Source organism: Cajanus cajan, chromosome 6 (genome assembly GCF_000230855.2).
Source record: "Cajanus cajan strain Asha chromosome 6, NIPB_CcT2T_4, whole genome shotgun sequence".
Classification (NCBI taxonomy): domain Eukaryota; kingdom Viridiplantae; phylum Streptophyta; class Magnoliopsida; order Fabales; family Fabaceae; genus Cajanus; species Cajanus cajan.
Window position 1 is genome coordinate 50,600,772 of NC_138522.1, and position 72,089 is coordinate 50,672,860.

Sequence of the window (72,089 nt, forward strand, 5' to 3'; positions counted from 1 at the left end):
AATTTAAATAAGTAAATAATTGTATAATTTTAAAATATTATATATATATATATATTAAAATTTTAAAATTGTTAAATTTTTAATATGAGAGATTAAAATCGCACGATTATGATATTTGAGGGACTAAAATTGTTTAATTAAAAGTTGAAGGACTAAGATTGCACAATTACAATCCTTTAGGAACTAAAATTACTCAATTAATTAAAACTTTAGGAATCAAAATTGCACAATTACAATACTTGAAAGATAAAAAATACAATTAAGCCAATTATAAATTATTTGATCACTTTTTATGTATCAGAACTATTAAAGTCAACCTAATAGACATTGAATATGTTTGATATTTATTATCATTGTTTTAAATTTTTTTATCACTAACAAAATACTTTGATATATCATGTCATGAATCAATTCTTTAAATTGTCAAAAATAATAAAATTTATAGAAAGTGAGATATGAAACTAGATCAATCTTAGTTTTTTTTTTTGTAAGATGAAAATTGTGTTTTTACTTATATGGTCATTTGTTGATGTAGGATTTCTAACATATCTCTTTCATACTAAAAATTGGATATCTCAAATTTAAAATTTGTAAAATTAGATTTCTATAGATAATCAAATAACAACTTTATAGTGGGAAAAAAATAAACTTAACAATAATTAATAATTATTATGATATATTCTAATATTATCTTAAGAAAATGAAATAGAATTTTAATTTAATCTTATAAAATCAATTTCTAAAATGAAGGTTGTTTTCTATTTATATCATTATTAATTGATGTGAGTTTTCAACAGTATAAATGATTTACTAAGCGGTGGGTATAGTTTAAGAGACTAATCCCTCCTAGAAGAATGTTAGCAACATTCTTTTTAAAACTCTTTTGCTAATTATCAAATTTATTGTAAATCACAGATTTTGTAGGTCATAGTGTTTCATTTAACGAGTACTCTTTCTTAATTTAGTCGTAAGATTCACAAAAATTTATGATTTTTAACTAATCGTACGTAAGATTTGTCCTTAAAAAAGCTAATAATAAAAAATATATTAGAAAAAAAAAGTTACTTAAGCGTGTTCATAACATTTCTTATTCCTATTATTATGGTAAACTATGATTTGAATATCCGTTGAAATAGATATTTTGTATTTGTTATGTATGTGAGAAATAATATATATCTATATATATTACATTCATAATCATAATCATATTGATATTCAAACTTAACAGAAGATAAACAATTAGTATTGTTGAACAACTATTTATGAAAATCTGTTAAGGTCGGCCTCAGAAAGGCATATATGTATATGTATTTACGTATAGAGGATAAGGCATAGGGAGCATCTTGCGATTGGGTGTTCAATGCTCCTGGGTCTTATGATAAAAGAACAAAATGCACGTCTCTTTTAACCCCCCACAAACAAAGAGCATTATTTGGTACCACTATTTCAGCCAAATTCCCTCCTTCCAAATTGTTCCATACTGATAATATATATATACATGTATACCGTTTTGCTTTGACCCCAACAATCATTTTCCGCCACAAAGTGCACCTAAAAAAAGCATATATACACATATATAAATGAGTATAAAACGAGGAAATGTAAAAATTTGAAGACAAAACATATGAATATATAGATCCAATCCAACGGTGATAAGACCACCACACACTCGAGTGGGGGCTAAGACATTTCAAATGTCAATTGTTTGAACAGACACACACTCATGAAAATTTAGGGTTCTTTCAAACAGTGCAGTCCAAAGTTTGTGATTACAACTGCTTCTTTGTCCTTACTCTAAATCCAATCGTTTCAACCCTTGGATAAGAGCATAAATTAAAGCAGCGATAGACTCTACTATGATGAATCTTCCAAGACACCAGAAAAGCTACATTGCTTTTTCTCCTATTCACTTTTAAAATGTTGCGTGAGTATAAATTTCAAATATCATATTCTAATTACATCACAAAACTCTTATAGAAGTAAAAATTTAATTGAAGATTTGCTACTGTTGCTAACATGTCTTTAATATTTTTGGCGTAAAGTTACTTTATATTTGAAAATACAATTCTGATTCGAGAAACAAGTATTAAAATTTGAAAAAAAGAAAATTAACGAGGGTCATTGGTAATTCTACAACTTATTCCACGCCCACAGGGCACAGGCCACAGCTAGCGGATGCTCCACGGAACCTACACTCTTTCCTTTGACGGATAACCTAATAAACATCAATCACACCAACGTCAAGGAGGAGGGTCGCATCAACTAGGAGAAAATGCTGATTTTTCTAACCTTATTATAACCACGCTATTTTGTTTTATAAAAAAATGCTAAATAGATAACTATCCATGAAAAAATATATTATTAGTTTTAGTTGATTTAGATTATACGCTATTTTGTGCCAATTATATATGTTATTTCTATATTATGTAAAAAAATATGAAAGAAATAAATATGATGTGTGTATTGTATATATTGTGGCTTGTATAAATAAGAGAGAAAATTTCCCCTTGATAGTATGTGATTGGGTTTTTATTTGAGGAAAACAATGGGAAATTAGATTAGTAAAGGTGTTGGGATGGAGGAAAGAAGATTGAGAGTGAATTGAAGTTGAAATTTTACTTATGTTCTTTAATCCTTTAGTATTTTATTGTATATCTAGAAAAGAAATAATTTTCTTTAAAGTCCGACCTCATTACAAGTCTTTAAAAATCTTAATGGTTCATATCTTGTTTTACAATTGTGATGATATAAAAATAAACTTTGATGTTTGTTTCCACAAACAAATTGGTTGGTTGAGTGAAACAACCACTTGTAAATTTGATTAAATTTTGAGTGAAACATTTGTGAGAAATCATTAAACTGATTGAGATTTTGGATTGTCTTCTTCTTTGGTATCTAAGTAACTTGTTAATTTGTCTTAAAAATGTTGATTCTAGTGAACACCATATGAACTTCAATGTTAAGAGTTTCGGATTCTTATCAAAAGGTTAATGAGGACTAGTGCAAATTTTGTCGACGGGATGAAATCCTTTTAAATTTATTTTGTGAAGTAGATTTTGTTAAGGATCTGTACTTAGTTGTTCTTATGCAAGATAGTTATCAGGTAGTAGTTTCTCTTGCTTAAGGGTAAGCAAAGATCTAGGTTTGAAAAGTTGTTAGATGTCAAATTTACTTTAATTGATTAGTGAAAAGAAGACATATAACTTGAATTCCAAGCCTTTTTCTTTGTTTAAATCTCAAAATTAGTTAACTTTTGTAAGTATTATAATTAGTAAATTACTTTTTATATTTATAGATATTTAATTAATTAATATCAATAATATTCTTTGTATTAGGTGCATTTTTTACTAAGTGGAAAATCAAGATTTAGGAGACGAATATAGAAAAAGCTCATTTTGAAGACAAAATAGGAGGGAGAAGTAAAAATGTCACATTCCGGACTAACCAGGTTCTCATAACCTAGCCAAATTGAGGTAGTAAGTACCAAACTCCTATTAGAACATATTTGGCTTAGCAAAATTTATGTGGTTGGACAAAATTACTCTTTCAAGACAAAGAAATCATATTTTTGTGTAATGAAATTCTTGTGGTTGGATGAATTTCTTATTTCAAGTTGAAAAAATTTCATTTTTGTCCAACTAAATTGATGCAGTTGGGGGATTTCTGTCCTATTTATAAAAAGAAATAGATTGAATTAAAAAGTCATCATATATTTCTCTCTCATTCTTGGACTTCTTCATTCTATAGCAAAAATCATTAAGTTAAAGATCTCAACGATGATTGTAATGTTCGAGAACGATATGATGATACTTTCATTTTCTTTTACTTTTTCTTTTATTTTCTTTTCTTTTTTGAGTTGGCTCTCATGTAATTGAATGGCTAACCTTTTTTCTTTTGAGATTGGATGTAACTATTACACCCTAATGTAACTCTTAGTTTATATATATATATATTATGATCTCTTTTACATATTAGGGATTCATCTTCGTTCTTAATGTCTTTATTTGTTGATCCCTCATATTTAAAACTTTGATTTAGAATTTGATTGGAATGTTTTCAAGATCATGATTTAAAATGAATCACATAATGATTTAAGTTGCTAGGAATAGAATTAAATCATTAGTATATAAAAAATTTTCTTTATACAAGCTCTCCTTTTTAAATATGCAAGAAATTGATATTTGAGGGAATTTGTAACAAGTCCCACATCGGGGAGGTCTCCTTACCAGGGAGGCCTTATAAGGCGGGAGGTTCTCCAACCTCTTGGGCCGGCTTTTGAGGGATGGTTCCCCTCCTTAGCCTTATGCTCGTTACAATGGTGCTTTCATTGAGAGCCAGCCAAATCGAGAAGGGCTACCCACGGAGGGTTCTGACCATCGGAGGGTTCTGACCGGCAAGGGCCGAGTGAAGTGCCGATGAGTGAAGTACCGTGGAGTGCAGCCATCGAGGACGCTGGCTTTCGAAGGGGGTGGTAATGTAACAAGTCCCACATCGGGGAGGTCTCCTTACCAGGGAGGCCTTATAAGGCGGGAGGTTCTCCAACCTCTTGGGCCGGCTTTTGAGGGATGGTTCCCCTCCTTAGCCTTATGCTCGTTACAGAATTAGTTATAATTTTTTACTAAAAAATAAGTATTGAGTGAGTCTAACTTTAAATAATATTTTAGGTGAATGATTCATATATGTATGTCTATTAAAATTATAAGAAAGTGTAACGGATGAAATCTAATTTTCAAGCATCTCATATATAAAATTCTCTACTATTCATTTGCATGTTCATCAATTATTTTGTGTTTTATCAATTTAACCTTTTAATTTAATAAATATATTATTTATTTATTATTTTTTAAAATTAACCAAGAATCAATCAATCAATTTAGTCTATAAAAAAAAAAGACCTTCCTCACTACTATTATGAATCGAATATAATATGCTTGTCACATAATCTAACGTATAGATATTTAATTTTATTTGTAGACTCTGATGAGCATGAGAAATGAAGGGAAAATTGAAAATAGAGAGGAAGAAAGAGATATAGGATGCTTACTGTGTGAAAGCAATTAAACGACAGTGCGTTTTAGAAGGAATATCATATTGCCGGCTGTGCGTGGGTGGACAGTACAATGGTTGGAGACCTGACCTGATTCTGTGTAGACAAGACAAATGACGAATCAACCGTCGTCCTTGTCCTTTTTATAAATTAATTATGCTCAAAACATTACTTAATTATCATTAAACTATATTGTAGTCAAATTTAAATCATCAAATATATATTTTTTTATAATATTTATTCACAGTAACAAATTAATATAATATTAAATTATATAAATAATACGTCTATTTTTAATATAAATAAGATAATTACATACAATTTATTTTATTTTTTATATCATGAACAATAATTTATATTATTTATAATATTATTCTTAATTTGTTTATTTTCTTTTATCTTTGTGCTTATTAAAAATTTAAAATTTATTCAAACACTTATAATTTAGTTTTAATATATTATTTTTATGTTGTTTTTACACTTCAATTTATTGTTTTTTACTTATTGTACTAAAAATGATTTTTTCAATGTATCAAAAACAATGATTATATATTGTTCACGCTTAAAAATCGACTCCCTACTATATAATTGATATCCGACAGTCAATTTTGGAAAAATATAATTATTTAAAAGCTGTATATTTTATTATCAAATATTGTGCTTGGGATTTTAAAATTAATTGTTTTGATGTTTTCTATCATCTAAATTCCTATATAATAAATACTTTTTTAAGGGAATAAATGCTTTCTATTAAGTAAAAAAAAATAAAAAATAGGGATTATTTTGCTTAAGCTAAAGAAAATTATGAGTCCTAGTATCATACTTTGTGATACATCTATTTTGACAGTAATTAATAATTTTGTGACTAAAATACTAAATCATAGAATATGATAATTATTTTACTTTTAAGTAATTTGTTGATTGGTACATTAATAGTATATGATAATCTTATTTTATCATACTGATGTAGTATATTTCTCATCTTAAATTTATGGTTGGCAAAGAAGAATGAAGTGAAAAAAAAAGAAGATAAATGTGAAAGTGTAGAAAATAAGTAAAAAATAAAATAAAATATAAGTTATTTAGTAAATGAGAAATAAATGAGAAATTAAATAAAAATTGATAAATAAAATTATTTTTTCACCCAAAATGACAATAGCAATGCATCCCACCTCCCTCCCCATAACTGTTCTCATGCCTCAGCATTTTCCCTCATGATAGGGGAAGTTATATATATATATATATATATATATATATATATATATATTATGTGGGTTCGACTTTCTTTTTTGTCACAATTATTTATAATTTTTTTTATCAAACAATACCAAAATTTTTACTTTCTTATATCTATATTTTTTATCTTCTTCTCTAAATAATTCATACTCTATATCAAATTTTAATTATTCAATCATTAAATTAATTTTTTTTAATATATAAATAAAGTTTACATATTTTTTAAAATTTAAAAATTATTTAATACATTCTTTCAATAACTCAAATTAACAACTAATCGTATAAATATTTTATATGTTGATATAAATTTATATAATAACGTATTATACAGTTTTCAATTTTTTAAAAAAATTATAAACTAAAATTATATTTTAAATTTTTTTAATTTAATAGTTAGATTGTTAAAATATGATGTTAAACATGAGTTAATGAAATAAGTCTATCAAAACTTATTTTTGGAAGTAGACATATATTATATAAAGTCTATTTGAATACAGAAGACACTTTTAAAAAAAATTTACCAAAAAATATTTTTTATTTTCAATAGAACGGCTCTAAAAAAATAATTATAATTTGTCATAATATGTTCATCACAAAAAAAAAATTTGTTAACTCACACATATTTTTTAGTTGAAGTAACTAATCATAATTATAATTGTATTAAAATGCATTTAATACTCTATATCAATGAAATATCATCAATCATATATAGCGAATTGATGTGGTATATCATATTTCAACTAATACGTGTAGATTTACTTTAATAAATATATGTGAGTTTTGTTTAAACACACCCGCATCTTTTTTTTAGAAAGGGTATATTATCCGGTTATAAATATAATTTTTTTAAAACTTTATTATAATCATTCCATGTGATATATAAAATAATGTAAAAGATGAAATCATTTTGGACAAAACTTCATAATCGAGGAAAGATATTTGTGCGTGACCTTTCATTTTAAAGAAAATAACTTAACTAATGTTTTGGAGGAAGAAAACAATTAATATATATGTTGTATTTTAGTTTGATTTGGACCGATTTTACAATCTCAAATTACAAAATAAATCAAACTGCATAGTTTTAAAAAAAATAAAAGTCGAATAAAACTACTAATTTTTAGTTTTTCATCAATATTTTTATTTTTTCAATGATTTTAGATTTTTGAGTCAAGTTTCAGTGAGTTTGATTGATTTTGGATGTCATGGCATGTTTGGATGAATATATTTTTTAAAATGGCTTTATGAATGAAAAAAAAAAATAACTCGTGTTATTGTAAGTTAAAAAATAAATTTTCCAGAATTTAATATGAGAAAGTTCTAACAAAATAATTTTTATGAAAATTAACTTTAATTAACAAAATATTTTATTTTTTCTTCTATTTTTTTTTTCTCGTGAAAATATTTATAAAAAAAAAAAGTTTATTGCAATATACTGTATGTTTGTATATTTACTTCTTGGTTCTCATTTTTACACAAAAAGAAACAAAAAACTTTTATCGCTGTCAAAGCTAAAAGTTTTAAATGAAAAAAAATGACGACAAGACAACCTTTGATTTGTTACATATGTAGGTAGTATTATCTAAAGTGACCGAAAAATACAAATTCAGACATCTGCAGATAAATGACGTAAGCATGCTCAAATCGTACTCTAGCGTCGTCGTCACGGTACCTCCCCGAAGCCTCAAACATACTTACACCGAGAGGCTAATAACTTTTTCACAAAAACTTAAAAAAGAACCATCTTTATCATTAAGGAAAAAAAAATTAAATAAGTCTTACTAAATAATTTAAGTTTATTTTCATCAATAAAAATTAATTAAAATATAAATAATTTAAAGTATTTAAAAACGAATCTAATTTTGATATATCCTGAGTATATATTTTCTTAGACTATTAATCAATTCAAAATCACTCTAAATATAATATTTTTAAAATTAATTATTGTATAAATCAGTAATTTTTAATTATTTATCAATTTATGAATAAGTAATTAAATTAGTATAATTTTTTAAAAGAAATCATTATAAAAATGAATGAGAGATAAAATGATAATTCTTTTTATATATATTATGATGATGTAAATAGCAAAAAAATGTAATAGTATATATTTTAGATTTTTGTTGTGTTGTTGAAGAGAGGGGGGGACCGGGACAAATCGGCGTGAACACGGAACATTTTTCCGGAGAAGTGGGTCCGTGAGTTGTGAGGACCACAATGCTCATTCATTGAGCTGTTAATTTTTACGTTATTGAAGTCAAAATAGTAGACGGTCCCCACTCATTCAAGCCGCGTGCTTCACCTCCATGGTCCCCCCAACCCACGTATCAAATCAAATCTAAATTCTATCACCAACACCTATCACTATATTTTTCTTTTTCTTTCCACACTAATTATTTATTTTTCCACCCTCCCAAAATCAATTACGCTAAGCTCACCACAAAAATCAACTTTTAGCTTCCTCCACTCCAGTTTCAGACTCCACAATTCATCCACTACATACATGTCTCACACTTAGAAGATCAAATTCTTCGTAGTTGATAGTTTAACCATTAGGGATGCCAATAGGGCGGACGCGGGTACGAGTTTCATGCTGCGAGCTAAACGTATTCCCGTTCCTGTATCTGTACCCGTCGGGTATGTGATTTTCATCCTCATCTCTGTCCTTGTCGAGTATCGGGTATACTCGTACCCGTACCTGTACTCGTTAAATTTTTTATTTTTTATTTTTTTTAAATATAATATTTTTAAATTATTATTTTTAATTATATTATAATTATAATTAGGTTATTTTTTTTATCTCATATTATAATAAATAATATATATAAAAAATATTAAATTTTTTTAATATAATTAAATTGAAAGTGAGTATTAAATTAAAAATGAGAACGGGGACGGGTACGGGGACGGGTACAGGGCGGGTAAGTACATACCCGTACCCGTACCCGTACTCAATTTAATATATCAGATTTTACTCGTACCCGGTCAAACCGGGTATTTCCCGTCAAAGTTAGGACGGGTTCAGCTATTACTCGCAGGTACGAGTATATTTGTCATCCCTCTTAACCATTGTTACTGGGCTCACTTTAAACATGTTTCATAATTGTTTACAGTAAGCAAAGAATTCGCAAAATCCTGCTGAGATTTTCAGGGTATTATGTCATAGTTTAGGGATTTAGAATTTAAAGTTTACGATCTTTTATCGTTAAATTTGCTATATGATTATATGATATAATCATGCGTATTTAAGGTTAATACGCACCTGTTACTATGATGAATGTCATAAATCTTTTTAATCTTAACTTTTTCTAAAAGATATTCTTATTATCGGATCAATTATAATTAATATTTTGTTTTGGATAATATTAACTTTTTTTTTTCTGTTATTAGTTCTTGTTAAATGTTTTTATTATTATATTTTTATCTAAATAAATTATATGAAAAGTATATTTGTACCATTATAATTGAATGTAATTTATAGTTAATTGTTCAAACTAAATTAATATTATAATGTAAATTTATAGTTAATTGTTCAAACTAAATTAATATTCTTTAATTCAAGTTTTGATTATGCAATTGCATAAAATATAAATATACATATGTGCACACATATATATAGAGATAGATAGAGATAGAGTTTCGTTATCCATAACGATCTCATAGTAATACTCTTATCTGATTTATACCAAATTATTTATGCTAAAATATACATGTGATTTATATCAAATTTATATTTTATTTAAATAAATTTATTTACAAGTACTTATAATAAAAGAAAAATAAAAAATATTATCTCATAAATTAAAATTAAGTTATCCACACGTAACAAAAATATATCTAAAAGAAATAAAAAGGATAAAAAGGAATTTGAAGGAAACAAAAATAAATTAAAAAAATGATTAAGAGAAAAATTCATATTTTTACTTTATTAGATAAAAATAAATCAAGATTTTCGTTATCTAGTATATTTATTTTATAATTACTATGAAAAAGAGATACATCATATCTCCTTTATTTTTTTAAAATAAAAATAAAAAGTGAGTAATTAATTGAAAGATTGGATAGTTTGAGTGTTGAATTTAAAAAAAATAGTATTTATGAAATAGTTATAGCAAAAAATTTATTTACGAAATTATATACATAAAAAAAGGTTTGTTGTCTTTATAATAATTGTATATTTTAAATTTTAATATAAAATAAACGCTTGTTTTTTTAATAAACATAAAATCTCGTGACAAAAACATATGATATTGTGCATCTACAAACAATATATAATTTTAAATTAACTCTTTATAATAATTAGTGTTTTATGTTGGACAAGTTTGTGAGGGTCTTTGGTCAGATGTCTAGTTGACCTTGAAGAGAAGAAATATATAGGTTTCTTCTAAGAATTGAGTTTTATAAACTCAACTTCTCAGAAATCTTATAGAGAGAGTAGAGTGAGAAACACCAGAATTCTAAAACTTCTTATTTCTTCTATATTTTTTTGGAGGCGTGAGAGGTTTCTTTGATCTTTGGTGTAGTGATTCAAGCATTCAAAGGCTAAGAATATGAGTTTGGGTGGTTGTGGAGCTTGTGGAATCTTAGAGTTCTTCCTTCTCCTTTTCTTTGATTTCGGTTAACTCGAAGTTGAGGTAAGAGAAGTTAGGTCTGTTTTGTTTGTGATGTGTGGGTTATGCTTGAATTGAATATGAAGAATGTATGTGAGTATGTTGGCGAGCTACATGATTTTGGTTAAGAATGTTGAACTTGAATGGGTTGGGTTCATGAAGGTGAAATCGGGTGATTCAGTTGATTTGTGGTTGCATGTTATTTTTTATCTCAAAATTGACTTGTGGGTTCATGATGTGTGGGTTATGCTTAGAGTGGTTGATGGAAACTTGTTTGGAGAATCCGGATTGATGTGAATCCTCTTCAAGTTCCTCCCTAGATCTTCGGCTCCTTGATTCTTCCTAAGCTTTGCTAAGGTCTCCAATGGAGGAGGAGACCTTAGAACCACCACGGTTTGATGGAGAACTCTCCCAAGAGGCGCCACTCCTTGATGAAGAGATAAGCCTCTTCAATTCTCACCACACTCTTCTAGTGAAGGGATAAGAGAATTGGATGAATATCAAAGAGGTTTAGGGACTTTTAGAAGAGATAAATCTGAACAATATTTCAGAAATGAAATCTCAATACATCCAAAAGTGTCTTACAATGAAAGGATTACAAGTATATAGGAGTAGGAAGCTTAGAGAGCAAGCTAGCCTTAACCATGGTTCACTAGGAACCATGGTAAGGTCTAGCTAATCCGTCCAAGGTCAAGAGGCTTGAAGTGCAAGCTTCTCACTTAGCTTGCTTGGTAAGCTAGCTAAGGAGAAGCTTGTGCTTCAAGCTTCCAAGCTTGAGAAGCACCAAGCTATTTGGCCAAGTGTGAACACATCTAGGTGGGCGGCTCTTTGGACTTAATTTACTCCAACCGGTTTTGAAATTGATAATTTGGTTTATTTAGGTTCATCCAATGTGAATGGAATCTAGCTAAATCAAATCTATGAAAAATTAGGAGTAAAATGAGTCGAATATGTAAATTTTAGCCTAGGACCACCTCTTGGCTAAATTGCTAGTAACACTCTCTAGCTTGCTAATGGCACTCTCTAGCTTGCTAATGCCACTCCCAATCCTACTACTAGAAAACTAACAAAAGAGTGTATTTCTAGGTTAGGTTAAATGGAGTCAAAGTGCCCAAGTAACCTACCCTAGAAACAATATACAATAGCTACTAAAAGGAAATAAAGTGCCTCTCAAATACAAAGGCAAAAATACACCTATACAAGTATCTACTATATACAAGGTACAAGAAATTAACTATACAAGAATGTACAATGGAGACTCCTTTAGATCATCATTCACCCTTCTTAGTCTTACCTCTTCCAAAGGGATCCTTGGGGATTAGATTTCCATCAGTGGTGCTCGGGTACACCATTGTTGGAAAATCGTCATCGAGTAGGTGTTTCTCTTGGAGAAGATTTTGAGGTGTGTTGAGTCTCTTCCATGTCCTTAGTTAGTGGTTGAGTAAGATAGGAGGTTGAGGGCCACAATCCTTAACCAAGTACCTAAAAAGATTGTGTGGTTCCTTAAGGATAATCAGTAGGTGAATTCCATATGTGATTTGGTAATGCATGTTAAGGTCGTGTGGTAAACCTATACTCAGTTGTATTATTCTTAAAAATGGAACCAAATTTTCCTAGTGTACGTGACAAAACTTGAGAAACCAGAAGAAGGATTACTATCCCATTTTGTTGTGATTGAACTGGCACTTCGAGCACAAAAATGATTGGGTTGGTTCAGTAGGATGGCATCACTTAGATTGTTCATGTTGTTAGAAGATTTCCACAGGTGAATGCGTGACAACGTATTATGTGAGGTGTGTGTATATGATGTTTATTGTGATGTGTTCATATGCATTGTTGGATGTCTTGTTTGACATGATTTGGATGAGATATATATTAGCTTCGAAGTGTTTAACTTTCATATATGTTTTTTGTATGATGTTGTATGATAAAAAATTATTTTCCATGCTTATATGTTTTTGAACTCTATCTTACCTTTTGTTTCCATATGGTTTGGATTGTAATGATATGTTGTATGATAGCTGATTTAGGGTTTAGGGTTTAGGGTTTAGACCCTTTTTGTCAGTGTTGGTACTACTTTATGAATCTTGTATAAGCATACTTGACCAATACTAGATTATATAGTTTACCTTGAAATTATTGTGTATATATATATATATATATATATATATATATATATATATATATATATATATATATATATATATGTGTGTGTGTGTGTGTGTGTGTGTGATTTATATTAGTACAATGGTTATAATTTTATATTCATATTATATGTACGTCCATATATTTGTGAGTTATATTTTTATAATCCTAATATATTAGTTTTCGTTGTTAATAGTGGTTCCACATAATGTAATGATCATGGTGGATTATTACAAAACACAAATTAATATCTTATGCAAAAATATTTTTATGAGGTTTTCTTCAACGAGGATTTTTAAGATTTTTTTTAACTTTATATTTAATTCAGTTTTTAATTATCATAATTATTAATAAATTAAATTTTAATATTTTAAAATAATTTATCAATAAATTAAAATAATTTTATGCCACAATATAACTTATTTATCATAATTCTAACACATATATATATATATATATATATATATATATATATATATATATATATATATATATATATATATATATATATATATATAACATTCAACTTGTACATTGCATGCATTAAAATACTAGTAACATTACAAAAAAAATGTGATTTTTGACGGATATTTTTTAAACGTTGGTTATGGGTGTCAGAAAACTCAATTACTTTGTGGCAACCACAAAATACATTTAAATTTTGCTTTATTCAACACGATTTTAAATCGCCACAAAATTATGTTTTTTTACTTTACATTTTTTGATGGGTTTACACCAACAAAAAATTCCTTAAAATGTCTATTTTTGACTAAAAATACATTCAAAAATCATAACATCAAGAACATGAGAAATTTACTCAATTCATAACAACAAGAAATTCAGAAAATCAAACAAAATCTCATGCCGTATAAAATCCATCAAAATTCATACAAAGGTCTAAAAAAATACGAGATCACATAATTCAAAAAATAGATATGTAAGGCTACAACCTCACCAAAGAGATTATGCAGATTTAAACTACATTCTACTTAAGTGTATTTCACATTATAGGTCATTTGAAGAACACAAAAGCAGACATCAATAAAAATTTTATTTAAATTTCATATACCTAGAATGTGGCTTTTGCTTAATCATGTCATTGCAATGTTATTAGTCAAGCTCATAGTCTTCCTCTAACAAATATAGTCCAACATAACATTCAAACAAAACTAGAACAAAAAAATTAGTAGAAAAACCCACTAACCTTGGCGTGCACCAGTGGATTTTTGCGACCGAAACAAATATTTTTTCATCATATCTCACTAGTGGATTTTGAATTTCAAATTAATTTTCATCGTTTCTCTTGCGTGCGGGTCTTGTAAAAAATGAATTTCAATGCATGCGAATTTTGAAAGAAATGAATTTCACATGTGGGTTTGGAAAAATGAGTTTCAATTTGATATTAGGATTAATTTCTTAACAAAAGAGATTATTTTTTATTTTCTTTTAAATTGATTTTATTAATTTTTTATTTTATTTTATTAATTTAATAAAAGAATTCCTTCAATCACGTGAAAGACACATATAATAAATAAAAGAAAATTAATAAAAGTTGAAAGACACATATAATAAATAAAAGAAAATTAATAAAAGTTATTGAACATTCTGACAATTTAAAATCATCAGAAAATGTCAACACTTATAAAAGTTTTTTTTTTTGGTAAAGAATGAAAACTAAAACAACAGACAACTCAAGACATAGAGTCTCTTCCTAACGGTAACAGGATAAAATCAGGAGGACTCCTCCAAAATACATTGGAACCTATGTTCCGTACACCCCAATGAGCAAGCGTATGAGCTACTGAATTCATGTCTCTAGGGATATGACTTATGTAAACTCCCCAGTCCCTAGCTATCATGCACTTAATACGACGAATAACATTATAGTGCTTATGCAGATGATCCCTATCCATTGACCGGTCTTGAAATAGCGTAACTGCTCCTAGGCAATCACATTCGCAACTCACCTTCCGAAACCCACCTTCCCAACAAAACGCTAAGCCCTCCTCCAAGGCCAATAGCTCAGCACGTAAAGCATCACCATGTCGAACTCCCCGCGAGAAGCCTCCCCGCCACATACCTGCCGAATCTCGAATTACTCCACCCATCCCCATAGCAGAATTCTCACTCACCCAACTCCCGTCCGTGTTTTGTTTGACCCACGGATGCTCCGGAGGCCTCCAAAGTGATTGCTCCACCCATAAACGCCTTTTAGCGTTGTACACACTATTCTCCACCGTAGACATTATCACCTTCCAACGGACCGCCGAGATCGTCCAAAGCTCGCCGTTAAACAGCATGTTATTCCTAACCCGCCAGACCCACCACAAGGTAATGGAGAGCTTAATAGCATCCGTATGCAGAATAATCCCCTTCAGCCACTGGAAATAATCCATTACAGAGAAAGACCAGCCCACACTGACCCCACCAGACATCAACACCTCCCTCGAATACGGGCAATGTAAAATAGTCTCGTGAGGGCAAGAGCAACGCGAACACGCACCAGACTCGACCAACCTCCTATCAGCCCGAACCTGATTCGTTGGAAGGGCTGAATGAAAGCATTGCCACAGGAAGAACTTAACCTTCTCAGGGAGCATTAACTTCCAAAGCTTCCTCCAAACTTCATCTCCTTCTATTGACAAACCTGTAGTCAGGAAACGATATCCAGACGCCGCTGTATAGCATCCCGAGCTATCACCCCTCCAAGCAAAATGATCCAGCCCCAAAGAGGAGTTGGAGACAGTCAACCGTTGGACCGAGTGAATCAGTTCCGCCAGGATAGCAGTATACAAGGAAGTGAAGTCCCAATGGTCGCTAACCCAGCAGTCTGCGACCGTTCTGTTAGTATCTGCAATATGAACAAAAGGAACTCTCCCGCACCAAAGCCTAGTACCTGACCAGTCCGTGTACCAAAGGGATGAGGCACCCGAACCTAGTTGAGGCTCGAATCCCTCACGAAGGGAAGGAAGGGCCTTAATAAGACTTGACCAGGTTGGAGACGCACCCCGCCTATTTTGCGCACACAGGATAGAGTCTCCATGTAGGTATATACTGCTGAGGATATGAACGCAAGGCTTCTGTGGAGCCGTAAGCAGATCCCAAATTAACTTTCCAAGGAGTGATACATTCACCCTTCGCGCCTCCCTAACCCCCAGGCCACCAAACTTCATGGGTTGAGTAACAACATCCCAACTCACTAGGGACCAAAACCGTGTATTGTCGGATTTTGCCCAGAGCATACGGCGACAAGCCTGATCAATTCTATTGCACACTACTTGAGGAAGCCACAATGTCTGCATGCTATAAACTGGAATAGAGGAGATAGTGGACTTTACTAGACACAACTTACCGGCCTTATTAAGAAGCTTGGACTTCCAAGCCGCAAATCTACCCTAGATCTTATCCATCACATCATAAAAATCTACGCACCTCGGCTGACCATGAGTCATGGGAACCCCCAAGTACTTCCCGATCGGAGTTGTGTGGCCAATCCCCAACAATCCCTCCAACGTATCAATCCTCCTCTGAGAAACCCTTCTAGAGCTCACGAACTTAGACTTAGTCAAATTGACTTTCAAGCCTGATGAGTGCGAGAACTCCTCCAAGATTAACGCCACCAAATGAGCCTGGCCCTCGGAAGCTTGACAAAACAGTAAAATGTCATCCGCAAAGAGAAGGTGTGAAAGAAGTAACCCCCCAGGGGAAAGCTGAATCGGTTTCCACTGACCCCCCTGGAGCATCTCAGATATCCGAAGGGCTAGCCGTTCCATGCAGAAAACAAACAGGTACGGAGATAATGGGTCACCCTGTCGAAGGCCACGAGACGGAGCAAAGGACGGTAATGTGCTTCCATTCCAAAGGAGTGAAATTGTCGAATTCTTCAACCCCCACATGATGAGTTGGATAGTGACTGGGGGGAACCCAAACTGCACCAGCGTAGACTCCAAAAAATCCCACCTGACCCTGTCATATGCCTTTTCAAGGTCAATCTTTAACGCCAATGACCCCTCACCTGAGCCTTCCTTCCGTACGAAATGGAAGGCTTCTTGAGCAATAATACTATGGTCACGAGTCCCCCTCCCAGGGATAAAACTGCCCTGGAAAGGACCAATGACCTCCTGCAGGAAGGGTCTAAGACGAGCCACCAGCACTTTAGAAATAACCTTCCAGGCCACATTACATAAGCTTATAGGACGAAATTCTTTAAGACTAACCGGATGGTCCACCTTCGGGATTAACACCATTTGAGTCTCCAATAGTGATACTTCCGAGAACCCGAGCCGAAAAGCATCTTTCACTGTACGCCATAGCTCATCACCCACAATAGGCCAATATTGCTTGAAAAAGAATGGTTGAAACCCATCCGGCCCTGGTGCCTTGTACGACTTCATGCTCATCACCGCCCAGCGAACCTCCTCCTTCGTGACTGGGGCAATTAAGGCAGATTGGGCCTCAACTCCCAGGCCAGGTGGAACCCCAATATGCATGTCTAGAGATTCTTGGTCATTGTTGATCGAGAAAAGATCTGTATAGAACCGGACTGCCTCAGTTTTCAATACCACAGGATCCGTGTGCCAAGACCCATCAGGTAGAAACAACCCCTGTATCTTGTTCCTCCTTCTCCTCGCAAGAGTTTGAGCATGGAAGAAGGACGTATTACGGTCCCCAAACCTCACCCACTTCTCTCTAGATTTCTGAAACCATAAAAACTCCTCCTGAAGACAAGTTTCGTCTAACTCCACTTGAATGCCCTTTTCTAACCGCGACAGACTCTCTGACTCCCCTATCTCGAGTTGTAATTGTACCCCTCTGAGTCGTCGTTGCAGAGCCTTTTTTCTAGTAATGATATTCCCAAACACCTCGTGATTAAACTTGATGGCATCCACACGAACAACTTGTAATCCACTAGCAAGGGTCGGAGTGCTCCGGCACCACGCCTCCCTAACAACTCGCTCAAAATCTTTATGGGTGGCCCATGCAGCTTGGAACCGAAAGGGTCGATCATGAGAATTGTCCCTTGAGCCTTCCCGCCGCAGTAGGAGAGGGCAATGATCAGAATAGACCCTGCACAGATTCTCAACATATGCTTTCGGAAACATTGCTTGCCATGCAACATTACACACTGCACGATCCAACCGCTTAGCCAGCACAACCCCACGTTGATTACGATACCACGTAAAACGGAGACCCTTAGCCCCCATGTCAAGAAGATTACAATCATTCAAAACCTCCATAAACTTTGAAGCCCTTGATACCGAGAAACGACCGCCCCTACACTCCGTTGACAGCATAATTTCATTGAAGTCCCAAAGCACTAGCCATGGCAACGTAATCCGACCCCCCAACTCCCGAAGATGAGCCCAAACCTGCTGTCTGAGGTCCACCCGAGGATTAGCATATACGGCCGTACACACCCGGCTCTTACTTCCTTCAACAACCTTAAACGAGATAGCCTGAGGGTGAAAGGCAAACTCAGAGATGTTAGCAGAGCATGATCCCGCCATCTGAACCCAAATACCTCCGGAATGCCCAGTAGCCTCCACGCTATAACACAACTGATAGTCCATCTTTCTCCAAAAGGATTCCACCGAAGAAAACTGTCAATGAGTTTCCAAAACAATAAAAAAAGACGGGTGGTGGAGCCTTACCAACTCCGAGACCCTCCTTTTACCTTTGGCATTAATAGCCCTCTAATGTTCCAACTCAAAATGTTAAAATTTGTAGACATTAATAATAGCAATACACAGCAGATACTCAAACCATCATGGTCTCCGATGGCTGGTCGTATTGCATGATATCCTCCGCCCCCGGAATCTCTCGTACGGTATCCTCGGAATCATTGTGTACGTTGGTTGTGCACCCCGTTTGAAGCACACTGGATTCCGTACACTACCTTCCCTCTTGCACAAGGCGTGGGTCACCGAGATGAGGGCTGTTTTGCTGTCGTCGGTCCTTAAGAGCGCTCAAAGCTGCTGACGCAGGATCACTAGCTGGAATGGACCGTGGTTGGGCACTTAATTCCCCCCCTCTGCTCCGTTTCTTCCTATCGAGTGTGGGTCCCATACAATTCTAATTCGTAAGCACCCCGTGGCCCCCATCAGGAACTAATGAGCCCAATGCATGGCCCTGTTCACGTGGGGACTCTCTCACCGCATGTGCGCTTTTTAAACCTGCACGTGTTTCCGCCAAATTGTGGACGCCCCTCTTCGAGTAAATTGGCACATTATGATGCTGCTCCGTGATTACCTCACTCCCATTATGAGAGGAAGATCTGCCCTTGCTCAACGGTTTCCCGAGATTCGATTTCCAATTCCTTCGTTTCACAATCAACCAATCACCATGCGGTTCAGGCGCGAGTGCCCCTCTAACACACGGAACAGATTGCTCACCTGTTGGAGCAGCAGAACCTTCACCATGCAGTGGATCCCTTGGCGGCTGCTCCGAATTTCCCTTCTCACCCATGCCAGTTACCATTGACTCAGACCTAATGGCATGCGGGCAATTCCGTAGAACATGCCCATAGCATCCACACGAGGAGCACAACAAATGTAGTCCCTCATATTCCACATTATACCCCACACCATTGAGGAAAAATATTCCTACGACTGGTTCCTCCAAATTAATCTCGACACAGACCCGTGCAAACCTACCCCGAGTCATGTTCAGGGTATTAAGATCCACCTTGACTGGTTTCCCTATGGCTGAGGCAATAGTTAAGAGAACACTCTCATCATAGAACATAACTCCGAGACCTGGAAACCGGATCCAGACGAGAGTACTGTCGTCCTTTGTTGCTGACGCTACGAACTCCGGGGACCATGGTCTCACAATCAGATAGTGGTCGAAGAGCATCCACGGGCCCCCATGCATGACCCGATCCCTATCTGCTTCCAGATCAAACTTCACCATGAAATAACCATTTGACACGTCCAACAGCTCGAACCCTCCTTGAACCTTCCACAAAGTAGACAGTCGGTCCCGCAAGGTTAAGAACCCCACCTCTCTCCCTAGCAGCTTGATCACTAGACACTGTTCCCATGGTTTACACAACTGTTTAAGGGTGGGCGCCGTAATGCTAAATTTGGGTAGCAACCGATCTCCACCCTCAAATTCCAACGTCATCACCCCCTCCTTAATAAGATCTCGAACAGCCGGCCGCGTAGCCGGAGCACCCAGTACCTTCTCCTTAAAGGTCATTGTCTGATTCATCTTAAACGCCCCCATCCGACGGTTCCGACGGTGGTTGGCTCCCCATAGGCATGCCCCAAATCCTCTCCATAACACTTATAAGAGTTAATATTACTTATACAAATATAACATTTTTTTCAATTTATGGAGACCACAAAAAAAATTATTAATAATTACCTATTTTTTTAATATAATAATTAGCATTAGAGACAATATTATTATATTTAATTTTAAATCTTTATTACATATACAAATGTTTCAGGCCAACCATTATAATATCGTAAATAAAATTAGTTTTTGACCGAGTTGGCTCATAAATATACCTAACAAGAAAGAAAAGTCTCAAATGTAAATGAATCATTTTGTACGATACCAATAAATCTTAACTCGTAAGATACTGGCATGGTTTCTTTTTACAACGTGTTTTCACGCTTGATTGGTGATGTTGGATGTGGCAATTTAATTGCATAACTTATTATTTTTTTAAGAGTACTTGCATTACTTAAACAGTAAGAATAAAGAAAAGAAACTCTTTCTTTATTTTCATTTTGCACGTGACACACGTGCTTCATTTTGTCATCTCATAAATAATTCATCCACTGATTATGAATAATGCTTGCATGATTCTCGTGTAGCAATTTTTTTTTTTTAATAAATTTTTTAGGTAAAATTATGAATTAAACAGTTCTTAATTATTTTTTACATGATATATAATTAATTAATATTGAATTTTTTATAAATTAGTTTTAAATATATATAATATAATTATAACAACTCGTTATGATCTTTATACTTATCAGAATCAATTATTAGTAGTAGAAAAACATACACACTTAAGATCAATATAATAACATCACTTGGATTTATGTACATACACATGTTTAGTAAGTTATGCTCTACAAAAAATTTCAACGATCTAACCGTTAAATTTAAAATTTTTAATGCATAGATCAAGTTCGTAATTTTTTTTAAAATTTTGAAAATCATTTGATACTTCATTTCATTAATTTAAATTGACAAATAATCATAAAATATTTTATAGGTTGATTTGAATTAATGAAACAAGGTATCAATTACTTTATAAATTTTAAAAAAATTTACAGACTTGATCTATGCATTAAAAATTTTAAATTTAACAGTTAGATCATTAAAATTTGATGTAGAACATGAGTTATTGAATAAAGTAAGTTTAGGTAAACTTACTACCTAGACTTATTCCTAAAGTAAATGGATCTATCATCTCGCTCTCTCTCTCTCTCTCTCTCTCTCTCTCTCTATATATATATATATATATATATATATATATATATATATATATATATATATAAGTGTAAATCACGATGAAAATAAAACAACAAAACAAAATATATATAAGTAGGGTAATCCATAATTGTGAAATAAAAATCCTAATAGTTGTCAGTCAAACAACATTTATACACTGGTTACACCAAAGTAACCCGACAAAATTAGTAACAACCCATCCACTCGTATAGCCTCACAAAAGTCCTAACTTGCCTCCAACTAACCTTATATCATGCTCTCATGTAAACATAATCATTACAGTCTAATCACCAAAAAAACATGCAAGAGTAAGCTAGATTTTAAAAGAATAAACATATAACAAGTATAAAAATGAAAACATCTATACTAGTCACAAACACCAACATGTAGACCAACAATAAAGCTCCCTATAGTCTACAACATACCAACACAACAATACACCTCAACATGACAACCAATACCTTACAAAGGTAAACAACAATTTCATCCACACACAAACAACCATGACATTCAACCATATAATCAACAACCATATTACACTACATCATATGCATGCATTTTAACTAATGCGTGCTCACATATTCACCTATGAAGGTTTCCTATAATAGGGTGAACAATCTAAGCGACTTGGTCCCACCAAACCAATATGGCCTTTTTTCATGTACCACTGTGTATTTTATATGTTGAAATTTAATTATATTTGATATATAATAAAATTTTCAAATTGTTGTTTTAGAACTCTAGGTCAAGAGACCTTGAAGAGTTAAGTTGTCTTTGAGATAGTCTGAGACAAAGTTAAGTTGGTTTAGTGATAGGAGGGATATATAAGGTTTTCCTTAAGACAAGAACCTCATAAGTTCAAGTTTTAAGAAATCTTTGAGAAAAGTTAGAGAGAAGCTCTCTAAAACCTAAGTCTTTCTTCTTCCTTTTTCCACTGAAAACCTTTTCATTTTTCCTTCTTACAACTGATCTGCTTGGTTAAGTTGAAAATGCAAGGTGCCCATAGCTGAGAATCTTAGCCAATGGAAGTCATATGGTGACTCAGAGTTATTCATTTTCCTCATTCTTCTTTTGCACTCAGAGTTAATTTAAGAGACGCTTTGTGAATTGAATTGTGGTTGTATAATTGTTGTTTATGCTACCTATATTCATTATGGCATGATTAGAGTGGTGAGAATTATGATGAGTCGTCTAAGTGTATTTGGAGAAGTGCTCTTGAAAGTCTTCTTGAGTGATTTTGATTTTAGATGGTTGCATATGTTGTTTTGAGTTGCTTTGGTGTTGTTTATGGTGTATACATGTATTGGCTGGTTGGATTGTAGGCGTTGAGACATTTGGTGGTTCTACTATGTGCATAAACGAGCATCGCATTGAGCACGCCTTCATTGTGCCAAACATGATTCAAATTAAAGGGTTTTTTGCTTTGATCATGCTGGGTATGAGATTAGTAGTGTCGGGTGTGGATAAAGAGTCCTTTAACTTAGTTACATTGAATGTGGGATAAGAGGTGTCGAGCATAATAATTTGAGATTCCATGACTTGACGACGTTGAGCCCTAAAGGTGTGGTGCCCAATATGATCAAGTTAGTGGATTACTACCTAAATGGGCACATTTTGAGTAACGTTGGGCATGCATTAGGTAAAAATTCTCTAGCTGAGTAAGGTTGGACATGGATTTTGCCATGCCAAGCATGAGAGACTCAGAGGTTCTCTATCTTATCCATGCTAGGTGTAGGTAGATTGATGTCGGACTTGGGTGAGACAGAAAGCCCATCTATCTCGATAGTATCGGGCGCACAAAGATTGGCGTCAGGCGAGATATGTTGAAATGAAGCATGATATTCTAAGTTGTTTTCATGTTGAAGTATGATAAATAATGATGTTGTATAGTTGTATGATGCTATAGTTGAATTAGTTGTTAAGCTATTAGGCATGTGGTGAAGTTACATGTTTTTTGTTGAGATACATAAAAAATAAACGAGAGTAAAATATCTCATTGTATGGATATATATTGTGGTGCTCCTAGAGCCTAGTTGAAACCCTTTAGTAAGTAAGTTATCTTTTAAATTGGTCTTTGTTTTTAAGTTGTCTCCTCTGGATTTTATGTGGTATTCGCATGTAGACAAGGTTGATGCATGCACATATAAAGCGACCAACTGAGTAAAGTATAAGGTCAAAGACATCCCTAATTGAGTATTGAAATGGTGTAGTATACGAAGATTAATTGGTGGACTACTTCCATGGAAGGCTTAGTGTTGCAAGCTAATGTTATGGTAGGTTCATACCAAAGTTGTTCTACCATGATAGTAGTACTAGACTTCCTATTTTAAGTGATGAAACTTGATAAATCAAATTAAGTTGTTAAATACTTTCTTTGCAAGACCTAAAGTTGTTTATACTTTATTGGATGCGATAAGTCAAACATTATGATTTAATATAATCTAATCACTTAAACTACTCACCTATGTTATAAGAGATCTATGGATGATGACAAGTTAGTTGCTTATTGTTGTGTGTGTTGATTATGTTGTTATGTTGAAGTTATTAAGATGTGTTGTGGTGTTGTAAAGTTACATGAGATGTTGAATAGGTTGTTTATATTTTAGTTGTAAGATGATGTTGTATATGTATATTGTTTATGTTTCACAAGCTTACCCTTTCTTTTCCTTATGGTTCAAACTACAATGATCATACTTTGTATAGGAGCATGATACGATTAGTGGGTGCCTGGATGGTGTAGGGGGTGAGTCTTATTAACGATGATCTTTTGTTGATGTTGCTTTAATGTAGTATGGTTGATGTATAAATGTTTGATCAATGATTAAGAGTTATTTTTGTGTACAATTATGCAGTCCTTGTAAATTATATATGTATACAAGGTATGTATGTCACCCCATAAGGATATTTGTTATTTTCAATTGTTTATTTGTTGCCCTATACATGTTAGATTGAATGATTGGATATATAATTGTTGCATGATAACCCTCATATGTATGTTATTTAATTTTTTTTTGTTGCATAATGATTGAATTATATTAACTATAGTGACTATTTTACACTTGGATCAATAGTCAAATTAAGATACTAATATTTAACAACATGATTTCTTAAATGTCATCGCTTAAATAATATACTAAAAAAATGATACTATTTGGAAAATACATTATTTATTAAGACAAAAAAAGTTATTTTCATTAACATATAATTGTTTAAAAATATTAAATATGATGTGTGATGAAGTTGAAGATATAATCATTCTTAAAATATATTAGGAGAAGAGATTCGTTTAATTCAGAAATAAGTTTACCTTTACTTATTATGTTCAATAATTCATGTTCTACATTAAGTTTTAATAATCTAACCATTTTATTTAAAGTTCTTAATGTATAAATTAAATATGCAAATTTTTTAAAAATTTAAAAATTATTTGATACTTCATTTTATTAATTTAAATTGACGGATAATCATAAAATTATTTTATACGTTGATTTGAATTAATGAAAAGAAGTATAAAATAATTTTTAAATTTTAAAAAAAGATTATAGATTTAATCTATATATTAAAAACTTTAAATTAAATGATTAAATTATTAAAATATAATATAAACAAGTCATTGAATAAAGTAAATTTATGTAAATTTACTTATGAACTAAATGAATCTCTTATCATATATTAGATCTAATTTATTAAACATTTCAAAACCTTAAGTCAAGTTGGTCACTCCTAACCGTATATGATCGGTTTAAGTTTAAAATATAATAAAATAGAAATCGATCATATTTAATTAGGTTACTTTGGTTTAAAGTTTTACATTTGTTTCGATCAATTTGAATGAAATCAATCCGATTAATATTTTGATCGATTTCATTCGGCTCATCATGTTATGATAAAAAATAAATTAATAGTATAGATTTTTAATTTCACTTATTATTTATTTTATACTAATTAATGCCAAGTAAAAAATAGTTCTTACTTTTTAATGACTGATTATTTATTTTATTTAACATTTAATTTTTCTGTAATTATCTCTTTAGATATAATATTAGTTTATTTATCCAAAACTTAATAAAAAAAATAATATGACTATTTATTTATGTCATTTATAGTTCAACAACATTTTCTTTTTTATATTATTATCGAGTTTTACATTAACAGATCTTTCGCTTTTAAAAAAATTAATATTAACACATCATTTTATAAATTTAATTATCTGTATAAATATCCAATTTGTTAGATTTATTAAATAATGCGATAACATGTCGTTAAATGTAAATATGATTACATGTACCCAAAAAAATACATAAATATGATTTTTACACATGCATTGATATTAGTTTTTTTTAATATAGTCTTATATTTTGTTAGGAGGTACATATGACTGGATCTACAAGGAGGGAGTCGAATTCCCTCATCTAACATAACTCGTTAATTTATTAATATTGTATACTGATAAAAAAAATCATTTTTTTTATCAATGCATGGATTAGTTCATTTTGATTTTATTTTTAATGAGATTAGAAAATATACAACGAATGCATGTTTTTTTTTTTTTTTTTTTTTCTAATGATCGATAAAAAATAATGTAGAAAACACGTATTAGACAACTGGAACTATTTTGCAATAGTGAGTTCACATGGTTAGTGTTATTTGATCTCTTTAAGTAAAAAAAATGTAAAGTAAAAATATATATTGAAAGATAGATTAAGCCGTATATATTTAAAGATGGCTGTGGCTTGCTTTATTTATTTGAGAGTTAGAGAAGGAGTTGGGTGTTGGTTTAGAAAGTACCCAAATACTTAAAGTTAGTGTATATATTCAGTATATGGAGTAACGTATATTTTGAGTGTTTATGATATTTTTGCCATGAGTTAGATATAATCGAGTTAGTAAATGAGTATTAAAGAGGTAATGGTTACGTTGAATTTTTGTTATTTTTAGAAAAAAAAGTGTTTTTAAATAAGTGTTTTAAAAAAATGGATAAGAGTTGTTTCTTTAAAAAAATCATAAAATTGCTTCATTTAGAAAAAAAAAATCAAACTAACACATAAAAAATAAAAAATAAAGTTATTTTATTTCAAAAAATGCTTTTATAAGAAAAAAAAAAGATTAAGTAAGTAGACCCAATATTGAAGAATGTGAACGCATATAATAGACAGATATTCTAATAATTTCAAGTGAATAGACATAATATTCTTAAATTTAGGTATACAACCTACAACCCTTTTAGATGTAGGATATAAATACTTTTGAGAATTTGTCAATTAAAGATAAATTATATTTTTTATTAGAAATTTTTTTAAAAATATTTCTAAGCTTTTTATTTTAATAAACTTTTATTAAATGATATTCACAACCTTAGATTAGTGAGGATAATTAATTTTAAAAAAATTATAATCATATATATATATATATATATATATAAAGAATAAAATAGAAATATTTTAAATAATCATTGGTAGGTTCAATATTTAAAATTAGAGGATGTAAAATATAATAGTTTTAAATATATACAAATATTTTAATTAAAGTGAAGGGGTGTATCTATATATTTTCACTATAATATAAGTCTACCACTCCTTGGATGATCTTTGGCCTAATATTAATTTTGATCATTTCGACTTAATTTAGTGTTTAGGTGAATTAGTTTGTTAAACTTTAATATATGATTCGAGATACATAATAACTTAATAAAATGATGTATCAAATAATTTTTTAATAAAAATTAATATATATATAAATAAATAAATGATGAATCAATTGAAAATATTTATTAATATAAGAACAATTAATAATTATGTTTAGATTAAAATAAATATTTTAAATTAAAAAATTACAAACAAAACTACCATAAATCACTATTTCTATTGCTACTTTTGCCACAGTCACTCCTATTGCTACCTATTACATATGTTGGTAAAATATTATTAATTTTATAATATCATTTTTAATTTAATTTTGATAACTTAAATATTGATATATTATAAAAGTAAGAATGATGTATATTAAATTTATTTATATTTTTATGCAACAAAAGCATCTACTATTTTTTTAAAACTTTTTTCATATATAAATTATTATCTACTCTCTAATTTAATTCTGTTTAGTATAATAATTTTTTAATTATTTATATAAAAAGTGTTGAAGATTTCTTATTAATGAGAGAAGGTTATAATAATATATATAAGTAATGATTAATTTTTACTTTTAAAATTAATTTTATAAGATTAAATTAAATTAGACTTATATATTTTTTAAGATAATATCAAAACTTATCTTAACAGTTATTGATTGTTATTAAATTTATCAAACCTTCATTGGACCAGCTACATATATTTAATTTTATATACTTCACACGGTATGTCTAACCTTCAACATAAGCTGATATATTAAAGATCTTAAATTATTAGAAATAAAATCATAATATATAATAATAATAATAATAATAATTTTCACTTCAAAGACCTATTTTATCTAATTTGAAAATAATCATGTGATATACGAAGGACTTTTTAATTATCTATTAAGTGGTGAAAATTAAATAATCAAGTTGTAGAAAGTGAAAAGAGCCGCGCGAAACATATATTTTGGAAGTACGTAGACGTAACATACGTGTGATATTGTAGAATTTGGTGCATTAATTAGGCGGGAATTGATGCGGTACCCTCAAAGATCGAGGGGTTTCAATGCATTTTTCTATGTAAATTCATAAAAAAATTTTAAAAAATTAATTTAATTATAAAATAAATAATTTAAATTATACTTATAAAATAAGAAGTAAGATACAATTATAGAGATTAAAATTATAAGATTTCAATAATATTATAAAATATTAAAAAATAAATAAATAATTTAATAAATAGTAGAAATAAAAAAATTATTAAAATTACAATATAGAAATTCAAAAATTTATGATAAAAAAACAAAAAATATACTTAAAAAATTATTAAAATTAAACTATTTAAATATATAATAATATTATTACAAATAAATTAGAATATATAAAATAAAAATAAAATGACTAAATAATTTAAAATTTGAAAAAATAAAATATCATAAATGACTTAGATGTGAATTTTAAATAATTAAAAAATTATAAATGACTTCAGTTTACACGTAAGTGACATATACCAGTACCATTTCTATAGAAATTCTCTAATTGGACACTAAAATATTGTAGTGACTTGGAAGCAAACATAAAAGGAATATGTTGGTGAAAGCGTAAAGTTCTATTACATACTATTACATTGCGTATGGGACTTGAATTGGGAAACCATTACAAAAACTCTTCGCTCCGCAGTTTATTGCCTTTATTTATGCTTTACACCGTCCAATGCAGCAACCGTCAGTTTCCAACCTAACAAAAATAACGCATAATATATTCTTCTTCTTCTTTTTTTTACTGTATTTTTATAATAACAAATGAATAAGAAAATAAAATCATGTGATTAAATAAGCGACATAATAATGAAAAATAAAAAAAATTATAAAAATATGCAACCTAACGTGGCTAAAAAATAATAGACTTCAAAAGCAGAAATTCAGAGAATGAATGTTTGCCACATTGATGTTATCTATCTCTTGCTGTTCGACAAAACTATAAAACGTGGCTTCAATGCATGGCGACTTGGCTATTGTAGAACCAAACTTATAATCTAAGCTTTTCTTTCGTTACGCTTTTCTTACATATATGCTCCTATTCAATTTTTTTTCCTTTATTAATTGTTATGTTATCGTGTTTGAGAATCAAAAATAAAAGTATACATCTTATCAGCGATTGAAAGATCTTAGTTCAAGACATCCGATCATACAGAAAGGATGCATCCAGTTGTTTATTTTAAGTATAATTAGTAGGGGATTGCTATAGTACTCATAAAAATTAAAAGGTTTTGGTACCGTAAATTATGTGAACAAATAATTTTTTAAAAATAAATTTAAAATAATATAAATTTTAAATTAAAAATTTATATAAAATGAATCAATAAAAAGGTTAATTAAAAAATAATAATTAAAAAGTCAATTTTCATTATAAATTTTATTTATATGTGACAGAATTAAAAAACTAAAAATTAAAAATTATAATAATATTATAAAAACATTAAAATAAAAAATAAAAAAATAAATAATACAACTGAAAAACTAAATTATATTATAAATTCAAAAAATTAAAAAAAAAACTAAAATATATTAACAAAATATTAATATTAAATTATTTAATTATAATGGATGTTATATTAAGATAAAAAATTAAAAAATATAAAAATAATATAAAGATATAAAAAACTTTATAAAGATAAATTATTAAAAATATTAAATTAAAATAATAAAAAGATAAAAATAAGATAAAAATAAATAAACTAAAGTTGAAGATAATCAGTTTGATTACATAAAAATACACAATCCTCATCAACATATTCGATTATATATTATGTTCTTACCGGAAATCTGCTGTAGAGCTGATCCGCCAGGTAAGATCGGTGAGCCTCCTTCACGGGTACGCTGGTGCTCCAAGATGGGGGTGGTACCTGCAAAAGAGACTCCGATGCTCAAGTTAGGGTTTGTATGAGTAGTAGTCTCATATATGTAATGCACGTACCTTGGTGTGATTTAGGGTTGCTTTGGGCCTTGGGCTTGAGATGAAGTGTAACATGATTAGATAACGGATCTCGTCTGGGGCGAGATCCTCGGGGATCAGTTATGATTCACCTACATACCGAGCTGATGTCACGCGGCGCGCGTCCGAGGTCGGCTTGCGTTGTTGTGTCGAGCTTGGAGCTCGGTTACGCAGTACGGTCAGTACACTAGCCCCCCGAGCTCCGAAGACCATAGGTCGAGGAGTTGAGGCCGAGCTTGCTAGGGGGAGATGACCTCTCGCGTACGTTTGCTCGTTGAGGTGACATGTGTCGCGACCGTTCATTTCCCAGGAACGCGTAAGTGGCGTGTCATGGGAAATGACGGTTATGTAATGATGAATTTGCAATTGATTTTGTTGTCAGGCGTGCCCTTGAGTTGACACGTGGCGCGACCGTTTTGAATTTTTGGGAGAACACTTTCTTTTCTCTCACTCGCGCCTCTTTGCCTTCTTCACTTTACTCTTTCTTCAACTTCTTGCGTACGCCGCTTCTCTCGTTTTCATCCATTCTCTGTCTCCGTTTTCTCCGTTTCAGTCACCGTTTCCAGTAACCCCTTCGTTGTTAGGGTTATTTTCTGAAGAGGAGTACCAGGTACTTCCTTTATACTGTCTTCTTTTCTCTTCTTCCCGGTTTTTCTTGTCTTTTCCATGATTGGGGGAGTTGGTACCGGTTCTTCTGCGCCTTCTCGGGGCAAGGCGCGTGGCAAGGCGGTGGCTACCGGGAAGGCTGCCGCCGAAAAGAGGGATCTGCCCTGGGGCCCGGAGCCAGGCATTCCTGGCTACGACTGGGTCAAGAGCGAGATGGCGGGGGTCCAAAGCGTTTTTCGGACCTTTCTAGAGGTCAATAGGATCTCCAGGTCGTGTAGGGTTTGCGACCCTTCTATCTCCCATATGATTCGGCTTGAGCCTTGTCAGGCCGATGAGGGCGTGTATATGGGGAAGCTTACTGACTCTCCCCATTTCTATATGTACCAAAGCTTTTTTAGGGATTTAGGTGTCTGTCTTCCCTTCACTCAGTTCGAGTGAGATTTTTTGAATTTTATCAACGCAACTCCTTGCCAGTTGCATCCCAACAGTTGGGGTTTTTTGAGGGCTTTTCAGGTCCTGTGTGCGGTTCTGGGGATAGAGGTGTCCCTTCGCGTCTTTCTTCATTTTTATCAACTGAAGCTAGGCGCTCCGCCTTATGGTATTTTTTCTTTGAATGGGAGTAGGGATGGGGGTTTGTTTACTCTCTACTCCCAATCATATAAAAACTTCAAACAAGAGTTCTTCCGGGTTGCCCTTGTGGGTATTGACCCCCAGGAGGACGAGGTGTTCCACTTCGACAGCTTGCCGAAATTTCCTTTTTACTGGTGTCCCAAACCGTCTAGTTTTCACGGTTTGGGTAACCTGAAGGTGACGGCCTCGGAGGAAGCCGCCATTGAAAACCTTGTTGCGCTCCCTCGCCCGTTGGATTGCAAGCTCATTCTATCGCTTTTGAATTCGCCTTACAGGGAGAGGGGCCTAGAGAGTGAGTATTTCGTGTTTTGGTGGTTTGCTAGGGCTCGTGTAATTTCCTTTTGTTGATGTGTTCCCGTTTTTGTCTGCAGGCATTATGGGGAAGAACTTGTGGCGCGAGCTTAAGCACCGCTACAACGTTACTGAGCTCGAGGTTCCCGAGCCTCCGGAGGAGGATGTTGCCCCCCTGAAGGTTAGCCGGAAGAGAAAGAGGGGGGGGAAAAGAGGTCGGGGGAACCTCCGTCCCTCCAGGTACCAAGGAGGTGACCTCCAAGGCCGCTGATGCTGATGCGGTGGATCTCACTGAGAGTCCACCGTCTAAAGAGGCTCCCCCAGTGGGGACTGGGGAGGCGGCCCAGGCTGCTGAGCCTACCACGCAGGTCGCCGATGTGAGTGTCGTACTTCCTTATACGTTTCTTCTGTGTTAGACTTTGCTTGGTTTATTGTGGTGATATGGGTTTTCTTGTAGGCCGGGGTGGCCGTCATTGAGGTAGGAGTACGGGCGGCTGAGCAAGTTGCTCGAGTTGTCGAGGTGGTGAGTATTGTTTCTTCGGCTTTTCGTTTTCGTTGCCTTTTATTATGCTTTCTTGTCTTTTGATTTGTGGTCGTTTTTCGCAGGCAGGAAATGCTTCCGGGATGGCGACCTCCGGCGCTGGGCCAGTCGCTCCCGCCGTCGAAGAAGTGGCCCCAGCCACCGAGCGGGCCTCCCATGCTGCTGGGGTAAGCAGTGTTTACTTATTTTTGTGATTCCCCGTATGTCACCTTGTTTATTTTCTGACATGGGGTTGGTTTTCGCAGGCGAGGTCGAAGGTTCCCATTGTGGACTCCCTGGATGCCGAGCAGGGGACGCCGATTTTCGCCTCTGTTGAGGCTCGCGGAGGGGGCCCGAGTTGTGAGGTTCCCCTGTTCACTGCTGCAGCCTCGGCGCCGCCTTCGGGCTCGTCACAGGGGCTTCCCGGAGCCGATACTTGGCCCATTGCTTCGGGAAGGGCCTTTCAAAAGTGCGGCTGGACCACGTGAGTGTCGGCTGACATGGACTCGCTGTGGAGCTCGGGGGTGACCGTTGAGAAGTTCTTCCCTCAAGGTTCTTTGAGCTCCGAGGACCAGGGGCTGATAGAGGAGGTCGGCCTTGAGGATAGTGTCGATGATGCTCAGGTCCTGCTGCAAAGGACTATGGGCATCCTAGGCCACTGGAAACCGAGGTGGGCCCAGCAGTAGGAGGACTTGGCCAAGCAGCAAGAGGAGCTGGCCAAGTTGAGGGGCCGGCTTCAACCTTGGAAGGATGCGAATAAGATTCTGAGGGAGGAGAACAAGGTTCTCAGCGCTGCCCTTGATGAGGCGAAGCGGCGGGAGGCCGAGCTCCGATCTACACGGGGCGACCTTGCGAGGGCGCAGAAGTCTCTCGAGATCGCCTTGCGGTCTAACGAGACTTATGCCTCTCAGGTGGGGGAGCTGCAGGAGCTCGTCGCCTTCTCTCGAGGCAGTGCTCGCTCCTTAGAAGATGAGGTAACGTCTTCTCGTGGCCAGGTGCGGGCTCTAGAAGATGTTGTGACCTCCCTCAAAGGGGAGTTGGCGGCAGCAGCTGAGGAGCGCCTTCGCAACGAGGTCGTTCTTGGTTGCCGGGAAGACGAGATCGCCTCCTTGAGGGTGGAGCTGGCGGAACTGACGGCGGAGAAAGTGGCCGTGGAGGGGAGGCTCGCGGAGGTTGAGCGCTCCGTGGTGGTGGAGCATAAAAGGGGCTTTTAGAAGGCCGCTCGCCAGGCACGGCTCCTCGCTCCCGGGTTTGATTTTTCCTCCATGCATGTGGAGAAAGTCATCCGCTTTGGGAAGCTTGTCAAGGAAGACGACGTCGAGGACAGCTCCACCGAGAACGCCTCTGCGTAGGTCAATTTTGTGATAGCTTAGTTTAATTTGCTTTAATTTTCTGATTTGAACTCAAGTGTTGGACTCTGGGAACTTTGCCCGTATATGTATATATTTTTTGTTGCCCTTATGTGTTTTGCGTTTGATTTTTGCTGCTTTGCGCGTTTTTGGACACGTTTGGTGTTTGTTCTACGCTTTTATATGTGGCGGTACTTTGCTTTGAGTTGCCCATGTTGAGATAAGTTGTCGACCTCAGTTTTTCGTTAGGTGAATTTTTCATGAAGGTTCGACTTCGATCTTTATTTACTAGTGCTGAGGTTTGAATTCGACCTTTTAAGTTATCAGTGCCGAGGTTCGGATTTGACCTTAAATCGAAGTAGAGTAAATTATGCTAAGGTTCGAATTTGACCTTGTATTCTTGTTATGTTGTGAGGGTTCGAACTCGACCTTGGATAAGCAGTTCTTATTCGACCTTAAGTTTAGGGTCATGTGTATTTTGCCAAGGTAAGAATTCGACCTCAGGTATGCGGCTCATACTCGGCCTTTAACGGAAGTGTCGAGGTTCGTATTCGACGTTAAGTTTAGGGTCATGTGTATTTTTCCAAGGTAAGAATTCGACCTCAGGTATGCGGCTCATACTCGGCCTTTAACGGAAGTGTCGAGGTTCGTATTCGACCTCGGATATAAGCAAATTGGTTTGGTTAAGGTTCGGACTCAACCTTAGATTTAGAGTGGTGCGTGTCTCATCGAGGTTCGAACTCGACCCTAAGCAGGCGTGTTAAAGTTCGGACTTGCCCTTAGGTGTGAACATCGAGGTTCGGACTTGACCTCGGATTTTGCGTACTTGAGGTTCGTAGATGACGAGGTTCGGACTCGTCGAGGCTCGTATTCCTTCTCGGAAAGTCGAGGTTCAGACTCGACCTCAGAACAGGTTATTTTAATTAGGGCTCGAACTTGACCTTTAACGAGGGCGTCGAGGTTCGTATTCGACCTCAAAATGTCGAGGTTCGGACTCGTCATCAAATTTGAAATTGACTATTTGATTAAGATTCGAACTTGACCTTTAACGAGAACATCGGGGTTCGTATTCGACCTCGGAATGTCGAGGTTCGGACTCGACCTCAAATTTGAGATAGGTTATTTAAGTAAGGTGCGAACTCGACCTTTAACAAGAGCGTTGGGGTTCGTATTCGACCTCGGAATGTCGAGGTTCGGACTCGACCTCGAATTTGAGATAGGTTATTTAATTAAGGTTCGAACTCGACCTTCAACGAGAGCGTCGAGGTTCGTATTCGACCTCGGAATGTCGAGGTTCGGACTCGACCTCAAATTTGAGATAGGTTATTTAATTAAGGTTCGAACTCGACCTTTAACGAGAGCATCGGGGTTCGTATTCGACCTCGGAATGTCGAGGTTCGGACTCGACCTCAAATTTGAGATAGGTTATTTAAGTAAGGTGCGAACTCGACCTTTAACAAGAGCGTCGGGGTTCGTATTCGACCTCGGAATGTCGAGGTTCGAACTCGACCTCGATTTTGAGATAGGTTATTTAATTAAGGTTTGAACTCGGCCTTCAACGAGAGCGTCGAGGTTCGTATTCGACCTCAGAAAGTCGAGGTTCGGACTCGACCTCAAATTTGAGATAGGTTATTTAATTAAGGTTTGAACTCGACCTTCAACGAGAGCGTCGAGGTTCGTATTCGACCTCGAAAAGTCGAGGTTCGGACTCGACCTCAAATTTGAGATAGGTTATTTAATTAAGGTTTGAACTCGACCTTTAACGAGAGCGTCGAGGTTCGTGTTCGACCTCGGAAAGTCGAGGTTCGGACTCGACCTCAAATTTGAGATAGGTTATTTAATTATGGTTCGAACTCGACCTTCAACGAGAGCGTCGAGGTTCGTATTCGACCTCGGAATGTCGAGGTTCGGACTCGACCTCAAATTTGAGATAGGTTGTTTAATTAAGGTTCGAACTCGACCTTTAATGAGAGCATCGAGGTTCGTATTCGACCTCGGAATGTCGAGGTTCGGACTCGACCTCAAATTTGAGATAGGTTATTTAAGTAAGGTGCGAACTCGACCTTTAACAAGAGCGTCGGGGTTCGTATTTGACCTTGGAATGTCGAGGTTCGGACTCGACCTCGAATTTGAGATAGGTTATTTAATTAAGGTTCAAATTTGACCTTCAACGAGAGCGTCGAGGTTTGTATTCGACCTCGGAATGTCGAGGTTCGGACTCGACCTCAAATTTGAGATAGGTTATTTAATTAAGGTTCGAACTCAACCTTTAACGAGAGCGTCGAGGTTCGTGTTCGACCTCGGGTTTAGGCATTTGCGCACTTAGAGTTCATTTTCGTCCTTTAGATAAATAGGAAATTAAGAATATGAGATGAGCGAAATGAGTAATATTATTTATGGTGTCTATGTGCCTCGTTAAAAACCCTCTCAGTCAAAGGCTGAGGCGGGAAAAGAGTGCACAAATTTGTTCATACTGAAAGATAAAGAAGACTTGAAAACTTAAGGAGCTATGGTGGGGGGATTCCCCTCGCTTTGCTTGCTCGACGAGGATCTTCAGGCTTTCGGCGTAGCATTGCCGAGCTGTTTTCTGATTAGCTTTGACGGAGATGATTTTACCGTCCTTGCCCGGGAATTTCATGGTGAGGTGTGGGGTGGACACTACTGCCCCGAGTTGATTCAAGGTTGGCCTCCCGATGATGATGTTGTAGGAAGTGTTGGCTTGCACGAGGAGGTACCGGACCATGACCCGCCTTGTATCCGGTGGCGTTCTGAAAGTCGTCAGCAAGTCTACGTACCCCAGAGTGTGAACTCGCTCTCCGGCGAAGCCGTCGAGGGGCTCCATGTGAGGTTGAATGAGAGAGTGGGGAACGTCTAGCTTGAGGAACGTAGGCCAGTACAGGACGTCGGCCGAGCTTCCCTGGTCAATGAGTGTTTTCTGCACTTTCCAGTTGGCTATTTCCACAACGATGACCATGGGGTCATCTTGGTTAGGGCTGACGCCGGCGTAGTCTTCGTCGGAGAAGGAGATCGACGGTGAGCTTTGGTGGAGGGCTGGGGTGGTAGAGTGGACGCAGTTGATGCTCCACAGGTGTCTTCTTCGGGCCGAGCTGCTGGTGCCTCCTCCAGCAAAGCCACCTGCTATTGTGATGATTACTCCCCGTAAGGGGGCCGACTTTGTCTCTTGGCTTGTTTCGGCTTGTATTGCGCCGCCAGCATTTTGCTGGGAGCCCGGGTGTGACTCAGTGCGAGCTCCTGAACCTTGACCTCTGCCGCGTCCTCGACCTCCATAGCCGCCTCTATTACCCTGTTGTCACTGGATATATTGGCCGAGATGGCCGCTTGAATGAGCTCCTCGATGCGATCCCGGAGTGTGCGACATTCTTCCGTGGTGTGACCATGGTTCCTGTGGTACTAGCAGTGCTTAGACTTGTCGGCGCTGTTGGGAGTGTGACCCGGCGGTGGGAGGGCGAGCAGATTGTTGCTGCTGGCTTCCTCTAGGATGTGTACCCTAAGCGCGTTTAGGGGAGTGTAGAAGTCGTATCTCCCCCGTCTGTTTGCCTTAGTCGACTTCTTGAATTGGCTGTCGTTGTTGACTTTGATTTTATCCTTATGCCCTTGTTCCGATTTTGCTGGGGCTTTCCCCCGAATCTGGTCGCGGAAGGCGGAGTGCTCCTCCATCTAGATGTATCCCGCCGCGCGGGCGCGGAGCTCGTCCATGTCGCAGGGGGGGTCTCGACAGAGGCTGTCGACAAAGGGGCCAGCTTTGAGGGCCATGAGCATGGAGTGCAGGGCGACTTTGGGGTTTAAGTTCCGGATCCTCACCGAGAAGCTGGAGAAGCGCTCCATGAAGGTTCGCAGAGGTTCGTGATCATTCTGCCTGAGGTTGGCCAAAGCAGTAGAGGTTGTGTGGTGAGGTCGGCTGGTGGCGTATTGTGCCGTAAACCGCCGGATTAAGGTGCTGAAGCTGTCGATGGACTCGGCGGGTAACTAGGTGTACCAGTGGAGCGCGGCTCCTTTGAGCGAGGTAGGAAAAACCCTACACAGGATAGCATCACTGTTAGTGTAGAGGTTTACCTGGGTCGTGTACAGGTCAATGTGCTCATCGGGGTCCGTCGTGCCGTCATAGCGGTCGAGATGGAGAGGCTTCCATCCACGGGGGAGTGGGGTCTCCATGATGCCGTCCACAAAAAGATGTCGGCGGAAGGTTTCGTGGCCTTCTGTGGCACGTGTGGGTGCTCTGCTGACATTTGGGCCCGACTTGTGCATCGATGCATGAGATCGGTGCGTGGCGGGTTGTGAAGTCGGTGCCCTGGTCGTAGCCCGGGATTGAGAGGCCGAGTGTGCCTCGTTTTCATGGATGTTGCTTCCGTGAGGAGGGCAATCAGAGGGGCGTCGAGGGAGTTGGGCGCGAATGCGCTCGTTTTCTTCACGTAACGCTGCGAGGTCTGCCTCATTAGCTGTCCGCATTGCCGCTAGGTCGGCTTCGTGCTTGGCGCGCATGTTGCGCATGTCAGTGTCATGCTGCTGTCGCATCTGTTCGACTTGGTCGATCAGTCTTCTCAAGGTTGCAGCGTCGCTGTCCATGGTGATTGAGTGTTCAGCGTCGTTTGTTACTCGTCTGCTATGGCTTCTGGTGAAAACCATACAGGTGGCCGATAAGGGCTGTCTCGATCGGCCTCACGGTGGGCGCCAAATGTTCTTACCGGAAATCTGCTGTAGAGCTAATCCGCCAGGTAAGATCGGTGAGCCTCCTTCACGGGTACGCTGGTGCTCCAAGATGGGGGTGGTACCTGCAAAAGTGACTCCGATGCTCAAGTTAGGGTTTGTATGAGTAGTAGTCTTGTATATGTAATGCACGTTCCTTGGTGTAATTTAGGGTTGCTTTGGGCCTTGGGCCTAAGATGAAGTGTAACATGATTAGATAACGTATCTCGTCTGGGGCGAGATCCTCGGGGATCAATTATGATTCACCTACATACCAAGCTGATGTCACGCGGCGCGCGTTCCGAGGTCAGCTTGCATTGTGGTGCCGAGCTTGGAGCTCGGTTACACAGTACGGTCAGTACATATTATATATTATATTTGTAACAATGTAAGAGAAAAAAAAAGGTAAGAGAAATTTAAAATATACAATTTAATTAGCATTAGTTGAGAATAATAAATATAAGGGTCCAAAGAAAGCTTTCGTTTTCTAAGGGAACCAATTACAACGTAGTACATAATGATCTTATCCAGACAATTTTGTAAGTCTTATATAAACGATCAGCCATGACTATTATCGCTAGATAGAGAATCTGAAATTATTATTGTGTGGTTACAAATACTGATAGGAAAAGGTTGAATAAGTCTAATACAAAAAAAGAAGGTTGAATAAGTTATTATTTATATACACAAACGAGGAGTAGTGTTTAACCATCAGCTGAAGGATATCTCTAGTACAAACCAAAAGACATACCAATTAAATTTAAAACTTTAGTTTTAATATTATATAGATGAATGCTCTATATTAAAAATCAATCAAATAACTTTTCTTAAAAAAAGAATTCAAATAACTTCATTAAAATATGTAACTTAATCCAAGTACCATTTATGACTCTAGTAATGGCGCGTAGAATTGAATAATTTAATAAAGAAAATACCCTAAAATTAAAGAAAAAGAGAAATACTAATAATCCTAAAAAAAAAGAAGAGAAATACTAATAATAAGTTCTTTTATATTTTCTTCTTCTTTTTAATACGCTATTTTTTATCGTGTAAAATTCATGTAAGCTTTACTGATTAAATAAGTGTTATTACTCATTTAGTAAGTCTCATTTTTTCAAACTAGTAAAATTTATATAAATTTCAGCTAATAAAAAAGTGTGTGTATATATAATAATAATAATAATAATAATAATAATAATAATAATAATAATAATAATAATAATAAATGCTTAATAGTTTATTGCTAGTACACTTCAGAAAGAAAAAAAAAAACATTTACATGCACTTTACTGAAAAAAAGGGAAAAAAATCGAGGTCACTTTCATATGCTACCTCTTTGCTTTCTTTGTTCTTTCTTTATTTTATGTAAACAAAAGGTGAAGGTATATAAAGAAATATATTCAATAAAAAAATATAAAGAAAATATAACAATATATTAATATGAGTTAACTCATCACCTCGTTAACGATTCATTCGATTATTTATGTCGTTGAAGTTCAAGTTATTTAACCCGCTACAATTTAGAGAGGGTATTGAATTTGTCGAGTCACTATTAAAATATTGGATTAAGGTCTAAGGAATCCTTCGGCTATCTTTTCTTTAAAAATTATAAAAAGTCATTAATTAATGGTTGACTTGGAGTTCATGGGTACCAAGAGATATAGGTAAGGTAACCGTTTGATACTGGGGCAAAGGCGGGATCATACTACTTATTATATTATTATATACAGGTACTTTCAGAAAGGGAAAAAAATATTTAATATTTTATGGACACAATTTTTTTTCCATCTTTCTTCCTCTTATATATATATATATATTCATTTAATTTCTAATTTTACTAGAATGCATTTGTAATTTTGACAATTAGATAAGTTTTGTGAAATAATAATAGAACAAGTATTTTAGCCTTGCAATAAGTAATTAGTTAAGAATGAATAAATTTTAGAAGAAGAATAATATGAAAATGAAATTGAATAAAGAATAATTTATTGGGTCCGGAGCATGATGTGAATATAAAGAAAGGGTTGAAATGGGTTTAACCAAGTGAAGAGGAATAGGTGTATAAAATGTATGAAGAGGGAGAAGGAAAATAATAAAAAAAATAAAGAAGGGGGGGCACACTGAAAAAGCAGTTTCCCGAATTAGTAAGTAATGACCGGAAAACCAGTGTGAGAAATACTGAAAACCGCCTTGTGTTGTAAGGTGTAACCATTAATACAACGTTGGTAGTAAGTAGTAAGTAGTAACACACAACACCAACACCAACACCAACACCAACACCAACACCCTTGTAAGTGGTAGCCATGAACGAACAATACTTATAGTTATAGCTTTAGAAACACAAAGACAGAGAGAGTCATGGCGTACCACAACCCCCAAGACCTTCCACTTCACCATTTCACAGAGCAAGACACCTCCTTGCTCTCCGACCCTAACTCCAAACCTCCCTCCGATCCTCACCACCCTGCGCCCAATTGGCTCAACAACGCCCTTCTCCGCACGCACTACACCCACAACAACAATAACAACTCCGACACCAACGTCGACGCCTCCAACAACGCCACCAACTTCCTCAACCTCCACAGTGCAGACTCCGCCCAATGGCTCCACCGCAACCAGAGCGAGGTCATCGACGACGTCTCCGGCGCCGTCGAGTTGAAGGGAGAGGCGGTCGAGTGGCAGAATGCCAGGCACAAGGCCGAGATTCTAGCGCACCCTCTCTACGAACAGCTTCTCTCTGCACACGTGGCGTGCTTACGGATCGCCACGCCTGTTGACCAGTTGCCAAGGATCGACGCTCAGCTCGCTCAGTCCCAGAATGTTGTCGCCAAGTACTCTGCCTTTCGACAGCCCATCGTTGGAGACGATAAGGAACTCGATCACTTCTTGGTACTATTTTCTTAATTCCATCTTTTTTTTCTTCCCCTCATTAATTACTATTATTATTTAATTATTCTTTTGCTATTATTTCCCCCTCTCTCTGTGGCTGTAATTTAGGACTTTCACTTTTTCCGTTGCTTTTTCAATTCAATCAAGTGTTCATGACAGAAACCGAAACAGACGTGGTTCCTTCCTTCCTTGCTTTCTCGGAGAATGAAATTAAAGTCAGATGTAGAATGATGCTTATTAATTCAAGTTAAATAGATTGGAAGGAATTTGACTTTTTTCAGCTAATTTTATTCCCAATTTGACATTTCAAAATGTTAAGCGTGGGAAGGACTTTCTCTTTTTCTTCTTCTGCCTCGGATGCTTTTACTTTTACACTCTCCTCTCGTGTCTTTTGGATCTTGATTATATATTTGTTTATTTCGTGCTTATTTCAAGCTGGGGTAGACCCTATTTGGCATGATTTTGCTTAAACTTATAATTTTGGTGTTTTGTTGATTCATGTTGCAGTCGCACTATGTTTTGTTGCTGTGTTCTTTCAAAGAACAACTCCAACAGCATGTCCGGGTTCATGCAATGGAAGCAGTAATGGCGTGTTGGGAGATCGAGCAATCCTTACAAAGTCTAACAGGTACAACCTTACTCTTTTAGGTGATGGTTACATCTCAACATAAAAATAAAGGTTGCTTCCATCATAAACTAAAATGGAAATCACTTATGTTCCTGCTATCAGTGAACCAACCTCTAATTTAATTTACTCACATAAACAAAATATTTTAGTTGTTTACCACCAGTTTTTAGAAAACTGCAAATACCAAAATTTAAATGGAAAGAAATCTCAAATATTTTATAGGAAAATAGACGCAACTTGTGCTGCTGCTGCTGTATGTTTGTGGTTCACCATACGGTCTCGGGTTGGGAACTTGTGACAGTAGTTTCTGTAAATTAATTCAGATTCAGGGTACTCCACTTAAGTTCTCGAAATCAGGGATTTTTACCTTCCGTGAGTTGTAACTTCAAGTTCAAATTTTTTTACAAGTTCAACTATCAGTGTAATAATAAATGATATGCAAGTCCTTAATGGTTGATGGACCGAAAGGAACATGGCTACAGGGGTAAAATTTTTTGCTGGGTCTGGATTTGGGAAACTTTCAAATCTTGGCTTAACTTTATTAAAATTGAAACATATATAACCAAATAGTGAGAATATACCAAACTCGCACTCAGTGTCTCAGATTGAATGATGACAATTTATGTGTTATAAGAAAGTGTTGAATACTTTAAAGTGCAGTCCATATATTTGGCACGTTACGTAGTGATAAACCTTTTGGTTAGATTAGCTAACTTTTTGAGCAGAGATAAAGAGCAAAAGCACGAGTCTATTTTGTAATTGGAGGAGTACTAAAGTGATGAGATTTAACAGGAGTTTCACCCGGGGAAGGTACGGGAGCAACAATGTCTGATGATGAAGATGATCAAGTAGACAGTGATGCTAATCCGTTTGATGGTGGTTTGGATGGTCCTGATAGCATGGGATTCGGTCCTCTGGTTCCCACAGAGAACGAGAGGTCCCTCATGGAACGTGTAAGGCACGAGTTAAAGCACGAATTGAAACAGGTAGGGGATTAAATGTTAATAGCTTTCAAAGTCTGCCTTCGAGTCCCATCATTTTGAATCTCTTCCCACGTGATTGACTTTCAATTTTATTTTTTATATAATTATTACGTAGGGTTATAAAGAGAAAATTGTGGACATAAGAGAGGAAATTTTACGCAAGAGACGAGCTGGGAAACTTCCCGGTGACACCACCTCTGTCCTTAAAGCTTGGTGGCAATCACATTCCAAGTGGCCTTACCCTACGGTAAAAACTCACTATTCACTTTACTACGTTTTTTGAGAAAACCCTTTTCGAAATACATAAAATAAAATTGAACGAATCCATATCCTTAAAGTATTTGTTCTACAATTCAAAGCGAAGGAATAAGTACAAGTATTTTACACATTTGTTCATGCACTTAGTCCGCATGTTCGAACTATTGACCATTGACCATTGACCAAATGACCATAATATGTGGTTTAGACTTTAGAGGTTCTAAATTGAAGCTACTCCAGGAGATTTTTATCAGTGATCTTTTCAAATTAATATTAAATGCTGTCTTAAAATTGATTAATGTTTTTGCTCACCTTTAACTATGACATGTTTTCTCAAATGATCTGGTCGAATTGATAAAACTACGCTCTTGGAAGTGGCTGAAAGCTAAAGATCTTAATTTTTACTATCCGTTCTCTTGTTGGTTAAGGGAACCTGATGCATGTCTTAATCTTTATTAAGTTAACTGTATATGGGTTGGAGTACCCCTTGTACTCACTTTTAATATATTTCATTTTGCCTAGCAAAAAAAAACTATGACATGTTTTTTCAGGAGGAGGATAAGGCACGGTTGGTGCAGGAAACTGGTTTGCAGTTAAAGCAGATCAATAATTGGTTCATCAATCAAAGGAAGAGGAATTGGCATAGCAATCCTTCAACTTCTACTGTCTTGAAGAGCAAGCGCAAAAGGTATCCATATTAGTAAAATACTGTACGTCCTTATATTAATCTAAGAGAATTCTTTTTATAGCATCTAGAGAAATGTTAACAACATTATAACACATTCTTGAATGCATTCTTTATTATTTATTAAAATTTATTAAAAATTACAAAACTTTAAAGATCTCATTTCTTATTTAATGAACTTCACTCACAATATCATGTATTCAACATTATCACAATTTTGTTAGAGAATGTATTGTTATTAGTACTATGCTTAATTTAAAATATGAATGAGCTTTGCACCAATCTTAATTTAAAAAGAAGGAATGCAGGTGATAATGGTGCTGATAATAACACGTAAATGGAGGAAAGCTCGAGAACCAATCCCTCCCTGTCGTCTGTTACTTCGTTCTCTGCGGTCAACCATGGTGCATGGCAAGAGATTCAAGTAAAGTCAACGAGGAAAACAAAAAAAAAAATCACTTTTTGCTTCTGCTCAAGGAACAGGCTTAACACAGAAGAGGACCTTTAAAAGCCTGGAGTAGCGGCATCAAAATTAGGGAGTTCGATTAGGAATTATATACCCATATCAAATTAGGTAACTCCATGGGAGCATGATTTATAGTCTCATATGTTATTGTTTGTGAAATATATATAATAGTGAGGGTTTTGGGTGTATAGTAATAATCTGAGCATTTTTCCTTCAATCATGCTAATTTTGTTTTTTGTTATTCTTAAATTGGGTGTTGATCACGTGGTGCTTTGATCTTGTTTTCTTCAAATATTCTTCTAATATTTAGTAAAGAAAAATATTGAATGAAAACAAACAAATATATTTAATATATTTGAAGCAAGGAAATATATAATAATTCTTATTTAATTATTATAGGAATGATTAGGAGGAATATAGAGTTAAATTTGTGGTAGAAAGGAAATTTGGTGAGTTGGCATATGGTGTTGGCTTGTTACTCCTACAAGTGATTGTAAAGTCATAATCATGGTATGGAATGAGTTGGTGAAATTAGGAGGGTGAAAACAGAGTTCATAAATTCTTAGGAATGTCTGGTTGGAATGTAAATGCTGGTGTGGTGGGTTTATGACTGTGCACGTATTTATATAGTTTGGAAAAGTTCGGATGGAACAGACAGACAGATTGACAGAGCCAACAGAAATAAATCCTTTTTTTTAATATATATATATATAGAGAGAGAGAGAAATAAATGACTCTTAGCAGTGCATTTTTCAAGTGGTCCCATTTGTGAATTGTTCTTTGCAGTCATTGTTGAGTGTAACAGTATTGAGAGCGTAGACAATTAGTAATACTAAGTATCATAATAATTACGAATTTGCGTTTTTTTTAACTACTCACAATGAATTTCGTACTTGGAATATTGATTTTGAATTAAATAAATGTTTTTAAATGTTAAGTATAAATGATTACATTAATATATATAATATTTGATAGCATAGTTTTACTCGGTCACAGATTAAATTTATAAATTAGTTTAGTTTTGAAAATATTATCAAATTAAACAGTGAGAAAAAAATTTGGAAAATATAAATGAAATTTACCGTACAATTTAAGAAAATAAGTTTTATATATATATATATATATATATATATATATATATATATATATATATATATATATATATATTCTTTTAGTAAAGTTCTTTTCAAAGACTAAAAGAGTATAAATTAGGTAACGGATTCAATTAAACCTAACATAAATCGGATGGTGAACACTTAACTTAGTCCTAGATTTATATAAGTTTCTTAACTTTAACTACGGGGTGTATTGGTTTAGGATTTCGTAGGATTTTAAAAGACTTTTTTTGAGTAAAAAAATCCATTGGTATTCAATCAAGATTTTATGTCACTTAAAAATAATCCAGTGGTATTCAATCAGGATTTTCAAGATTTTTTAAAGAGTCCATTAAAATTCATTGGTATTCATTTGAGATTTTTTACAAATTAAAAACAATCCATTGGTATTCAAAAATATAAGGATTTTAAAGGATTGTTGTGTGAGAGGGATTTTGAAGGACTTTCTAGTGTTATCTATAAATACCAAATTCATAAAACAATCCCATCCAAACCCATCGGATTTCGAAGGATTGTTTGAAGTGACTTTTCAAGTGAGTTTTTTATCTTTTTTTTCTATGCTCCTGTCTTCTCCATTTTTTCTTTGCTAATAATACTGCACTATTGTTCATTGCTCATATATAATATTGTAATATTGTTCTCATCTCATTCTCCTATTTTGTGAAACTCTGATATATAAATGATAGTGTCATTGATTTGTTCTATTTTTCTGTTCGTTCTCTTTAATTGACTTGCTTTATTTTATTCTATGTAGTTGAATTTGTTCCTTTATATAACACAAAAAAATGCTTAAAATTTTAACTTTTGAGTGGTAATTTTTTTTATAACACACATCAAGAAAAGAAAAAAGTGAAAGATGAAATTGATATTATAATCTCTACAATATATATATATATATATATATATATATATATATATAAGATGAATTTGTTAGGGTTTCTGTGAGTAAAATGAGATGAAAATTGATCTTAATTGGGGGAAGAACCCTCTTAGCATAAAAATTGCGATTTATCTTCTTCCCTTAAGTTTGTTACTCTTATTCTCCTCCTTTTATGACTCAACAATTATTTTATTTTTTTTACTATGAATTTTTCTTTTCTTTTTATATTGTGAAATTAGGACTTTTTTATATTTTAAAAGAGAAAATTAACATAAAACGTTGCAGTATCTAATTTTTTAGGGTTTAGAATTTATGTCTTCATTAGCTTATTTTTTAAAAGAGGAAATATTGTTAAAATATTTGTTAGAATAATTTATATTTATAAATATCGTTAAAAATTATCATATAATATATAACTACAATAATATATATATATATATATTCCTTATATCTAAATGCTTATTCTTTAAATAATAATAATAATAATAATAATAATTATTATTATTATTATACTAATATTATATATATTGCATATGTAATTAGGTAACTATTTTTTTGGTGGATTGTGGATTTCCTAATCGACGCCAATTTTTAGCTCCATTTCGAGGTGTAAGGTATCATCTACAAGATTTTGCAGGTCAGGGTAATCACCCTGAAAATGAGAAAGAATTGTTCAATCTTTGTCATGCGTCTTTAAGGAATGTGATCGAGAAAATATTTGGTATTTTTAAATCAAGGTTCACAATTTTTAAGTCAGCATCTCCATTTTTATTTAAGACACGAGTAGAACTTGTGTTAGTATGTGTAACACTACATAATTTTCTACGTAAAGAATGTCGTTCTGATGAATTTCCAATTGAAGCGGTGGATGAACCTTCATCTTCAACGTTACCAATTAATGAAGATCATACTTTTGAACCTATTATTCAAATCCAGGAACAAGAGCGAAAATACGCTAATGCTTGGAGGACTAGTATAGATATGGATATGTGAGTGAATGCTATTTAAGAGGACAAGATATTATGGAGAATTATTATTATTATTATTATTATTAATTCTCTAGACATTATTTTTTTTTATTATTTTTGTCTTTGACTCTTTAAATTTGAATGTATGAAATTTTTTTGAAATCTTATCAAATGTCAAAAATCCATGAAAATTCTACAAAATCCCACAGAATCCATTAAAATCCTGATTTAAAAGTCTTGCAGAATCCATTAAAATCCTGATTTTAAGTCTTGTAGAATCCTGCAAAATCTTAAAAGTCATGAAAATCCTGCAAAATCTTTTAAAATCCGTAGGATTTTTTTTAACTAAAAAAGTCCTTTAAAATCCTAATCCAATACACCCCCTACGTCTATAGAATTAGTAAAATTGTCACAAAATTATACCTTTACAACTATTTAAAACCATGACAAATTAATTACACGCACTAACTTACAAAAGTATAAAAAAAATTAATTACATTTTTTATTATAAAACACTAATTAAAATCTTATAAAAAATCCAGAAAGTAAACGATACTAAATTTAAATTTATGACTGAATAAATAAGATAGTTTAATTTAAGATAGGATTGTTTGCGGTGCTGTTTGGTTTGATTAAGTCTTCTGAACCAAAATATTTGGTTCGATTTGAATTATAAAATTTAAATTAATCTATTGCAGTTTGATTTTGTTTGATTTTTGTAATTTTTAAAATATCTTATTTAAAAAATAATTAAAAATATATAATATTATGTTATTTGTTTAAGGTCTTACATCAAAAATAAAATTAAAAATATATAAATACTATAATATTTTCATCATTTAATATATTTAATATTAATTATTTTAATAAAAATATTTCTTAAACAAAATTAGTTATCATTAAATATTTTTCTCATATAGTTTGTCACTTAAAAAAAATTATTTTTGAATGCTACAAATAATTCATAATTTTTTATTTAAAATTTAGTTTAGTAAGTTACCATTTTATAATATACTTTTAAATATTATAACATATATTTGGAGAGAAAAAATACATTTTAGTAATTTATTATTTTATAAAATACCTCTTATATTATGTGTTAATTTTGTATACTTGCACTATACATTTGAAAAAATTATTTACAAATATGTGCCATTTTATTTGGTTTATGGTGATTTTACATTCTAATTTAAAAATTAAACTAAATTATTTGATTTTAAAAATTTAAAAATCAAATCAAATCACTAATTTGTGATTTTCATTGATTTTTGATTTGAATTGATTTGGATTTTAAGTTGTCCATTGTATTAATTAATAGAGACATACATCGAACTTCTTTGATCTTTATGTCTAGAGGTTAATTTTACGATCATTTTATTAAAAAATTTGTTTATTTAACTATTGTAATTAACTTATATATTAATTATTATTCACCACTCAAATTTTGACATTATTCATAATAATTATTTGTTGAAATTATTAAAATATTATTTATAATAATTATTTCATGATATTAATGTCAATTTATGAGATATTATCTTTTAAATTATGTTTACAAGTTGAAATAATAATTTTATTTTAACTAAAGTATTACTTTATTACAAATGAAATAAAATTTAAAATTTGTGTTTGATTAATTCAAGATATGAATTTTCATATAAGTTATTGAAATACACAATTTTTTTTTTCATTTTAAAATACACAAAACATATTTAAGATATTTCATTAAATAAATTTACCAAAAATTAATAGTTCAAGTATTTTGATACTTGCAATCTTTTTATTATTATTATTTATTATTTATTTTTTTTATTTTATCAAAGATTATGATTCATTTCTTATATTAGACATGGAGTTATGCCAAAATGTATCATTTAACTTTTACCGTTATAATTTCTAATTAAAATTAGTTCATTATGAAATAAATTATGAAGTAATACCTATTAATAAATAGATAAGTTATGAAATAATTTATTTTCTTCTAAAATTTTCAAGTTTCTTCTCTCCAAAATTTTCTCCAATAAAACCATATAAAAAATATGATATTATATTTCTTATTAATATATCAAAATAAAAGAAAAATAAATATTATATACTATTTGTATATTATATAAAAAAAATAAATTAAAATTAAATATTTTTTGGATAAAATATTTTAATAATTATTAATCACTATTAGATTTTTCAATATTATATAATAAATTACTACTAATTTTTTTTAAAATAAATACATTAAAAATATTATTATATATATATATACACACACATTAAAATAAAAAGAAAATTTTGGATAATTTTTTTAATAATTATTAATTATTATCATATTTTACTATATTTCAATATAAACTACTATTAAAAATAATTAAAAAACTAATATATATATATATATATATATATATAATATTATATTATATTTCTTATTAATATCTAATAAAATATTTTATAATAATAAATGCATATATATATAAATATATTTTTTTAATAAAATAAGTTTCATCTTCAAAAAAAATGTTTAGTATATTAATTAAAATATAAAATATATATCAAATTGATATCTATTTATATTTTAATATATTTATATCTTTAATATTTTTATTTATATTACAATTAACTGTTATATTTTATAATATCACTTGTGAAGTGTACGTTAATTCTCCTTTCAAATTAATTTATATATACACAAGTAATTATAAAATTTATATAAAAATATTAATTATTAAAAATAAAACTAATATTAGAAAATAATAACACATTAATAAAATTAAAATTAATTTTAAAATAAAAATAAAAATTTACTTACTTTTATGTCAAAAAAGAATTTATGATATATTTTATTTTATTTACTTATATATTTTGTTATTTCATTTTTTATTATATTTAAGCATATTTTGATATTAATGTTATAGGTAATTATATTATTTTTAAATTAAATAAGGAAAAAATATATAATGATAAATTATTATCGAAATATACATTAAAAAAATAAGAAAGACGGTGAAGTATGTAGTTTATTATTATTTTAAAAATTAAAAGTTAAAAATAGTAATGAGATATGTTTTTTTAATGAAATAATAGAAGGCAGTGTCTGTTTTCCCTTATAACAATATTTTCCCGCCCTCTGTAACAAAACTATATATATTAGGGCAGATTTTCTATTCTCCCATGCAGATTGCAGACTCACAATTCCAAAGAGACCAATGTCAGACGCAGAGCCTCCAAGCCCAAGCCCAAGGCCCAGGGGACCGGAGGCCAGCTCCCACACCCAAGCGTTGGACCGTCTCAAGGCCCGCCGCCGCGCCGCTCCTCGATCCCACGCCACTAGACCCCAAATCAGGTTAGAGAACCCTATCTACGACATCGTCCCTGAGGACGAGTACAACGCCCTCCACGCCCAGCGCCGCCAACAGGAGCGCTCTTTGCATCGTTATATAATTTTTTGCTTTTCTTTTTTATTTAGTTTGACCTTTAATTTTTCCGTGTTTTTCTCTTAGCTTGGGTTTGATACGTTTTGTTCTGTCCTATGTTTTGCTAGGATGTGGTGAATGATGTTAAGAATGAGATAGCACAACTTCTCGTGAATTTAGGAGTTTCCAACTTTAGCATGACGCCTGTTAAGGTTTGCTGATTAGATCTTTTCAGATGTTTTGTAGTGTATAAAAGAGTTTTGATGTTTTTGCGCCAAGTAGATTTATTAATGTTTTTTCATTCCGAGTCCTTGCTCATTTTTGCAGAGAAAATATGCATTTGAACGATCTGAAATACCTACAGGTGAAAATTATGTGGTGAAAGTCAATTATTCATTCAAGGTACACTATCAAATTCATGTACATCCTCAAGCAATAAAAAAATTATGAAGAATTTCAAAATATATCTATATACTCAAGTAGTTGATTTTACAGACAGCTATAAACTTCATATCTGTCCCTTCTCTTGTTAAAAAGCATTTTGTAAACCTTTTTACTTCAATATTTTAACCGCTGCAGGATCCAGTACTTCCCGTAGATCTTAAAGGAGAAAGTTTTTGTGCTCTCTTAGGAACCAGTTACAGGTATTATAAATATTTTGAGACTATTCTTTGTGATGTTTTGCATGATTATTGAGCCAGCCTTGAACTCAGGAACTCCAATTATTTTTAGAATTTATTATTATGACCTTATGTCATAGTACTTGAAATCTACTTTCTATTTCGGCAGGGAGCATATTTATATGCATATTGACTTAGTGACTCTAGCCATTTAAACTGGTGATATGTATCCAGGGAGTACTTGGATAAACAGAAAAATGAGTTTTGTATTTTAAATAGTTAAGTTTCTTATTATTTTGCTAATATTATGCTAAAGGTTTTACACTAAAATCTCTTGATTTATTATATTAATAAGAAATATAATTTAAATTAATTTAAATTAATTATTAAAATATTCTTATATAATATAACACACACACACACATATATATATATATATATATATATATATATATATATATATATATATATATATATATATATATATATATATATATATATACTGTAGGGAATTCATCTTCACACAAAATCATAATTATTGAAATACGTACATATATATAAATTAATTTAAGAGGGACAACTTATACATACTTACGTACATGAGAGATATTTTAAGTAATATCATAAAATATAAGATTTAATTATAATATAATTAAATATATTAAAGATATAAAATATAAAGAAAATAATTAAAAATATAAAGATAGATATCAATTTGATATATTTGTTTTGACATATATATATATATATATATATATATATATATATATTATTTTTTTAATATACTAAACACATTATGTTTTTTTTGAAAATGATCAAATTTATATTATTATAAGATATATTTATATATTTAAATATATATGTGTATATTTTTGTATTTATTATTATATAATATTTTTGATATATTTATTTTTTTAATTATTTTTGGTAGCAGTTTATTTTATAATATTGTGAAATATAATAATAATTAATAATTATTAAAATATTTTTATAAAAATTTCTTTTTATTTTGATTTATTTTTTTTATATAATATATAAATAGTATATAATTTTTTTTATTTTGATATATTACGAAGAAATATAATATAATATTTTTTATATAATTTTGTTGAAGGAATTTTTAGAAGGAAGAAACTTGAGAGTTTTGGAAAAAAATAAATTATTGTAGAACTTTTTAATATATGTATATTATTAATTTTTTATTTCGTTATATTAATAAGAAATATAATAATATTTTTTTATATTATTTTGTTGGAGGAAATTTTGGAGGCAAGAAAATTGTTGTAGAATTTATTCCCATTATATTTTTTTCACTAAAATCAATTTAAACGGGTAGTATTTTTTCATGTTAGAAAAACAGGTGAACTAACTGTATTACAACAATCTGCAGTGCGCTCGAGCTTTTTCTGATTAAAAGAAAGATAAAGGGGCCTTCATGGCTACAGGTTTCAAAGTTTTCTACAATCGCAGCTTCTCAAAGAGTAAGGTTTTAAGATGTGCATCAAGTAGAAGTAATATATGACAGTCTTTTATTACATATATGGAGACCGCCTTAATTTAATCCTAGCAACTTGCTTGTGCTTGCAGGTTAGCTGGTGCAAATTTGAAGTGACTGTTGACTCTCCTAAAAGCATAAGGAATTCATCTCCTTCAAAAATCACTTCTAAGATTCCTCCTGTAGTTGTTGCAGCGATAAACTTGAAAACCACCATCAATGAAAAGAAGAACATAAATGAGATTGTATCTGCATCCGTAATATGTTGCAATATGGTTAAGGTTGTTTACCGTCCTTTTTTATTTTTTGGTTTTGTTATGTATCTTGTGCCAGCTTATCTCTTGTAATGAGCTCAAGAGCATTAATGTATGTGTCTGTCTACACATATGTGAATATAAGAATATCTATATGTGAATATAAGAATATCTGTGCGATGCATGTTCTATGAATCTTTAAATGAATTGTTGCTTGAACTTGGTACTTGTTTAGATTGTGTGTGAATATGTATGCATGTTTACCTTCTTTAACAATTTGAATATTTACTATCAAAGTTTAATATGTTTGCTACTAGATAATTAATTACTATGATAGATGGAGTTGTGGTGGAAGTATGATCAATAATAACCTTTCCTGTTTGACTTTTTAGATTGACACTCCTACTCTGGCTTCAGAGTGGAAGAAACTTGGGAGGTTGACCCATTTTACCGTTATTCGTAAGATTGATGGGAAAATATTTCCGATGGGATTCAATACGGAGGTAGCGAACAAAAACAAAAAAGCTGGTTCAAATGTATTGTACGTTGAAAGCAGGTAAGATGTTTGCTAGTTTAAGTGTTGTGCTTATCTGCATTACTGCATCTTATTCTTTAGTTCAAATATGATGTCTAAGAATGCTAAAACAAATATGATGTCTAAGAATGCTAAAACAAATATGATGTCTAAGAATGCTAAAACAAATATGATGTCTAAGAATGCTAAAACTTATCTTGGAAATTATGATTGTTTTAGGCTTAACCTATGCATTAATTTTGTTTTCAGCGAAGGAGATTTGTTAAACCGCTTGATGTTAGAATTACACAAGTTGGATAGTGATGTTCTTGTTGGACATAATATTTCTGGATTTTACCTTGATGTTCTTCTTCAAAGATGCCAGGTGAGAACTTTGATCTTTCCTTATAAAACGATTTCTTGTATTATTTGAGTTTTTCAAGCCGAAGAGAAATTATTTGAGTTTTGCATTAAGTTTCTTTTTTTTTTTTTTATAATACATTTCAAATGGATGATATCTGGATGAGAAATAGTAATTGGAGCAATTTAGAAATTCATTTTCAAGGCAGTAAAATGGCCTAAGAATTACGTGAAGACCAAAATTATTTTGTCAGAATTATTTATGAAGGTTATATTTGGAAGATGGTTAGTTGAGAATAAGGCTTCCGACAAAATTAAATGGAATATTAGAATTCATTCGGAGGTTTGAATTTGTTCTGGAAAAAAAAAAAACCATGTAGCTATTTCTTAAATTTTCAAACCGTGGTCATTTGTTGTCGGTGTCTAACTGTTATGGACACAGTTACCCATATTTCTTTTGTTAAACTTATTAGCTGGTGCATTAGTTCATGTTTACTAAATAAATATTAAAAAAACTATATTTTCAGCCAGTTCTTAAATTTACTGCTTGAATTTTTTAAGCAAAAAAATTGTTTTCTTGGTGTTTTTGTCATTTGTGCATGGAATTGAGTATAACTGTCATTGCCCCTAAAAGACCTATATCTATAAATTAAAGACCATTTTGTTTTTTCTAAGCAAAAATCTCCTGCATTTCATCCGACTTGCATTTTACACATTGAAGTAGCTGCTCCACTTAAAATCGCCCTATAAATATCATGGTACAGGCTCGCGGAGTAATGAGTAGTAACTGGTCCAAACTAGGCCGCCTCAAACGTTCTAGAATGCCTACACTTGGAAGAAGAAGCAAGATTTTTGGTGCTGGAGCAGATCCTGGCATCATGTCTTGCCTTGCTGGCCGACTTCTTTGTGATACCTACTTGTGTTCCCGTGACCTATTAAAGGAGGTAAAACAATTGTTGAGAACTCTTGCTGAGCTGGAATTCTGATTTTGATTTCTTAGTAACCATCCTCATTGGTTCTTTCAGGTTAATTATTCTTTAACTCACCTTGCAAAGTCACATCTGAACAAGTTTCGGAAAGAAGTTGCTGCACATGAAGTTCCAAAAATGTTCCAAACAGCAGAATCCCTAATGGAACTTGTAGGTGACTGCGTAATCAAGCAGCTTTCTGTTTTTTTTCTCTTCTTCTTATTGTTGAGAAATATTTGAAGTGTTGGTTGTGTAACGTTATCTGTGGATTATTTTTTTAATTGATAAACATTTCATTGTTATGGAAATTTTTTTGTTTCAATTCTGATTCATTGTATTACTATTTAGGCTGAGACTTTTATTTGGGCAAATGAGAAATCTAGATACATTGTTCAAATGTGTGCACTTTCATAAATATTAAACTATGCCGTTTGTCATGGTTACTGATGTTAGCAGTTTATCTTCCCATACTTAATATTTTTTACATTAGCAGTGCTTTGAACTTGATATTGCATGTGGGTTGAGAAACTTGGAAGCAATAGACGTGTAATATTTTGACAATTAAACTGAATTGTGCATAATTTGGGGACTTTATAGTCTTAGTTGATTAGTTATGGGATCTAATCTACTTGTTTTAATATGATCTGGCAAAATATTAGTGTTGGTCAAAGAATTTACTTTTGCCATTTGGAATATTTGATTGATTGACAATTAAGTTAGTTTATTTGCTTCTAGACTGACTGCCATTGTGTTATTGACTTGTCAGATTGAATACGGTGAAACGGATGCATGGTTGTCTATGGAACTCATGTTTTATTTAAGTATTCTTCCACTCACACGTCGGCTGACTAATATTAGTGGTAATCTGTGGGGAAAAACACTCCAGGTGAGCCCTCGTATCATTTGCTTGCTAGGTTGATTTGATGTTGAACATGACCTAACAGGCAGACGCGCTTAACTAAATTCAGGGTGGTCGAGCGCAGAGAGTGGAGTATCTTTTGCTGCATACTTTCCATGCAATGAAATATATGGTGCCAGACAAGTTCTCAAACCATGCAAAATATACAAAATTGACGAAACGCAAGTTAACTAGTGATGTTGAGGATAGAAACTTTGATGTAAATATTGATGATGCAAACTATGACAATGATGCTTCTGAAGTGGATCATAAGAAAAACAAAAAATGTCCTTCTTATGCCGGGGGATTGGTTTTGGAGCCAAAGAAGGGTCTATATGACAAATATATATTGCTTCTAGACTTCAACAGTCTTTATCCTTCTATTATTCAGGTTTATATCATTGTCTTTCAAAATATGCTTGTTTTTAGTCATTTAGTTCTGCCTTTTGGCATTATCTGTTTTATTTGCTCGTCTACTCTGCCTCTATTAGTAATTTGTGACAGTTTGTTTACAACATAATGAACTGAATTACAGGAATACAATATCTGCTTCACAACTGTTGAGAGGTCTTTTGACGGAACTTTTCCTGGTCTACCATCTAGTAAAACAACTGGAGTCTTGCCAGAGGTAAAAATGCACAGATACCAACATTTTTATCTTTTAAATCTTGCTAGTGTAGGACATATCTGATCATTTTTGAACCAGAAGTTTCATATTAATTTTTTGTTTCCAAATTTTGTATGATTTAGATACAAAGCCTTGCCAAATGATATTTCCAGATTTATTTGCTTAGCAACTTTGACAAGTTAGTTGTTTTTTCTGCGCATGAAGCCAAGAACCTTGTTTCTATCAAGGCTAATTACATCTGTAGTTAGTGATGCATTTATACTGCAGTAGTTTATAGATCCTCAAAAGTACTGATGTGAGGCTCTGGCTTCCGCTTTGTTTCATGTGGGTGGGGTGTTAGATTTATAGATTTTTTTTGCCTCGATAACTACTTTATTATATTTTCAGGAGTTATCTCAATTTTGGTTCTTTCCACCTTGCCTGCTGTTCTTATTTCTGTCACCAGCTATAGCATTGGAAAATAAGGATTAACAGTGTTTGAAAAACTACAAGTCGTTTCAAATTCCCTTAATAAAAAATCAGTCTAAAAATTCCTTATACAAACTCATTTTAGCTGTGCAACATTGACTGGCACAATCAGGGTCCTAGAATACTTGCAATGTTCACGCGAGTAAAAGTGGCATATCTGTATTTTCAAGCGGTTTAACAATGCATTAAAAATTTGAGATAATTTTATTAGCTGTACAATACGATTTTTGTTTTCCCTCCTAGACTACTGAGAGTTCAGATGCGCTATAATTTAGTTTCTTTGTTTTGCTAGGTGCTGGAAAAACTGGTTAAGCAGAGGAAACAGATAAAGTTGTGGATAAAGAATGAAAAGAAGAAGAATGAAAAAGCTGATCCTATTAGAGTTCAGCAACTGGATATTCAACAGCAAGCACTAAAACTTACTGCAAACAGGTTTTTTTTTTTTTTCCTTTTCATGTGCCTTCTGAGTGCCCAAAATTGGCATGTCATTCTTCTGTATGTTAAATGCTATGGCATGTGATGCAGTATATATGGGTGCCTGGGATTTTCCAATTCAAGATTCTATGCTAAGCCGTTAGCCGAGCTCATAACGCAACGAGTAAGAATATGCTGGTTTATTCAGTGAATAACTACCATAAAATCTCAAATGTATTTTCAAACGCATTTTCATTTGCATGCCTACTGGTCCTACAGGGAAGGGAGATACTACAGAGTACTGTTGGCCTTGTTCAGAATAACTTGAATCTAGAGGTTATTTCTAGTACTCTGCATCTTTAAGTATTGTAGTTTAGTACATGGATTATTTTATGTAACTAGTTGTGAGTATTAATTTGTGTGCTGTCTTTTGTCTCTATAGGTTATCTATGGCGATACTGATTCAATAATGATTTACAGTGGGCTAGAGGATATTCAGGAAGCAAATAAGATTGCTGCAAGAGTTATTCAAGAGGTAAGGTTTGACTATTAGCTGTGCAAACTCTTTTGAGCCTTTATATGAACTATTGGTGGTTGAGATCGCTCAGATCAGTATTCCGCCATATAAGCACCTATGGTGCTGCCATAGTGGGCCTCCTTTCAAAAATTTGCCTATCGTGATTGGCAAAAAATCTGCCACGCCATTCCACAACAGCAGTGATGGTGCCTCCATATAACAACATTGGTCGAGATTCAAATTGCATTTCCTCTGCTCTTGAGCAATATGCTGTCATTAGTTACTTTAGTGATGTAAAGTTGTACACTGTTTGCAACCACGGATAATTTTGCATGTGTCCATGTTTCAAGAACAAATAGTGGTTTTCCTATATATTCCTTTTTCATCTGATGTTCTTACGATCTACAATTTCTGCTTTAATTTGTCAAGGTCAATAAGAAATATACACGCTTGGAAATTGATCTTGATGGTTTATATAAAAGGATGCTGCTTCTTAAAAAAAAGAAGTATGCGGCTGTAAAGTTGCTGTTTAAAGATGGCACCCCATATGAGGTATGTTTATCATATCTTATTCTTTTGCAAAACCTAACATCTTGGGAAGATCATGCAGTGAGATTAATGTATGGTGAAGGTTATTGAACGTAAAGGTCTCGACATTGTTCGTCGTGATTGGAGCCTGTTAGCGAAAGAATTAGGAGATTTTTGCTTGACTCAAATTTTGTCGGGAGGGTGTGTCACTTATCTTTGCCCCATTTGACTATTTTAGATGTAGGTTTACACATTTTTCTAGTAACTATTAATATTATGGTTCTCATGATTCCAGATCATGTGAAGATGTCGTGGAGTCCATCCACAATTCTCTTATTAAGGTAAATTGCAATGACTTGCTTTATCAGACATTTGTTTATAATAACATACCATGTAATTCGAGAGTTTGAAAGATGCTTCCTGGAGCTTTGGGCTCACTACACTTTGCCGAAGAGTAGAATGGCATTATAAGGTGGTCTAAAACCTGAATACTTAGGTTTATATGCACATTTGATTGGACTAGCCGATGATGTGGAGTATCTTTTTTTTATTTTTAAATGATCTAATTATCAATCATTGGTGAAGGTATTGAAGTTAGTTTATTGGGGATTTTGTTCTTGTAAATTTTGTCTTACTTTTTAACCAATGATGTTTAAATTGGAGATTATGATTTATTTCTCCTGCAAACTAATGGATGTTATTTTTAATTTTTAATATAGGTACAAGAAGAAATGAGGAACGGACAAGTACCATTAGACAAATATGTCATTACAAAGACATTGACCAAACCTCCTGAAGCTTATCCTGATGCCAAAAACCAGCCACACGTTCTTGTTAGTCAAAACTATTTTTCATTTGTGAAATTGTCTAATCTATGTTTTTTTCCTGTGTTCTACTTGATTCCGAGTTTTTTTTTTTTTTTTTATCAACATATAGGTGGCACAAAGATTGAAGCATCAAGGCCACTCTTCTGGTAGCACTGTTGGTGATACAATTCCTTATATAATTTGCTATGAGCAGGTTTGTCATTTAGTCTCGATCAAAGGTCAAATAACTTGTGAAAATGGCTTTTGTTGAGTATTTGATGTAGTTTATAATCTGTCTAACTTTGCATTTTTAATATCATGTTCTGCTTTTATAGGGCAGTGCTTCAGGCAATGCAGCCGGCATTGCACAACGTGCCAGACATCCTGATGAACTTACAAACGGGACATGGCTGATTGACATTGATTACTATTTATCGCAACAGGTGTGTTAAGCTAATTCACCGTTATATATTAAATTAAAATAGTTATCTTATTTCTAGAGTGTATTTAGTATCATTTTTAATTGTTATTTTTAATTTATAAGCAGTGTTTTTAGAATTTTCTTAATTTCTTTTATTTAACAATATGTATTTTATATTTTGATATTAAATATAAATCATTTTTATCCTTTAAAAATTAAATAAATATTACTTAAAAAATTATCAATAATCTTCTATTTATATAGATTAGAACAACTTTTTTTTTACGAGAATGATTTCAGATTTTTTTTTCAATGAGATTGTTTTAAGATTTTTCTAAATTTCTTATTTTTAATTTATCATTTCATTGTTATTTCTAAATTAATAAAAAAAAAATTAAACACAATCATTCAAATTATATCTTATTTTATTTTATTTTTTTACTTTTCACTATATTTGTTATATTTCCTTATTACATCATATGATTTTTAATGAAATTGTATGTTTAATATTTTTAAAATCATCATATTTTGTTTAAGATTTACCATGGACATTTTCCATACAAAAATGCTACGTAACAATGGTTACCATGTAACGTATCTTGTTCGAGTATTTTCTTTTTTCTCCTGTAGATCCATCCAGTGATATCACGTCTTTGTGCACCAATTCAGGGCACAAGTTCAGAAAGACTGGCTAATTGTTTAGGGCTTGACTCGTCGAAGGTCAAACATATTTTCTAACTTGTCTCAACATTTATTTTGTATCAATTCTTCTAAATTGGTAAACTATATTGTTTTACAGTTTCATCATAAATCTAGTGAAGTTTTAAATGATGATTCTACAAGCTCACTCTTGTTGGTTGCTGATGATGAGGAAAGGTACATCATGGTTTTAAAATTTATGTCTCATTAACTGTCACACATCTTGTAATAGAAATATTTACTACCAAATTACCAATGCTAATATGTAGTGGAGGAGAATATTCTTTTGTTTTGAAATTCAGTATTATGTGCGGATATTTGAACAAGTTATGGAATTTGTTTTGTAGTTTCGTAGCTTCTTATTTATGCTTTGTTATATTATTTTTGAAGTTGTGTTGTGATTCATGCTTTTTTCCTATGGTTTTCCTAGCCATACTTATTAACTACTGTATTGGATGTGATAAATTAATTGCAGATATCGGGGATGTGAGCCATTGATCTTGACATGCCCCAGCTGCTTTGGTACATTTGGGTGCCCACCTGTCTTTAAATCTATTTGTTGTTTGTTGGGTAGTGACATGACAACCAGTGTAGCCTTGGAGGAGTCCATCTATAATTTCTGGCGTAAGCTGTGCTGTCCTAAATGCTCAGATGGTAAAATTTCTCCCGCAATGATAGTTAACCAGGTTTGAATAATTTAATATTTAAGACCTCTATAGATTTCTGTATTGTGTAGTAACACTTTTTAACATGTTTGTTGCTATGATTAACATAGAATATTGTTCCTGAGAATATACTAATAGTTCATTTTACTTCATGTCAGGTTAAAATGCAAGCAGATAAGTTTATTTTAATGTATTATAGAGGTTTATTAACGGTAAGTCACCTCTCTAAATATATAATGAATATCAATAGCCTGTGAAAATTAACCGTCATCATCCTTAACTGATTTTGCATCCAGTGTGATGATGAAACGTGTAAACATACAACTCGAAGGATCAACCTTCGGTTGGTTGGTGATTATGAGAGAGGAACTGTTTGTCCAAATTATCCTCGCTGCAATGGGCGTTTATTAGTTAGACAGGTTTCATTCTATGAACTTCTTGAGCATTAACAGTTTATATTATATATGATTTATAATTGTGAAACTTTAATGCTTCGATTTTATTAATAATTAAATATTTATTTGATTTTTCAGTACACTGAAGCAGACTTGTACAGACAGCTCTCGTATTTTTGCCATGTGTTCGATACTGTTTCTTGTATAGAGAAGGTATTCACTTGGTGTTTGTTTGTCCATCTCAACCTCATTTCTCACATCATTTCAATGTACTTTCTGCACATCATTTCAATGTACTTTCTGCAACGTAAATCCGTGTTTCAAACTCACCTTAAGGTAGTGTTTGTTTCCGGGAGAGTACTGTTCACAAGTAAAGAAAGGCGTGGAAAGATACCATTTGTTTCTGCTGATTTGGAACGAAGGAAAGGCGAAGAAAAGCGAGGGGAAGCACTGTTGCTCTCCTCGCACAAAAGGGAAGAAAGGAGGTGAAAGACACGTAGGATTTGTGAAAATCCGAAAATACCCCTCCCATGCGTGTGCCATGCATTAGAGAATCTCTGGCATTTCACGGACCGTCCTTGTCTCATGCATGCATACTGGCAGGAATCTCTGCCATTGTTGACTGAATTATTGAAGGAGCTTTGTCGTTGCGTTTGAAATAATAATATAAGAGGAAGCTCTCTTTGGTGGTATGTCTTCACAGAATTTCCGTTGAGTAATTTCGGTTGGTGTTGTTCAAGTTCTTCACGGGCTGTTACGTGGCTGGTGCGTCGCTGGTGCGTGGCTGGTGGTGGCTGGTCGTGAGTGATTGCGGAAGAGCTCCTCCATTGAAGATTAGTTTTGATGTCATTTAATATATATGAAGGACCATAATCGATTATGGTTGGTTACATAATCGATTATGGCCTTCCATAATCGATTATGGGTGAGGCATAATCGATTATGCAAGGCCATAATCGATTATGTGCCAAGCATAATCGATTATGCAGGGTGTTTTCGCTGACAGTGGAATCCGGAACGGCCCCGGAACGGCCCGTTCCAAAATACATTTTATGAGGAAAACGCGAAATCAGAACGGGCCGTTCCACTTTTGAAACGGGCCGTTCCACATTCCCCAGAACGTCCCGTTCCGGTATGAGAACGGGCCGTTCTGGTTATGTGAAAGAGCCATGCAAAATGCGTCCAGAACGGCCCGTTCCGGACCCGTTCTGGGCACATTAATTTATTAATTGATCCGTATATATATATATATAATATTTAATATATAATACCTTAAATAATTATATTAAATATTAATATTATATATATATAAATTAAATTTTAATATTAAATAATTATATTTAATTTATATATAATTAATATTTAATATATAATACCTTAAATAATTATATTAAATATTAATATTATATATATATATAAATTAAATATTAATATTAAATAATTATATTTAATTTTTATATATATATATTAATATTTAATATAATTATTTAAGGTATTATATATTAAATATTAATTATATATAAATTAAATATAATTATTTAATATTAAAATTTAATTTATATATATATAATATTAATATTTAATATAATTATTTAAGGTATTATATATTAAATATTATATATATATATATAAATTAAATATTAATATTAAATAATTATATCTAATTTATATATATATTAATATTTAATATATAATACCTTAAATAATTATATTAAATATTAATATTATTATTTATTATAATTAGTATCATTATTATTTATTATGATTCTTATTATTTTTCTAATATTTATTATTATTCTTATCATTATTTATTATTTTTTTAATAAATTATATCTATTAATATAATTTTATTGTTATTATTATTAATTATAATAAATAATATTTTACTCATTTCTAATCCAAGGGTAAAAGTGTAAATTATATATTCATCTCTTAAATTTTTAATTTTTATCTATCATTAAATTTAAAGCAAATATTTAAATTAATTTATTTTTAAATTAATTTTTTATAATTTTTTAGTTAAAATTTATATATTTATCTTTTAATTATAATAATTATAAACTTTTTTTTAACCTAAGGGCAAAATAGTAATCTTTCACAATTATCAATTAAAAAATTTATTTTTATCTATCACATCAATCAATTCATTCACAAACTTTCACAAACTTTCTCTACACTTTCCACTCACTTTCTCTTAATCCAAACAACCTCACTTTCCACTCACTTTCTATTCAAATCCCTCCTTTTCCACTCCCCTTTTTCCATCTTCAAATCCAAACAAAGCCTAAGTGATTCAATGACAATTTTAATAAAGATAGTTGGGTGAGAGCAGCTGAAGCCTGAAGCAACCCAATTGAATTTTCAAGATAATTTTTTAACCACGTTATTTAAACAATTAAATGATGATTAACTAATTATATAACTTGATTAACCGTTATTGTTAAAAAATCATTTAATAGTATTTGTTTTTATCTTACGTTATTTTAAAGTTTTCTAAATAATTTGTTAGGATTATTTTCTATTTTTTACTTTATCATTTACTTCCTTATTTATGATTTTTGTAATTATAGGCATGTCTTATCAAGTAAATAGGAATATTATTTTACTTTTTATACTTATTGCCTCGAATCTATTTAAAGTAGATTCTTTTGAATTAAGACAGTGCTTAATCTTATTTTTCTGGTGCATTACTCTTTCAGATGGAGGCAAAATCTAGAATACCAATAGAGAAAGAGTTGATCAAAATTAGGCCAATGATAGATCCGACAGCCTTAAAAGCACAGAAGATCAGGGATCGTTGCCTCTTTGGGTGGGTGAGCATGCAGGATCTTTTTATGTAGTCTAGCATAAGTGATGTCCATTTGCATCTACTTCAAATAGGGGTTGACAACGGATGAAAAGTAAAGAAAAGAATGAAGCGAGCATGAAAAACCATACAACCGATATCATAGAGTTCCATGCCTTGCAAACACACCTGAATTGGGTTAGAGTTTTCATTGGAGTCCAGGACAATTTCTAGAACGAGATGCTCAGGGATGAATGACATCTTCCCCAGAGATACTGGTTAAGCAGCTTTGGTTACTGCAACAAAACTAACACCAAAAGAGAGCTTGTTAAGCAGCTTTGGACGGCAAAGATACTCAGAACTGGTTTACACCAAAGATACTGAAGAAATGATGTTCGCTGTTGATCAAGTAGTGAAAAGAACGGTCTATTTTCGCTTAATATGTAACTAGATTTTGTATAAGATTTAATTATAATCGATCGATTTAATAAAAATAAAATAATTGTTACTTTGTTATTATAAAATCAACCTCTCTTAAAAAATATAAATATTTATTTTAAAACACTAATAAAAATAATTATTTAATACATACAAAATAATTGTCCAGAACAATAATTATTTAAAACGTACAAAATAATATTCCTCTATAATTATTAAAATAATTATGACCAAATACTATATAATAATAATAATAATAATAATAGTAACTTTTTTAAAAACTGAGGTGTTAGAGTTCGTGTCATTAGGACTAAAATGGCTGACAACTGATGAAAAGTAAAGAAAAGAATGAAGCGAGCATGGGAAACCATACAACCGATATCATAGAGTTCTATGTCTTGCAAACACCCCTGAATCGGGTTAGAGTTTTCACTGAAGTCGAGGTCAAGATTTCTAGAACGAGATGTTCAGGGATGAATGACATCTTTCGCAGAGATACTGGTTCAACAGCTTTAGTTATTGCAACGAAACTAGTTAAGCAACTTTGGACGACAAAGATATTCAGAACTGGTTTACACCAAAGATACTGAAGAAATGATGCTCGTTGTTGATCAAGTAGTGAAAAGAACGGTCTATTTTCGCTTAATATGTAACTAAATTTTGTATAAGATTTAATTATAATCAATTGATTTAATAAAAATAAAATAATTGTTACCTTGTTACTGTAAAATCAACCTTCTCTTAAAATAAATAAATATTTATTTAAAAACACTAATAAAAATAATTATTTAATACGTACAAAATAATTATCCAAAATAATAATTATTTAAAACGTACAAAATAATATTCCTCTATAATTATTAAAATAATTATGACCAAATACCATATAATAGTAATAATAATAATAATAATAATAATAATATTCTTATTATTATTATTATTAATAACCTTTTTGAAAACTGAGGTGTTAGAGTACATGTCATTAGAATTAATATGGCTGACGGCCGATGAAAAGTAAAGAAAAGAATGAAGCGAGCATGAGAAACCATACAACTAATAATATCATAGAGTTTCATGCCTTGCAAACACCCCTGAATCGGGTTAGAGTTTTCACTGGAGTCCAGAACAAGATTTCTAGAACAAGATGCTCAAGGATGAATGACATCTTCCGCCGAGAGCTCGTTAAGCAGCTTTGGACGGCAAAGATACTCAGAACTAGTTTACACCAAAGATACTGAAGAAATGATGCTCGCTGTTGATCAAGTAGTGAAAAGAATGGACTATTTTCGCTTAATATGTAACTAAATTTTCTATAAGATTTAATTATAATCGATTGATTTAATAAAAATAAAATAATTGTTACCTTGTTACTGTAAAAGCAGCCTTCTCTTAAAACATATAAATATTTATTTAAAAACACTAATAAAAATAATTATTTAATACGTACAAAATAATTGTCCAAAATAATAATTATTTAAAACGTTCAAAATAGTATTCCTCTATAATTATTAAAATAATTATGACCAAATACCATATAATAATAATAAAATAATAATAATAATAATAACTTTTTTGAACACTTAGATGTTAGAGTACGTGTCATTAGAACTAAAATGGCTGACGGCTAATGAAAAGTAAAGAAAAGAATGAAGCGAGCATGAGAAACCATAGAACCGATATCATAGAGTTCCATGCCTTGCAAACACCCCTGAATTGGGTTAGAGTTTTCACTGGAGACCAGGACAAGATTTCTAGAACGAGATGCTCAAGGATGAATGACATCTTCTGCATAGATACTGGTTAAGCAGCATTGGTTACTGCAACGAAACTAACACCAAAAGAGAGCTCGTTAAGCAGCTTTGGACGACAAAGATACTCAGAACTGGTTTACAGCAAAGATACTGAAGAAATGATGCTTGTTATTGATCAAGTAGTGAAAAGAACGGACTATTTTCGCTTAATATGTAACTAAATTTTGTATAAGATTTAATTATAATCGATTGATTTAATAAAAATAAAATAATTGTTACTTTGTTACTGCAAAATCAACCTTCTTTTAAAACATATAAATATTTATTTAAAAACACTAATAAAAATAATTATTTAATACGTACAAAATAATTGTCCAAAACAATAATTATTTAAAACGTACAAAAAATAATATTCCTATATAATTATTAAAATAATTATGACGAAATATCATATAATAATAATAATAATAATAATAATAACCTTTTTGAAAATTGAGGTGTTACAGTACGTGTCATTAGAACTAAAATGGCTGACGACTGATGAAAAGTAAAGAAAAGAATGAAGCGAGCATGAAAAATCATACAACCGATATCTTAGAGTTCCATGCCTTGCAGACACCCCTAAATCGGGTTAGAGTTTTCACTGGAGTCCAGGACAAGATTTCTAGAACGAGATGCTCAAGGATGAATGACATCTTTCGTAGAGATACTGGTTAAGCAACTTTGGTTACTGCAACGAAACTAGTTAAGCAACTTTGGACGACAAAGATACTTAGAACTGGTTTACACCAAAGATACTGAAGAAATGATGCTCGTTGTTGATCAAGTAGTGAATAGAACGGTCTATTTTCGCTTAATATGTAACTAAATTTTGTATAAGATTTAATTATAATCAATTGATTTAATAAAAATAAAATCATTGTTACCTTGTTACTGTAAAATCAACCTTCTCTTAAAACAAATAAATATTTATTTAAAAACACTAATAAAAATAATAATTATTATTATTATTAATAACCTTTTTGAAAACTGAGGTGTTAGAGTACATGTCATTAGAATTAATATGGCTGACGGCTGATGAAAAGCAAAGAAAAGAATGAAGCGAGCATGAGAAACCATACAACTAATAATATCATAGAGTTCCATGCCTTGCAAACACCCCTAAATCGGGTTAGAGTTTTCACTGGAGTCCAGGACAAGATTTCTAAAACAAGATGCTCAAGGATGAATGACATCTTCCGCAGAGATACTGGTTAAGCAGCTTTGGTTACTACAACGAAACTAAAACCAAAAGAGAGCTCGTTAAGCAGCTTTGGACGACAAAGATACTCAGAACTAGTTTACACCAAAGATACTGAAGAAATGATGCTCGCTGTTGATCAAGTAGTGAAAAGAACGGACTATTTTCACTTAATATGTAACTAAATTTTCTATAAGATTTAATTATAATCGATTGATTTAATAAAAATAAAATAATTGTTACCTTGTTACTGTAAAATCAGCCTTCTCTTAAAACATATAAATATTTATTTAAAAACACTAATAAAAATAATTTTTTAATACGTACAAAATAATTGTCCAAAATAATAATTATTTAAAACGTTCAAAATAGTATTCCTCTATAATTATTAAAATAATTATGACCAAATATCATATAATAATAATAAAATAATAATAATAATAATAACCTTTTTGAACACTTAGATGTTAGAGTACGTGTCATTAGAACTAAAATGGCTGACGGCTAATGAAAAGTAAAGAAAAGAATGAAGCGAGCATGAGAAACCATAGAACCGATATCATAGAGTTCCATGCCTTGCAAACACCCCTGAATTGGGTTAGAGTTTTCACTGGAGTCCAGGACAAGATTTCTAGAACGAGATGCTCAAGGATGAATGACATCTTCTGCATAGATACTGGTTAAGCAGCATTGGTTACTGCAACGAAACTAACACCAAAAGAGAGCTCGTTAAGCAGCTTTGGACGACAAAGATACTCAGAACTGGTTTACAGCAAAGATACTGAAGAAATGATGCTTGTTATTGATCAAGTAGTGAAAAGAACGGACTATTTTCGCTTAATATGTAACTAAATTTTGTATAAGATTTAATTATAATCGATTGATTTAATAAAAATAAAATAATTGTTACTTTGTTACTGCAAAATCAACCTTCTTTTAAAACATATAAATATTTATTTAAAAACACTAATAAAAATAATTATTTAATACGTACAAAATAATTGTCCAAAACAATAATTATTTAAAACGTACAAAAAATAATATTCCTATATAATTATTAAAATAATTATGACGAAATATCATATAATAATAATAATAATAATAATAATAACCTTTTTGAAAATTGAGGTGTTACAGTACGTGTCATTAGAACTAAAATGGCTGACGACTGATGAAAAGTAAAGAAAAGAATGAAGCGAGCATGAAAAATCATACAACCGATATCTTAGAGTTCCATGCCTTGCAAACACCCCTAAATCGGGTTAGAGTTTTCACTGGAGTCCAGGACAAGATTTCTAGAACGAGATGCTCAAGGATGAATGACATCTTTCGTAGAGATACTGGTTAAGTAGCTTTGGTTACTACAACGAAACTAACACCAAAAGAGAGCTCGTTAAGTATCTTTGGACTATTTTTGCTTAATATGTAATTAAATTTTGTATAAGATTTAATTATAATCGATTGATTTAATAAAAATAAAATAATTGTTACCTTGTTACTGTAAAATCAACATTCTCTTAAAACATATAAATATTTATTTAAAAACACTAATAAAAATAATTATTTAATACGTACAAAATAATTGTCCAAAACAATAATTATTTAAAACGTACAAAATAATATTCCTCTATAATTATTAAAATAATTATGACCAAATACCATATAATAATAATAATAATATTAATATTAATATTAATGTTAATATTAATAATAACCTTTTTGAAAACTGAGGTGTTAGAGTTTTCACTGGAGTCCAGAACAAGATTTCTAGAACAAGATGCTCAAGGATGAATGACATCTTCCGCAGAGATACTGGTTAAGTAGCTTTGGTTACTACAACGAAACTAAAACCAAAAGAGAGCTCGTTAAGCAGCTTTGGACGACAAAGATACTCAGAACTAGTTTACACCAAAGATACTGAAGAAATGATGCTCGCTGTTGATCAAGTAGTGAAAAGAACGGACTATTTTCGCTTAATATGTAACTAAATTTTCTATAAGATTTAATTATAATCGATTGATTTAATAAAAATAAAATAATTGTTACCTTGTTACTGTAAAAGCAGCCTTCTCTTAAAACATATAAATATTTATTTAAAAACACTAATAAAAATAATTATTTAATACGTACAAAATAATTGTCCAAAATAATAATTATTTAAAACGTTCAAAATAGTATTCCTCTATAATTATTAAAATAATTATGACCAAGTACTATATAATAATAATAAAATAATAATAATAATAATAACCTTTTTGAACACTTAGATGTTAGAGTACGTGTCATTAGAACTAAAATGGCTGACGACTGATGAAAAGTAAAGAAAGGAATGAAGCGAGCATGAGAAACCATACAACCGATATCATAGAGTTCCATGCCTTGCAAACACCCCTAAATCGGGTTAGAGTTTTCCCTGTGGTCCAGGACAAGATTTCTAGAACGAGATGCTCAGGGATGAATGACATCTTTCGCAAAGATACTGGTTAAGCAGCTTTGGTTACCGTAACGAAACTAACACCAAAAGAGAGCTCGTTAAGCAGCTTTAGACAGCAAAGATACTCAGAACTAGTTTACACTAAAGATACGGAAGAAATGATGCTCGTTGTTGATCAAGTAGTGAAAAGAATGGACTATTTTCACTTAATATGTAACTAAATTTTGTATAAGATTTAATTATAATCGATTGATTTAATAAAAATAAAATAATTGTTACCTTGTTACTATAATTATATATTTTTATGAATCTCATTGCCTTTTATAAAAAATGAGAAGCTTTCTCCTTAATGTGTTACTAATATTTTGTTAATTAATATATATATATATATATATATATATATATATATATATATACTTATTTAAATCTTAAATTATTTAAATTTAGTTTGTCTCTTTAAAACCGACCAGAGATAGAACTTAATTGATTTAGGATTGATATTCTTAGATTATTTCAATAGTAGAGCCTTTATTTTTTATTTTTTTATCGTGTTATTGTTTGGTACAAGTTTCATACTGTGTCTGGAATTAATTTGATGTAATTGGAAAACTTTATCCAGTATCTTACGTCTTGCGGTTTTGCCTTGGATACCTAATATACTGTAATTTCAAATAGGGTTGTTAAAAAAATTATATTAAATTAAATTATTGTAAAAATTAAACTAAACTAAACTATAAAAAATTAAACTAATTTTTATAAAAACTAAACTAAACTATATTTGAAGTTTAGTTTTAAAAACTAAACTATTATAAAAAATAGTTTAGTGCACTTTAATTATTAAAAAAACTTATAATTAGGAAATGTTCTAAATAATTAATTAGAACTAAACTAATAAATAATTAAATTGGATTAAAATAGAAAAAATTAAATTATTTTTATAAAAATTGAACTAAAATGAATTTTATGTTCAGTTTTATAAATCTAAAACTATTTTCTAAAGAGTAGTTTGTTAAACCAAACTATTAATAAAATTAAATTCTTATTATTAATACTTTTTTCGTAGGTTTTCAATTTTGCTTATTGTCCACTTTTGAGTTAGTATACTAGTGGTTTAGTGTTACTGTGCATAACTACACATTTTTTATATTAATTTACAGAATTAAAAAAAATAATTTTCATTTATTAATTGAATAAAAATTTATATATCTTTTGTAATTATTACTCTCTCAATATTTTTAATATAATTATTATAAAATTAAAAAAAATGTATTATATATGTATGTACAAACTTCTCTCTTTATTATCAAAATAGTTTCATTTTTTTATGCTAAAAAATATTATTATTTTAATAAAAAAAATTATAATATTAATTAATTGAGTTTAACGTTTACAACATTATGAAAGTAACGGTATATATTTTTATAATATTTTTTAAAAGTCATATTATTTTGTAAAGAACGTATTAACTTAAAAAAATAGTTACATGTAATATTTAGATATTATTTTTAAACTTTTTATTTAATGATTAATAAGATCAGTAAATTAATTGAAAATTAATAAGATTTGCATTGATTGATTTTCAAAAAATATGAATGAAAGATCTATTATGTGGACTTTTATCAATGTTATACTTGTTTTACATTTCAAACTATTTTAAATTTAATTCATAATTAATATCAATGATTTGGTAGCTCAATTTAAAAATGTTGATTAAATTTTTTTTTTAATGTAGTTCAATTTAGTTTATAGTTAATAATAGTTTAATTTAGTTGATATTATAGTTTAGTTCAAACTCCTAAAACTATAGTGCACTAAACTAGATAATAGTTTAGTTTAGTTTAACCAATATTTATTTTAGTTCAATTCAGTTTGGTGAACTATTTATTATAGTTCAATTTAGCAATTTGAACAACCATAATTTCAAAGGAAATACTAAACTAAATCCTTGTTTTAATAATATATATAGTAGAATTTATTATAATTTCATGTATAAAATCTATCTTCATTTTTTTTCTTCTCTTTTTTGGTAATGAAATCTATCCTCTATAGCCTAAATATTAAGTTATTTGTTATCGTTATGAAAAAAAATAATATCAAAAAGAACAAATAAGATAATAAGAAATAAGAAAAATTTAACTGGTGTATTATTTTTAGAAAAGAATTAACTTATTTATAAATACATATAATAACTGAATAATTATAAATAATAAAAAAAATAATAAATATAAATAATATTAATGTACATTGAATATGGATATTATATATGTAAAAAAAATTATTTTAATTTGTATAATATA

The 72,089-nt window shown here is 32.1% G+C and overlaps 3 protein-coding genes across 5 annotated transcripts; 2 read left to right on the plus strand and 1 right to left on the minus strand.

Annotated features, from left to right (window-relative positions):
* Positions 1-19,107: 19,107 nt before the first annotated feature.
* On the minus strand, positions 19,108-20,235 carry LOC109793812 (uncharacterized). Its single transcript, XM_020353286.2, has one exon. The coding sequence runs from the start codon at positions 20,233-20,235 to the stop codon at positions 19,108-19,110; it is 1,128 nt and encodes a 375-aa protein (XP_020208875.2).
* Positions 20,236-40,263: 20,028 nt separating this feature from the next.
* Positions 40,264-44,376, plus strand: LOC109793914 (homeobox protein knotted-1-like 3). Of its 3 annotated transcripts, none has more exons than XM_020353381.3 (6): positions 40,264-41,107; positions 41,615-41,735; positions 42,528-42,721; positions 42,834-42,965; positions 43,528-43,664; positions 43,959-44,376. In XM_020353381.3, the coding sequence occupies exons 1-6, from the start codon at positions 40,577-40,579 to the stop codon at positions 43,996-43,998; spliced, it is 1,155 nt and encodes a 384-aa protein (XP_020208970.1). In that variant the 5' UTR covers positions 40,264-40,576; the 3' UTR covers positions 43,999-44,376. The 3 variants fall into 3 exon arrangements, with proteins under 3 accessions (XP_020208970.1, XP_020208971.1, XP_020208973.1); XM_020353382.2 differs by having other exon boundaries at positions 43,962-44,376; XM_020353384.2 differs by having other exon boundaries at positions 40,265-41,107; positions 43,970-44,376.
* Positions 44,377-50,287: 5,911 nt separating this feature from the next.
* On the plus strand, positions 50,288-62,544 carry LOC109793828 (DNA polymerase alpha catalytic subunit). Its single transcript, XM_020353301.3, has 29 exons — positions 50,288-50,449; positions 50,623-50,706; positions 50,822-50,896; positions 51,074-51,138; positions 52,505-52,595; positions 52,702-52,890; positions 53,256-53,419; positions 53,648-53,762; positions 54,502-54,681; positions 54,763-54,876; positions 55,472-55,591; positions 55,674-55,994; positions 56,139-56,231; positions 56,992-57,131; positions 57,225-57,297; positions 57,393-57,449; positions 57,556-57,648; positions 58,060-58,182; positions 58,262-58,359; positions 58,454-58,499; positions 58,878-58,991; positions 59,095-59,178; positions 59,300-59,407; positions 60,016-60,105; positions 60,185-60,261; positions 60,560-60,770; positions 60,908-60,961; positions 61,046-61,168; positions 61,283-62,544. Exons 1-29 carry the CDS (start codon positions 50,288-50,290, stop codon positions 61,631-61,633), a joined length of 3,615 nt encoding a protein of 1,204 aa, XP_020208890.2. The 3' UTR covers positions 61,634-62,544.
* Positions 62,545-72,089: the final 9,545 nt, after the last annotated feature.

Excerpts from the sequence above, each read along its gene's own strand:
- LOC109793812 (XM_020353286.2), bottom strand. The coding sequence starts at position 20,235 with ATGACCTTTAAGGAGAAGGTACTGGGTGCTCCGGCTACGCGGCCGGCT.
- LOC109793914 (XM_020353381.3), top strand. The coding sequence starts at position 40,577 with ATGGCGTACCACAACCCCCAAGACCTTCCACTTCACCATTTCACAGAG. Across the intron at positions 41,736-42,527 it reads ATCCTTACAAAGTCTAACAG|GAGTTTCACCCGGGGAAGGT; the intron begins GTACAACCTTAC and ends GAGATTTAACAG. Across the intron at positions 42,966-43,527 it reads CCAAGTGGCCTTACCCTACG|GAGGAGGATAAGGCACGGTT; the intron begins GTAAAAACTCAC and ends ATGTTTTTTCAG.
- LOC109793828 (XM_020353301.3), top strand. The coding sequence starts at position 50,288 with ATGTCAGACGCAGAGCCTCCAAGCCCAAGCCCAAGGCCCAGGGGACCG. Across the intron at positions 59,179-59,299 it reads ATATAATTTGCTATGAGCAG|GGCAGTGCTTCAGGCAATGC; the intron begins GTTTGTCATTTA and ends CTGCTTTTATAG. Across the intron at positions 60,962-61,045 it reads ATTATAGAGGTTTATTAACG|TGTGATGATGAAACGTGTAA; the intron begins GTAAGTCACCTC and ends TTTTGCATCCAG.